The sequence below is a fragment of the Poromitra crassiceps genome, assembly GCF_964638095.1.
Source record: "Poromitra crassiceps genome assembly, chromosome: 11".
NCBI lineage: Eukaryota > Metazoa > Chordata > Actinopteri > Beryciformes > Melamphaidae > Poromitra > Poromitra crassiceps.
In genome coordinates this window covers 24,066,803-24,138,891 of record NC_139643.1, presented here as the reverse complement: position 1 = coordinate 24,138,891, position 72,089 = coordinate 24,066,803, and the positions used below count along the sequence as shown (strand labels likewise).

Below are 72,089 nucleotides of genomic sequence, written 5' to 3'. Positions count from 1 at the left end.
GATGACAGAATCGCAATCAAAATCAATCAATCTTTTCAGTAACCAAATAGGTTGCATTTTCTCCCATTGGAATTGCAGCTCATCATTTCAGCTGGAAGCATACATTTGAGCAATGGCTGTGAACAACATCCACTTACATGCGGAAACAAAAATGCTCGAATGCTGCAGAATTATCATACGCAGAGAAAAGTGTTATGGGAGAAAATTTAAGTTCCATTGACCTCGTGTCATAAGACACACAGCTATTGTTATGAGTTATTAATCATAAATGCACATAGACAAAGGCAATACAGACTCATACTCAAGATAACCTATGAGGGACATTAGCAGCTCTTTCTATCTCACACCGTGCTCTGTCATGGGGGCCTTGCAGGGCTCAGAGTTGCCTTCAAAACCCGCGTCGAGACAGATGCAGATGCAGGTTCACATAGTGACATATTTCATTCCATTCTTAAATTCCATTCCACATAAACAGACAGCTTATGTCATTCTGGCCGTGAGCGGAGGACAGTGACAAGCTCACTCAGAGATGTGGCCTTGGTGGACTTGTCTTAGCTACAGCACCCCCCCACGCCCCTCTCGATTCCTGCATCGCTCTGTGAGCTGGTCAAAACATAGCTTGTGAAGAGATGTAAGATATGTGAGAACACTATTTCAGATATGTGAGAATAGAAGACAGTATAAAACCTTTGACTGTGTGTCTTTCTGTACTGAGCTTCCTGATCTGGAAACAAGCAAGCTTTTCCAGGGAGCCAGTCTCTATGCAAATGGAAATCTTCTGCTTGCAAAGATTTATGTAATGGCTGAATACATTTATGTGAGAGAACTTTCCTGACTCCTGGCTTTATTATTATTTTGATGTCACAACTGGTTTTCTAATGCGGGAGAAGAATGACGTTGATACAAATTCCATTCTACAACAAAAGTGGTTTGCTTCCCTGATTAGGTTCCCTGTGAGCTCAAATGTGACAGCAGTTGACAGAAGTTTTTATTTTTGCCTCGCCATGTCACACTGAGGATTTTTTTTTTTTTTTTTTATTCACCACTTACTGCCAAGACAAACCTCTTTGTTTGGTGCGATCGTATTATCAGCTTTTCAAAAACAGATTTCTTCTACTCTTGTGGGAAACTAGTCCGTGAATGCACTATAGAGACAGTCGGCATGTGTGGGAACGCCCACAAAATGTTATACGGCTGGCGCGCGAGTGGGGTAAAACCGTCCATATATCTCAATGGGCTGACTCTCCAAAGGAAGGTGCTGTAGCTCTAAACTACAGGTTTGGGGATTCTAGAGCAGAACACAAGACGTCTATTCAGATGTGCATTTACTGCCTCTGGTTGAATCCCTGATCGTGTTTGCCTGGGCTGGGCTAGCAGCTAAATTCTAACTTTGCTGAATGGATCGAACGGGGGATTTACCCCGACCTGACCACGCCCCCAGCTAGGCTGAGCCAGCTAACCAGCGTCTATGACGAGACATCGCCTCAACCTATAATGAGCTGGAAAATGGCACGTCATGTCATTGTGTATAACTGATATCATCATACTGATTGTCACTGAGGTACGATCAGCCTGGGGGAATGTTCTTGGTAAAGGTGAGACGGATGAGTCACAGCTACCATTTCTTGCAAGTCGTGGTTCTGTAGCTCCGCCTCCACGTCGTCCTGATTGGCCCCGTCTCCAGGAAGCTGGAGTTCGTTCTCCAGGTTAAAGGGAAACCAGCCTGCTTGGTGCCTGCACACACGCGCACACAAAAATCACACAACCTCCTCGGCATCCTGCGTATTATGACCTTCAATGGAACACTGCACAGTTCATAGATAAAGATATGGTACAGGTCAGGATGGAGAAATACGCGTCCGGGGACAAACTTCTTCCAACATCCTGCATGTTTTTTTTTACTGGGGGTCCATATTGATGTTATATGGAGGAAACCCCAGGGGGGCACGCGAAGAACATGCAAACTCCACACAGAAAGGCCCTTTTCACGAGATAGCCCACCTGGGCACTAGGCACCGAAGGCATGGGGAGACACACCCGCAGCGCCAACAGCGTCCCAGGTGAGAATTGAACCCAGGACCTTCTTGCCGTGAGGTGCGAGTGCGAGGCAAGAACGTGACCACTGCGCCACTGTGATTTCATGCTTGAGTAAAACAGGACAAAGTCTATTGAAGTCACTGACATTCCATCAGAAAGCATTGAGAACTATGGGGGCTTGATTTAGCAAATGAATGATTTCAGTGACAAAATTCTTCAAGAATAAATCACTCTGGGTTTCAATGACAGAAGAGATTAGAGTGCGAAATGATGATACTGGTTTTTGAAAACCCATGCCAATGATGATATTTTAATTTTCGAAAGGTCTCAATAGCAGATTTACGGTATCTTTCAGAATGGTTTTCTTATCAGGGTGGAAAAACCTCTGAAATAGCATTCTGAATCATGGCATTGACCTCGACTCCGATCTGCTCTGCAACAGACCAGCTGCCTTGAGACCAACATGAGATACTAAACGTCTCCATGGAAACCCACACAAATGAAATGATTTTAGGCTTAGCATAGGGTGACCAGATTAGGCTCTGGTTTGACCAAGTACAACTATTTTTATAAACATGAAATAAATGGCGGCTGAAATCCCTTGTTGTGGACAGCATCAGGGCATCTCTAAAACACCCGCCCAAGATGCATCACTCTGCTGACACCTTTCAGGGCCAAAACGTCAGTGGAATGTTTTGCAGAACAGAACGGAACACACGTACTGGAAAAAACTGGGATCTTTCTTTTAGGGCCAGAGTCAGACCTCTTGTCCTGAACTATACGGCTTTGATTTTGGCTGCATTTTGTAGCGCTGCAGATCTTGGCTAGCCTGGTAAACCAGCCCGTCACGTGAACTCACATTTTATTTGGTTCTCCGTGACGGTCTGGCCCCGGCGCCATGGGGGGGGTTTAGCAGGGGCGGGAGCATGGGCGGGCGTAGTTGCCTTGACAGACAACTCCTTCAGCCAATCAGCGTCGGATCCAATCAAACCCAAAGTTCTACAGACAGGATATCTGATATTTAACAAAAGGCCAAAATAAGCAACCCATATATTGGTTTGCACATTTAGGCCTTATGAGCAAACCAATACATTGGTCTAACCCTAAACGAGGTACAAAGTTCACTCACAGGTAAAGCACCAGCATGGCGCCCATCACCATGACGAAGCGGCTGAAGGAGGAGTAGAAGTAGACGATGCTGAGCAAGATGGCAGCGCGCGATATGGTGTACACCCAGTCCAGCCAGTCCCGGTTCTGCTCCTCCTCGTTCAGGACCTCCCCTCCCTGGGCGTTCATCTGGACCTCCGGGTTGCCACGGCGATCGGCCTGGGGACGCTGGCTCCGAGGGTCCGATGGGTGCGGCCGCGGAGAGGGCTGGTCCGGCCTGAGAGGCTGAGCGGAGGCAGCCAACATCTGACTGAGGGAAGCACAAGGGCGATGTTAACAAAGTGGAGACAAAAGCTTTGTAAACATTTACTAGAAACGGTCGAGACAGAAACACATGTTGACTTACTAGTGCATGTAGTACTGGCGGGCATATATCTGCTGCCACCACATTAGTGTCATGGGGTTGTAATATGCAGGCATGTTTGTGGGAGGAGCCGGCTGTGGGGAGTACTGCGGGGGCCATGTTGAACTGCAAAAGAGAAGAAGATTAAAATCACAAGAACACTCATATTACTGTAGACGTGCCACACACTTGACCTTTGATGATATATACAGTAATCTGAGATGAATTGGTTATGATGAGTTATCATTGACTACAGAATAAGCAGACATAGCCAAGATAATTTCCTCATTGGAAAATGTAATAATAGCTTCACAAAAATTATTTCACAGCCAATAGCAGCTCTGTATTAGCATGGCCAAAATGTTGTATCTTTAATTATGTTCTTATTGCTGTATTGTCTTCTTTATGTTTTGTCCTATTTTTTTCCATATCCCATAGTGTTAATAAGGAGACCTGTGCATAAAGGAGTCTGGAGGCTTACCTGTGCATAAAGGCTGGGTGCATCGGGTAGTAAGGGAAGGAGCCCGCTCGCTGTCGGAGTCCATCACTGCTCTCTCCAGTCAAAGGGGATTGGCTGTCCTGACCAGGGGGGGCGGGGCTATATGAATTTTGAAGTGTCTGCAACCGGGGAAAAGAACAGTCTGAATATGATAATAATAAGAATAAGAATAAACTTTATTTACAATAGCGCCTTTCAAAACCATTGTTACAAAGTGCTTTACAATAAATAAAAGCATAGAATAAAAACACATAGAAAATAGAAAGTAAACGCAGATCAAATGTACTGAACATCAATTTATAGAAAATGGTTACAACAACAGGAACGATGGAGTTTGTATCATTACAAAATCAGTGGTATATCTGAAAACTATAAACTGTTTTGCAGGCATTCATTTAGTTTGAGTTTATTCGAGTTAAGGTGTGGACCAGTGATGTCATTCATGCACAAATGACATCTCATCTTAACCCCCTGTGTGCTAAATCTCAGCACAGTTAGATACAACATATTGGCCATGTGCTCAGAATATGTATACAATATCTATGCAATGCTTTTATGGGGCGTCTGGTTACTGTAGATGTAAAATCACTCGACTACCACCTAGTGCTCAGTTTCCCCCCTGGGGGATTAATAAAGTATTTCGTATCGTATCGTAGACCCGGGTTCTGCCGTACTTACGGCACACAATTAGTCATGTCTGCAGGTGGGATATGAGTCCTGGTCGCTGCACCTCACTTTCAATTTACATGCAGATCAAACTTATATATACATCAGCTGTATGCTAATCTGTTTTGGACATATTAACCAAAAGTGCATGGATCATTTTGCTGCAACAGTGTCCCCCCCTCCCCCCCCCTCACAGATGTCAACCTGTCCTGAGGACGCTTCAGTAAACTCAGACTATGGTTTTCATGCTCCTGCTGCTCGCTGCTCACCTCTCCTGGCTTTCTGCCTGTCTGAGCAAACTGTGTTTTTATATCTGTGTGCGTCAGAGAAGCTGGGTGACTGTGAAGCTGATCCCTCTGCAGCAGCATCTGCCTGTCGTGTGGAGCCACCAAGTTCTTGCGACTAAGCTTCTTCTGAATGCAATGGCATACAACATTCGGTTTAAAATGTCAATTCCTTCTGAGGATGCTTGAGTAAGCTCAGACTATGGTTTTCATGCTCCTGCTGCTCACCAGCATTCTGCATGGCTGAGCAAACTGTGTTTTTATATCTTTGTGCGTCAGAAGAGCCGTGTGACTGTGAAGCTGGTCCCTCTGCAGCAGCATCTTTGGGATTATAAGATCAGAGATGTGGGTAGGAGCCTTTCGCGTGTAGCGCCTCAAAAGCTAAAAGCAAGATCTTAAAATCAACTCTAAAACTAATAGGAAGCCAATGAAGGGAAGCTAAAAATGGAGGTTATGGTCCTATCTTTTATTCCTAGTTAAAAGCCTTGCAGCTGCATTTTGAACTAATTGCAGGGGAGAGAGGGACTTTTTGCTTAGACGGGAGTAGAGAGAATTAAAGCATGGATGACCTTCTCAAGGTCAGCAGAGGACAAAAAAGGACCTAGTTTCAGATATATTCCTCAGCTGAAAGAAACAGGAGCGTACCGCACTTTGTACTTGGAAAAGGTGAGCGCATCTTTTTGCTCCACAAGGAGCCGTAGATCAGGGTGGATGAGCTGGATGATGGAAGGTCTGGTGTGATGATGAAATCAATGGCAATGTATGGAGAGGTGTGAGCAGAGCAGGTGAACCCACCGTGGGAGCAGCTGGGGAGCTCTCCTGGGACTTGTTACTGTGGCTGCTGTGTGGCTTCGGGGAGCCAGGAGGAGTGCGTGAGGCGCACACCAGGTGAAGCATGTGGTACTCGTCCTGCTGTGGAAGCCACCAGGACTCGTTAGCAAAAGACAGTCGGACAATGACATCATTTACCTTTCCTAAGTCCCGCCCTTTTTGCTGTGTGCTCCAATAACAGTTGAGCAAAGCTAGGCTTGTAGCAGCCTATGGAGCCAGCCTAGAGTGCGTGCGTGATGACACAATCTCATTCACTCTAGAAGACTTTCCAGGCTGCACCTTTTACTAAATTCACACATTTTAAATCTGGGACAGGGCGCTTTAGTTTTTCCTACCTGTCCTGTACAACATTGATGTTCTATGAAAACGTTCTTGTGCGCGTGTTGTAACAAAGCACGTCATCACTTGCGCCAAAGATCGATAGAAACTTGATTCTTACAGGTTCCCCCTATTCACCTTATGCAGCCCCGCCCACTTGACCCATTGTATCACGACTTCCTGTTTGCCAAGCTTTTGTCTGGGCAGAAAACGATGTAACGGACAGAAAAAGAGAGGAGAACAAGGCCTGCGACGACGGAGAAGACCTACCTTTCTGAGCACATCTTTCAAGGTGAAGTGATCCAAAAGGAGCTTCCCAGAATACACCAGCCTCTGGTCTTTGGAGCTCTAAAAACACAATATTATAATGATGGTAAACGGGTCAAAAGGAGAGGGCTTGCACAGTATATGGGCAACAATACATTTCACTTAATTTGTTTGGTCCTTCTTAAAAAAACAAAATCACATAATCAATATTCAATTCAAACAGAATCATATTTCTAAGCATGAAAATATGGATCTTTAGAGATCACAGCATCAGACGGGGTCTTAACAGTGGATTAGACAGATCGCACAACAAGGTCAAAGCGTGTCCTCTTTCAGCCTTCATTTAGAACAGGATCATGCAGAAATACACCTAATCACCCATTTTAAAACCTGGCAAAATTGCAACTGAAATCCTCGCATACTAGATTCAAGAGGCCTCCTGGTTAAATATGCCAAACCAAATACATGTACTGTATAAACAGGAAGAAGAGCACAGGCTGTGCTGTCTGCACTTCCTGAGATTTGGCCATAACTTCACAAGGACGTGATCTGGCCCCTGTGTGCGTGTTCAATGACTACATTCGAGCAGAGCGGAAACACGGCCACGTCAGATAAGCAGCACAATGGCAATTTCAATGCCGTCGTTTCAGCCTGATGTCAAATCTATGCTGCCAAGAGGCTCCTTCAGTCACTATAATTTTGTCAGCCACCTTCCTTCAGTTTGAGAAATGCTATCAAGGTAAACCGAGTCCATGTCATGAACAATGCGAACACATTTCTGTGCTATTGTGAATCACACCGGAGGAAATTGTGACGAATTCACAGCGAGGAAAAATGTGACGCAGCAAACAAAAAAACAGGGAGCAGCAGCGCTAACTTTTGATCACCCGTCTACTTACGGTGGTGACAGGATTAGCCAGTCCACACAAAAATAGCAAGTGAAGGTCATTATAAATATGGCTATAATAGGTCGTCTGGGGTAGCCTTAAAGTCGAGGTGAACCCGTTCGTCACGTGCATCCGAGTCCGTTTCAGACTGAAAACAAATTGAGAGGCGGACCATATACGGTGTCGATGATTTGATTTGACAATTCTGTCGACTGGCTTTGGTATCGGCCAATCCTGGCGTGTTCCACCCCCAAATCGGGTGGGATTCAGCGTGTTGTCGTGCTACGCGAGTGGGATCCGCGGAGTACCATGCAGCCACCGGCTTCGTGCGGAACGAGCGGACAATCCGAAGCATGGGTGCTGCCCGCCTGCCTGGAATCTCCGAGAGACGACCCCCGACAGCCAGGGAGGCTCAGAGGTGCGCGCCATTATCGTTATAAATGTAAATAATATTCCTGGAATGCGTGTTTTAACGAGCCAGTTACATTTCTTTGCATTCTTAGAAATTACCGTTTGATTTAGTTTGCATAATTGCTCAAGTTAGTACCGGTAGTTAGTTTATGGGCTAGAAACTCTGCCAGATGACAGGCACTAGGTGCCATTTTCCCCTTCATTTGGAAGAGAAAATTATCCTGAAATGAAGATTTGGTTGACAGCTGCATGTCGTGAAATAATTGGTTGAAATGGGGTAGAAATTTGATAGTACTTGGTAGGGGTGGGAGAAAAAATCGATTCACCTAAGTATCGCGATTTTTAATGTCACGATTTTTTGGATCGATCTTTTATTCCAGAATCGATAATCGCAAATTAAAAAAAAAAAAAAATTTTTTTTTTTTTTTTTTTTTGGTGCTTGCAGTCAGGCCACTCACTGAACAGCAGGCTAGGCGCCGCCTACTGGTTTACTAGTGGTTTTATTACTTTATTAGTTAGTCTGAAGTAATAATTACACTTCAGGGTTAAAGTGGGTGCATCTCATTGTAAAATTGGACTTCAAACGGCCCAAATCTGGCTTCAAACGGCCCAAATTTCACGCGCGTTGGCCCATATCGGCCTGGCCTGCTTGGTATCTAATGCCCGGCCTGAATTATGATCCCAGTCCGCCCCTGTTTTTAACTATATCGCCCAGCCCTACTCATGATATATAATATACAGTCTCTAGTGTATGATTCAACTTTTCCCATGTTCTAATCTAGTGTAAAAAAGCAAACAAACTGAAAAAAGAAAAGAAAAAAATAAACAAAAATCGCAATAAATCGTAATATCGAATCGCAATAATCGTAGAATCGCAATAATCGTGAATCGCAATATATATCGAATCGGCACCAAAGTATCGTGATAGTATCGAATCGGGAGATAAGTGAATCGGCACAGCCCTAGTACTTGGTGACGTCAGCAAACTGTACATTACTGTTATCAATGAAATCTTGAAAAATGAACTTTTGATGTGAAAAAGTGTGAAAAAGTAAATAAATTTGAGTTTTATGATTTTTTTTGCATACAGTATTAAATAGGTGCACTGCATACCCAGATATTTGAACTAAAAGAAAAGAAAAGTAATTTTGGGGTTCAGCTCGACTTTAAGGTCTTAATCTTGTGACATTTTCATATGAACAAATGTCGTTTTTTCTTCTCTCCATCACCAGCTGATATAACACAATATTGATTCAACCTGTATCCAGTTCATGACAGCTTTCACATTTACTTTTCTGTACAAAATACGTAAAAAGATATCACAGACAGTACTACTGTCGGCACTGGTTGATTAGGTGATGTTGCAAAAAATAAAAAAAATCACAGATTATCATGTTAACACATTGACTGCCAGCCGTTTTTTTCTTGCTGTAGGTAGCTTCTGCCAAGCCGTTTTTTGAGGATTGTGGCTCATTTTACAAGCGCCGAGGATTATTTTCTGCTTGGAGTTTGTGAACATACAATATCTCAAAAGTACTAATAGAATGTGTACTTTCTCTGTCTAAAAGAGTTAGTTTGTAGAGTTAGTAGTTATGTAAGCATTATCAGTTGAATACAGCATGGTTTTAGCATGAGAAAAAATATTCAGAGATAAACGGCTTTTTGTGAAATTCGATAGAGCTGTCACTTTAACCATTCATTTTTGGCTCTCTCTCTCTCTCTCTCTCCCTCCCCCTCTCGCTCTCTCTCTCTCTCTCTCTCTCTCCCTTCCCCTCGCTCTCCCTCCCTCTCTCTCTCTCTCTCTCTCTCTCTCCCTCCCTCTCGCTCTCCCTCCCTCTCTCTCTCTCTCCCTCCCTCTCGGGAGGGAGACGCACTAGGTTTAATCCTAGTGAGAGGGGGAGAGGGAGAGAGAGAGAGAGAGAGAGAGAGAGGGAGGGAGGGAGAGAGAGAGAGCGAGAGAGAGAGAGAGAGAGAGAGGGAGAGAGCGAGAGGCAACTCCTCCCTCTTCTTGGCTGCCGCGGCCGTCACAGTCTCAGTGCTTTTGCTGCTCTCCTGTGCCTGTCTGCAGGCTGCTGTTTGAGGAAGTCGGCATGGACTCGCTCGCTTCTTGGGAGTTTTGGTTGAGAGAAGCTTTTGCGATTCTGGTCATATTTATGCTGCGTGTTTCAAAGTGTGTTCCACCTGTAATGTATTATGTAAATTTGCAATCCCGCATCGCCAGCAATCAGTGCGAAAACGAGAGCGTTTTCCCCCAACCATTTTCATGAGAATGTAATACTGTAAAATCGCCTCGCCATTTCCTTGAATGGCTTTGCTCCCTTTTTCTTTGATTTCGCTCGTCTGGGGGAGCACTGTCAACACTTAGTGGGTCGGTAAAATAGATTATACACATTCAATACCTCCAATAATTGTACAGGAGACGTAAAAGGGATTGATCAACGCCCCACCGTCAAAAAAAAAAAAACGTTTTTTTTGACGTATCCATACGTCGCTGGCAGTCAAGCGCTGGATTTTTTTTGACGTATGCATACGTCGCTGGCAGTTAACGTGTTAACGTAAAATAAAAAAAAGGACCACATTTGGTGACTGAAAGAGCAATGCTTCACATCCCTGGCCCAGCTCAGATGAAGCAGTTTCTTGGGATGCTAGTTCTAAACTGGACTGTAAAATATTAAGACAGTGTGATATACTTAAGCAATATAGCATGAGAGCAAGTGTGTTGTGGCGAATATATCCCGCTGATCGAGTGGGATAACAGCTTATCAGCGGGATATATGCCACAACACCACGCAGCTCGAGTGCTATATTGCTTTTATAAAACGGTTTCCAAGTATAATAATATAATAATAATAATACTATAAGTCCGACTGGCATGGTATTCTGATAGAGTCAGTTGAAACACTACTGTAAGGCGGGACCGCAAGAACGTGCGGGTGATTTGATTGGATCGTTCTGGAGACTGAAGTTGACATTGGCCAATCCTGGCGCTTGCTGAGAAGCTGAGAGCTTTCTGGAAACCCTGACAGGCAGCTCGAGTGCAGCGCTGCATTCTCAGCGCTTGCTGAGAAGCTGAGTGCTTTCTGCAAAGCCCGACACCAACTAACGTTACGGGGTTAAATGCGGGGTTAAATGCGGGGTTAACAGCCTTTTTTTTGCAAAGAAGACATTAGCCCGCATCTATTCTTGTACAAAACATAATTTTCTGCAAAGTATTAGTAAAGTTATAAGCGAAGATCGATTCACAAGGATCTGACAGCTGTCGCCGCCATTTGTTTTTTTTGAGGTAACCAAAGGCTTTTAGTAAGAGAGTTGCCATGGCAACCAATAACCCATGGCCATGGGTTATTGGACTCGGTTACTGGATTTATACAATGGCTGTGAACCAATCAGATTGCTTGATTTGAGAGAGCCGTTTTATAATGATATTTATCAACAGTCCACAGTCTCTAAACTAATTTTACACCACTCACTACCTGAATTTGAATGTACAAACCCACAGATACCAACACACAGGTGCTACTAACCAAGGGCAATGGGAACTGCACAGGAGAGGGAAACGATGTGGGAAGAGAGGCACATGAGAGATCCCAGGGGAAATTAACACATGGGCTAATTCACGTTCGTCCGTCCCAGGAGGACTGACCCAAAATACTCACTGGCTTACTGGGGTACACATCTGACAGGTGGGCTTTGAGTTTCTCCACTGTCCAGTTCTGGTAACAATTGATGGTCTGGTCATCGTACTTCTGGTTGGGCGCCTTTATGACAAGGATAACAGGATTGTCCACAACACCTTGATCCATGGCTCAAAACCATCTGTCTTCTGTTGGAAAGGAAAAAACTCCACCAATCTTCAATGCAGCTTCTTCTTGCACTCTGAGCAAAGTTTGAATATTATGTAAAAAATGTAAACTGCAGCTGCAATGTGGATTCTGCTAATTCGTGCAGACAGTGCACAGATGGAACCGGAAGAGGAAAACAAATATTAGTCTAAAATGGTAAAGCATGAGGTTTGCATGACTACAATTATGGACTAAGGTTTGTGCAGAAAGTGTGCGAGCACAGAATTGGCACTGAAGGCACGTTCATATTAGACAGTCTGAGATTTACTTGTTTGCGATGTGCTCTGAATATTTTAAGCAGATAAACACAGGGGCCTAGTCGTACAAGTAATCGGTGTGTTGTAAGCATCGACATAGTAAGTAGCCAAACATTAGCCCGAGATAAAGAAAGTACGGCAGGTTTTGGTAAGATTAAACATAATAGCTGCTGTAGGGTAGCTACTAGCCAGACTACGCTAACATAGCAAAAGTTGTTAGCAAACTTAACTAGCCAAGATAAAACGACCTCAAAAGCAGCCGACTGAAAGCTGATAGATGTAACGTTAGGTTAGTTCGCCTACCTTTGTATTTGTTAGCTTCAGGAGCCGAAATCCATTCAATTTGTATTGAACAAGACAGATAGTTTGCCTTTGAGCTGTTTGTTGATCGCCCAGTTAGCAGAAGAAAATGGGACAACCTAGTGCGGAAATGACGTCACCCGTTGTGTAGCACAGCTGATCAAAAAAAATGAGAAACCGTACCAAAGAACGTACATGGAAAGAAGTGAAATGTAATGTATCACTCCATTGCAACATCAGCGCGCAACAGCAGAGCTACGCATCCGCCATTTTGGCCCCTAAAGTGACTAGATAAACCTGTCTGTGTCTCTGTGGTAAAAACAGCATATAGTAAAGAGGGATTTGACTTGAGACTTAAAACATGAAACATTGGATTTTAGCCTATAGAAAATAGCAAATTTTATTCTTTTAGTTCATTTGATTTGATTGTTACAGCAAAAATAATTCAATAATCATGTTACAAACAAGGAATTTGTCTTTGTGCAGTATGCAGCATAGTGATCACAGAAGACAAAACAATATGACTGAATTGCAGATGTAACCTACAACAGGGACTGTATGTCTGTCTTCATGTATATACAGTAATAAGCCTATTGAATTACATTTGCATGGTCGATTTTGTGATGCAATTGTGGTAGCAGCATTGCATGCTTATGCGAATTCAATCGTAATTGCAATCTACCACCAAGTAGGCCTATGCAAACTATCTTAATGCACAGATTGTTAGAATTACAGATTTTTGAGAAGTCCCAAAAGGTATTATTATAGAAGAAAAAATAATCATACAATGTTAAAGCAAGTAGAAGCACATCTACTGAGAGTCAGTTTCACACCTTGAGGAGACACAAAGGAGCTTGTTGCATACACTGGGGGGCAGTATGCATTCACTTTTCTACTAAAACCAAGTGGAGGAGAGGCAAATAAACCTCTGAAGAGCTTCACTCGGTATTGTTTTCACCCAAACCTCTTAATGTGATTGGATAACATTATAACAATGACACAACAACCATATTGTCGTCATGTATAAAATGTTCCAGAAAGGCACATGTGTGTAACCAGTGCCCGAAGCACTTGTCAGTAGCCTACAGAACTATGAAATGTTATTAACTCACTTGGGAGATTTCTCGTTTGTATATATATATATATATATATATATATATACATATATATATAGTTGTTCTTGTAAAAAATTGAAAATATGATGGCTTGACTATTGCGGACTGTATTCTGCCTTGAAATAAAAATATTCATAAGAGGTACGAAAAATGTAACTCCTTTCACATGCACGACACGTGCATGCACATGCAGTGACGTTGTATCAGAAAACTACAGAATGGATGCAACTCTCTGGATGCAGGCTCTTCTTTTACATAGAAGGTACTGTAACACGGAATCCACATGTCTCTCATGTAACAGCTGTTAACATTGTGCACTTTGATATAGGCCTACTATGCAACCTCTGAAGCCTTAGAGCTTATACAGACTCAGTTGAAGGTCTAATGGGGCATTGATTAATTGAAATTAAATTGCCTTCAACAATTCATCTTGTGTCAATCGTCTATATATCAAAGTGAAAACATTTAGTTTTGAGCTGCACGACCTTCTTACGCACATGTGTTTAGCCAGTCTAAAAGACTATGGTCCCCATGGAAACAGGTTTCCTACTGCAGGAACTCCATAAACAGATTTTATGAACACACACACTCAGAACACACACACACACACACACACACACACACACACACACACACACACACACACACACACACACACACACACACACACACTGTAGATACACTTAGATACAAACAGACAGAGAGGGAGGAAGAGAACAAACTAGTGCTATGCAACATTGTGTCATGCTACATATCTGTAACAGCTTCACATACAGGAAAGTTCTAACTAGGTGTGTCAAACTCATTTTAGTTCATGGGCCCCATGCAACCCAATTTGGTATCAAGTGGGCCAGACAAAGAAAATCAATAATAATTTATAAATTACTAAACCTCAAAATGTTCTGGTTTCTTTTAGTGTAAAGACTTCCAGGTACACTTTAAGTATGTTTTCACTTAAGGCTATCTCAGCTACCATCAAACAAATGATCAAAGCTACTTAATATTTAACTTGCTCCTGAAACCTGGTATACCCCCTTAGCGTTCACACGTCCATCACATTGGATTGAAGGACTTCTCAGTGCAATTTTTACACTTTGCAAAGTCATCCTGTGGGTCGGATTGGACCCTTTGCCGGGCCCCGGGCCGTTTGACAGCACTTTTCTAAACTATATTGGTGGTGGTTTCACCTGTCTGTGGGTTGTCACATTCAGGAAAGTTCTCTACAATATTGGTGGTGGTTTCACCTGTCTGTGGGTTGTCACATTCAGGAAAGTTCTCTACAATATTGGTGGTGGTTTCACCTGTCTGTGGGTTGTCACATTCAGGAAAGTTCTCTACAATATTGGTTGTGGTTTCACCTGTCTGTGGGTTGTCAAGCGGCCCTATGACTCATCCAGGCGCAGTGTGTTCCCCCTCTCTACTCACTCCTCCATTAGCTGTGCTCCATGGTCACGTGGGGAAACAAAACAGGATGGAAGCTTCCATCAGACAAGAAGCATGACTCAACCCTTGCTCTCTAGCAGGCATAGAAGAGTAGAGTAGTAAAACTATAACTCTTCTATGCCGCCTGGGGGTGGCGGGCGGTAGCGCGACCTGTAGCCTAATAATGACTGTAGAAAAAGGTCCATAATGGCCCACCATCAGGCCTGTTGGGGCAACTGACGCCCACGAACCAAGGCGCCAATGACGTAATGATGATGACACCGCCGTGACATCATCGACGATGATGTCAGAGTTCACCTGTGAGGTCATCAGCGATGTCAGACGGTCTAGGCTGACTGTGATGGCAGACGTGACTTTATGAGGTCACCGATGATGTCATACCTCCCCGGACGTTGTGACATCACCAACGATGTCATACATCGAATGTGGGGGGGTATAAAAGGTGTTGTTCTGCTATGATATGTATTTTCTGCAATCTGTAAGCTCTGTATGCTGCTTCTGCCTTGCTCCTATCTGCCTGATATTTCATTAAAGCTTGAAAGACATCTCTGTGGTTCTAAACATAGAAAAGGCAGAGCACACCAAACAAATGTAGCGCCACAGTGAAGCGGTCAAAAACCCTTTGCCCTTCCGGGGTCAAAACACCTGGTGAACCACAGTGAAGCCAGTACCTATATAGATCACCTGAGCCCAGGTAATATGGCATAGCGACACCTCAAGGACATATAAAGCATTACACAAGATAATGACAGGAAATAATAGCAGACCAAATTTGGCTCCTACAACTGTACTGTACTGTATTGTGCTGTACTGTACTGTATTGGACTGTACTGTATTCACTTGGCTAAAGAAATAATTCCCACTAGTGGTGAAAATGCATGTGATGATAGCAGAAGAGTGGTGGCACTGGGGGCGATAAACGACCTATTGAGTCTGCGTTATAGTAATGTCTCTTATCATCGTGTGGTGAGTCATTCGGTTGCATCTCAGACAAGAGGCCCCCATGCGATGGCGATGACCTGACGCTGCCAAATGGAGTCAGGTTAGCTACTACTAGGCGACCTTGACAAACCGATAGAAGCATGATGCAGCATCACAATGAGGCATGCAATCACGTATTATTGCAAACAGCATATCAACTCACCCACAAAATATACAGCACACAATCACAAGTGCCCAGTGCACAGACAGCATAATCAAATTGTTCTTACAATTAGCAGTTCTTCTTTCTTGACTTTTTCTTTGCAAACTCCAGCTAGCTGAGCCTGTGCACTGCTGCAACAAACTGTATGCACGTGGTGGGGCTGATATATGCAAAGTCCGAATTTTCACACAGCGAAGGTGGGACTGTCTCCTTGGCCGACTGGTTAGCGTTCTCGACTTATAATAAAATAGGCAGAGCGAGGCTATGACCCGGGTTCGATTCCCCCCTGGACAGCGAAAGCCATACAGGGGGAGGTAGTGTAACTGCTACTGTCAACCCAGGTTGTGCACATCAGAGCACGCTAGCCCTTGGCCATTGGGATGGTCTCTTTTGAAATAAATAACACAGCAGAGCTGAAAGCAGGTTTCAAAATAAGGCTCACTCGTGAGCCAGGCCCGGTTTTACAGGGGTGCAAAAGCACGCATTGCACCCTTATTTTAATTGTCTGCATGCTCAGTTGAAAAGAGTGGTAAAACAATTTTTTTTTTATAAATGCTGCAGCTGCACACTTACTGTTTAAACTTTAATTCTAATTGTTGTTTTTCTTTGTTCTTTGATGTGAATTTATGGCTTTTTGGCATCCCTAGTCATCTTGTTCTGGAACCGGCCCTGTCGTGAGCTATGGTAGCCTAGTCTCACAGAACTGCAAACGCCCACACCACATGGCTACTACACTTAACCTGACGCTGCCAGATGGATGTAGGTTGCTTCACATTTGTTTCACAACCTTTGCAAATTTGTGAACTCAATACCGCCCCATCTGGCGGAGTCAGGTTATCACGCCTGTGCCATCTGTGGGGTTTGTAAACAGTGCCTTGTATTCACGTTATTTCTGGCAAGCTCAGAATGGTCCCACACAAAACCATTAATAGCATAATACTCAGCAGCCATTCGGCACTATTCAAGCAAGGACATCTCGGTAGCAGCGTTGAAATAAAAAGTGGACCCCCGAATGGTAGAATTCTAGTTGCACAAAAGAAAAGGAACTCCCGGAAGCCATTACCAAGCATTAAAGATAAGTCGGACAGCAGGGGCTTAGTTTCAAGACATGTATTTACAGGGCACCCGTATTCTAAAATGGAGCATGCTCTGGCTTGAAATAGCACATTTGCAAATCAGTATTTCTAAAAAGAAATAATTATAATACAAAATGACTTTTAGAAAGAAAGCAACTGTTAGAAAATAGCTTCTAAGCAGGATAAGACATCACTCATGTCACAGCATTAGAATTTTGCACTGGGGCCCGACTTTGGGGCCAGTTCTATTGAAGTGGGGGCGGGCCAGGGGGGGACACCTCGCCATTCCGAAGTGTCGGCATTCCGATCATTGACTTCTATGCTTTCGGAGAGGCGGCCCTTTTTTATCTCCAAAAAATGTTTCGCCGAGAGGTTAGGTTCTGGGGGAGGTTAGGCTTAGGCGTGGGGGGTGGGAGAGGTTAGGTTTAGGGTTAGGGTCTGGGGGAGGGTTCTTTCGCAATGGCGAGGTTAGGTTTAGAATTTTGTCGGAATGCCGGTATTTCGGAGTGCCGACATTTCGGAATGCCGAGGTGTCCCCTGGGCGGGGGGTAAGTCCCACTATAACGCATCATACCTGCGTTGTTTACCTTTGTTTGAAAAATGCGCACATCCAAGCCGGATAAGGCAGGTGCAGAGCTAGAGGTAGACAAACTAAAAAGCTTCTGGACAGAGCCATGATCTGTTTGAATATAATATAAATAATATAATATAATATAATATAATATAATATAATATAATATAATATAATATAATATAATATAATAATATATAATAATTATATATATATATATATATATATATATATATATATATATATAAGCAATATAGCATGAGAGCCAGTGTGTTGTGCCAAATATATCCCCCTGATCAGCTGCCGAGTGGGATAACTGCTGAGCAGGGGGATATATTCCACAACACATGCAGCTCGAGTGCTATATTGCTTTTATAAAACGGTTTCCAAGTATGATAATATAATAATAATAATAATACTATAAGTCCGACTCCGACTGGCATGTCATTCTGATAGAGTCAGTTGAAACACTACTGTAAGGCGGGACCGCAAGAACATGCGGGTGATTTGATTGGATCGTTCTGGAGACTGAAGTTGACATTGGCCAATCCTGGCGCTTGCTGAGTAGCTGAGAGCTTTCTGGAAACCCCGACAGGCAGCTCGAGCGCAGCGTTGCATTCTCAGCGCTTGCTGAGAAGCTGAATGCTTTCTGCAAAGCCCGACACCAACTAACGTTACGGGGTTAAATGCGCGGTTAAATGCGCGGTTAACAGCCTTTCTTTTGCAAAGAAGACATTAGCCCGCATCTATTCTTGTACAAAACATCATTTTCTGCGAAGTATTAGTAAAGTTATAAGCGAAGATCGATTCACAAGGATCTGACAGCTGTCTCCGCCATTTTTTTTTCTACGTTGTCATTTGAGGTAAGCCTTATTATTACTCTCTTAGTAAGAGAGTTGCCATGGCAACCATGGCCATGGGTTATTGAACTCGGTTACTGGAATTATACAATGGCTGTGAACCAATCAGATTGCTTGATTTGAGAGAGCCGTTTTATAAATATATATATATATGGTTTATAGTAGGCCTTACCATGTCCGCCCCATTCACTTCAATAGAACTGTCCTTAATGTCTGGCCCCAATGCACAATTCGATGTCGGTTCCGTTGGTGTGCCTCTTCCTTCTTTATAAGTTCCTTGCTTGAAGGAAAGGATACCGTAACACTTTATAATAACTGCACGCTATGAAGCATGATTTAAGTATGATTAAATACTTAATTCGTTGTTTATAAAGCATTGTTCATACATTAATACACATTAGTAAGTCATTTGTGCACTGTCTGTTTCCCTTTTCTGTCGAGACAATTACTTTGGGACTTTTGTGAGTCTGCTGGAATGGTACTTCAGATATGACTTACAATCTCAGGCCTTTTTAGGCCTAAATGCTTTTTAAGGCATAGAACATCAGGTGTCATGCTATCCTCCATCTACTGGTTTGGTCTACTGAATAAGACTACAGCAGAGTGTCTTTGCTGTCCTCCCACTCAAGACAAAAATGAAACCTAAGAAAAAGAAATAACTGTGTTGGCATTGTGTGGCACGACGACAGTAGTAGTAAACCTCCCTCTGCCTAGTGATAGTTATTTCCACAAGCCAAGAGACAGAGCATGGCAGGAATAACAGACTCAGATGTGTCAGCACTGTCAATGGGGTTTGACTGCTCATTCAAAACGGCCTGCCTAATCACTTTGTTTGTCAATCAAAAGACATTTAATAGGTGCAAGGCTAATGGAAAACATGAACTGAAGTCCAAGTGCTGTGCAGTGCTGAAGGTGTGTTGTATTATCAAGGTTTCCATAGCTACAGCTTCATCAGAATACAGGACACGTATTGACTACCTCCACTTGAGAGAGCAGAGAGGAGACAAGGTTGAAATGAAGCCCTCTGCACACTCACAAATGGTACCATCAAGTTCAATTAGCAAGTATCCATCTAATAACTTCAGGCTAGTTGTCTGGATATTTACTCAATCTATGTTCATAATGGCCTCTTCGTACCATAGAAGATGATGGTACGAGTTCTCCTTGAATGCCTGGGACATATTTGAAAAGAAACTGCATAAGAAATAATATACCTGATGTTTCTGTAGCTCAATACATCCTGAATGAACACCTGTTGTTCCTGTAGCTCAATACCTCCTGAATGAATGAACACCTCAGGGTTCAAGGGCATCAGCTAAGCAAATGTGACAACCAATGACAATCATTCAAAGGAGGAGTCACTTTGCTATACAGATTGAACTCAAATTGAACTCCTGTCGTGAAACTTTTTTCAGTAGTAGCCTACTGTGTCCTTGACGTCGCGGTGCCGTTTTTGAGATGGTTTGAGATGTCAATAATGACATTCAACCACTAGGGGCGCACATAGTCCATAATGTGTATTATGTCTATAAGGTGTGCATGTGCATTTCACAGATTTAAATTGAATTAAAATGTAAAAATCCACATGCATAAAACGTGCAGTGTAGGTTAGGGTTAGGGGTGCAGTGTGCACCTTGTGAGTGGCGAGGTAAAGACGCACAGTCTCACAGCCACTTTGGACCGTTTCATATGCACTGCAGGTATACATCCCTACTTGCCTCTGCAGAAGACGACGACTACGTTTTTGAACCGTTCCTCCATGTTAGATTAGATATTATCAGTGGAGCGACAGGGTCCTGACCTACCGTTTCCACAGAGACGGTAAAGTCCACTTTTCATTGTCGTGGTGCTGGTGGTGGGGGGGGGGGGGGATGCTGTGATGATTATGCAGCACTTCACCGTAACCCCCTTTAAAGCCTCTCCCTTCATGCGAGTGGGGGTCAGGGGTCGCTGCCCTCCTGCTCCAGCCGCCCCCCACAGGTGTGGCTTGGGGGGCAGGGGCCACCTGGCAGCAGCCACGAGAGCTCGTCAGTAACGGAGCCATTTTATTCAGCTCCATCCTCTTCTCTCCACCTCAAGGGCAGCCAACTTCCTGTTGCTGGGTTACACTAATTGCAGCATTAGTATTCTGCACAGAGCCGCTGCCGGAAGCCGAGCTCCACCAGACAGCGATGGTCAGTGTCGGCTATTGTAATTACAACACAGCAGAGACTCCCTCGTTTGCATTTCTCACACACCCTTGTCGGTTCCGTTTAAAATGCGTTATTCCTTTTGCTTTTCTTCTTCTGACCTTTCGGATTAAGGAGTGCACGGGGCCCATTTCCTATTACTCTCTTTGTCGTTTTGTTCCTTTTGATGCAGGGCCTCCTGTTGATCTTCATACAAACTGATCTCTGCATCGTGTCATCAACCAAGGAAACGCCCAATTATATTAAATGTGCTCTTTAAAGAGGTGCATGGTACTATTATGCTGCAGGACAGCTGAAAGTGTGTTGTTTGCATTTTGAAATGCGATACCTTTTCAGGATAATCAGTAGACGTACTGATTCTGCAGCAGTTATTACTTTTGCTACAATGAATTGTCTAGCGAGTATCGACTGTCTCATACAGTCAAATGCAATACCACAATAAAGGTGTCTGCAGTTGTCTGTGCTTTTCCGCATCTGCGCGTTGGCATTGGACGAATCATGCATTTGTGTTATTTTGTGTAGCCTGCAGCCTTCACAGCAGTTCGAGGTTTTTATTTTCTTGCTGTCAGCCCACTTTCACTTTTATTTCTTCTGAATCAGCAACACCATCAGGCAGGTTCAGGGCTCCTCCATGTGTCTGGCTCCGTCACCATGACAACGTGCTTCATCGAGGAGGAGTTCCTGCACATGTTTGGAGAACAAATGGAGAGCACTTGAAAAATAAATGCAGACTGAAGAGGAAATTAGCAGTCGCGATGTATGGAAATGATTAGGCCGAGTGTGCCGTTGACCTCTGTCAGGGATCTGTCATCATCTCTAACAGACTGTGTATGTACAGGTGCTCCTACAGAGTGCATGCATTGTGTATATGAGGACATGCCTGTGTCTGTGCGTGGGTAACGAGGCGTGGGCGGCCATATTGAAGAGAGAGATGCTCAGTGACGCAGACGATCTTTTTGAACTCTGCGTTACCTTTGACTCTGTGCCACTCGGTATTTATCAGATACACACCAGCCTTGGTTTTCTCTGAAAATCTAGTGTCCACGTTATGCTTGATCTCATCTGTACATTTTTCCTTAACCCCCTGTGTGCTAAATCTCAGCACAGTTAGATGCAACATATTGGCCATGTGCTCAGAATATGTATACAATATCTATGCAATGCTTTTATCTGGTTACTGTAGTCTGGTTACTGTAGATGTAAAAGCACTCGCCTACCACCATGTAGACCCGGGTTCAGCCGTACTTCCGGCACACAATTAGTCATGTCTGCAGGTGGGATATGAGTCCTGGTCGCTGCACCTCACTTTCAATTTACATGCAGATCAAACGCATCAGCTGTATGCTAATCTGTTTTGGACATATTAATCAAAAGTGCATGGATCATTTTGCTGCAACAGTGTGAACCCCCCCCCCCCCCCCCCCCTCACAGATGTCAACCTGTCCTGACGACGCTTCAGTAAACTCAGACTATGGTTTTCATGCTCCTGCTGCTCGCTGCTCACCTCTCCTGGCTTTCTGCCTGTCTGAGCAAACTGTGTTTTTATATCTGTGTGCATCAGAGAAGCTGTGTGACTGTGAAGCTGATCCCTCTGCAGCAGCATCTGCCTGTCGTGTGGAGCCACCAAGTTCTTGCGACTAAGCTTCTTCTGAATGCAATGGCATACAACATTGGGTTTAAAATGTCAATTCCTTCTGAGGATGCTTGAGTAAGCTCAGACTATGGTTTTCATGCTCCTGCTGCTCACCACCAGCATTCTGCATGGCTGAGCAAACTGTGTTTTTATATCTTTGTGCGTCAGAAGAGCCGTGTGACTGTGAAGCTGGTCCCTCTGCAGCAGCATCTTTGCCTGTGCCAAGTTCTTGTGAGTGACTACAGTTAGGCTTCGACATTTTGATGCAAGAAGTGGCATTCTAAATGGGCGTTCAACACCTGTGACATCACTTGTTGCTGGACGTTCTGCTGGGCCAGTTCGTTCATGCACAAATGCCATCACTGGTCCACACCTTCACTCAAATCAACTCTCAAATAACTGTCAAACTAAATGAATGCCTGCAAAACCGTTTACAGTTTTCGGATATGTGCGAGATTATGTGCAAAATAAATCAGCATTGTTTTTCGGTGGATTGTCCCTTTATATGAATCCATTCTGATTGTGAGCGATCACTTCAAACCTGTGCAGAAGCATTTATTCGATGGTAGGCGACTAGGCACGGTCATTGGGGTCGAAGTGCCCTCAATGACGTAAAGCATTATGCCGCGGCTGTCAAAGCAGATCTTAGCCCAAAGGAAGACTTATGGAAGACTGTCTGACATAATCAAACAAATTTTCAAATGATTTCTTGTGGAAGAACAGGGGGGCAGGCAGGGTAAAGTGGAATACTCAAGCCTCCTTCTCAGGGCACATCCATCGTGCAGAAGTCTCCTTTGAATCCCTGCCAGCTCCATGGCTCCTACACCGTGGCTGATGCAAGAACTTGCTTTTGAGGCTCAATAATCTTACATAATATTACATTTGTAATGAATGGTTAGATCTCCAGATACTCATTGTGGCCCAAGACCCTATAAGACCTTTCATTTGGATGGGAATTTCAGTTAAATGCATGGAATAAGATCTGTGGTTAACAAAGTTTATGAAACAGTGAAGTTTGTGTTGTTGTTTTCTAAACGCGATTTTCAGAAAACACCTACTTATTTCATGCATTTAACCGAAATTCCCATACAAAAATTCCAATGTCTTTTCCCCATATGAACCAGCAGCACAGGGACTTCCGGGGTAAGCCTACAAAAATACGTCATCCCTGCGGTACTCTATGGTGGCGATAAAAGTGATCCAGAGGCCTGTGTAATGTGACCCCCTCCATCCAGAGGCCTGTGTAATGTGACCCCCTCCATCCAGAGGCCTGTGTAATGTGACCCCCTCCATCCAGAGGCCTGTGTAATGTGACCCCCTCCATCCAGAGGCCTGTGTAATGTGACCCCCTCCATCCAGAGGCCTGTGTAATGTGACCCCCTCCATCCAGAGGCCTGTGTAATGTGACCCCCTCCATCCAGAGGCCTGTGTAATGTGACCCCCTCCATCCAGAGGCCTGTGTAATGTGACCCCCTCCATCCAGAGGCCTGTGTAATGTGACCCCCTCCATCCAGAGGCCTGTGTAATGTGTCCCCCTCCATCCAGAGGTCTGTGTAATGTGACCCCCCCCATCCAGAGGCCTGTGTAATGTGACCCCCTCCATCCAGAGGCCTGTGTAATGTGACCCCCTCCATCCAGAGGCCTGTGTAATGTGACCCCCTCCATCCAGAGGCCTGTGTAATGTGTCCCCCTCCATCCAGAGGTCTGTGTAATGTGACCCCCCCATCCAGAGGTCTGTGTAATGTGACCCCCTCCATCCAGAGGCCTGTGTAATGTGACCCCCTCCATCCAGAGGCCTGTGTAATGTGACCCCCTCCATCCAGAGGCCTGTGTAATGTGACCCCCTCCATCCAGAGGCCTGTGTAATGTGTCCCCCTCCATCCAGAGGCCTGTGTAATGTGACCCCCCCCCCTCCATCCAGAGGCCTGTGTAATGTGACCCCCCCCCACATCCAGAGGCCTGTGTAATGTGACCCCCCCCTCCATCCAGAGGCCTGTGTAATATGACCCCCCTCCATCCAGAGGTCTGTGTAATGTGACCCCCCCTCCATCCAGAGGCCTGTGTAATGTGACCCCTCCATCCAGAGGCCTGTGTAATGTGACCCCCTCCATCCAGAGGCCTGTGTAATGTGACCCCCCCCCATCCAGAGGCCTGTGTAATGTGACCCCCTCCATCCAGAGGTCTGTGTAATGTCACCCCCTCCATCCAGAGGCCTGTGTAATGTGTCTCCTCCATCCAGAGGCCTGTGTAATGTGACCCCTCCATCCAGAGGCCTGTGTAATGTGACCCCCTCCATCCAGAGGCCTGTGTAATGTGACCCCCCCCCCATCCAGAGGCCTGTGTAATGTGACCCCCTCCATCCAGAGGTCTGTGTAATGTGACCCCCCCCCCATCCAGAGGCCTGTGTAATGTGACCCCCCCTCCATCCAGAGGCCTGTGTAATGTGTCCCCCTCCATCCAGAGGTCTGTGTAATGTGACCCCCTCCATCCAGAGGCCTGTGTAATGTGACCCCCCCCCATCCAGAGGCCTGTGTAATGTGACCCCCCCTCCATCCAGAGGCCTGTGTAATGTGACCCCCCCTCCATCCAGAGGTCTGTGTAATGTGACCCCCTCCATCCAGAGGCCTGTGTAATGTGACCCCCTCCATCCAGAGGCCTGTGTAATGTGACCCCCCCCCCCATCCAGAGGCCTGTGTAATGTGACCCCCCCTCCATCCAGAGGCCTTTGTAATGTGACCCCCTCCATCCAGAGGCCTGTGTAATGTGACCCCCCCCCCCCATCCAGAGGCCTGTGTAATGTGACCCCCTCCATCCAGAGGCCTGTGTAATGTGGTGACCCCCTCCATCCAGAGGTCTGTGTAATGTGACCCCTCCATCCAGAGGCCTGTGTAATGTGACCCCCCTCCATCCAGAGGTCTGTGTAATGTGACCCCCCTCCATCCAGAGGCCTGTGTAATGTGACCCCCTCCATCCAGAGGCCTGTGTAATGTGACCCCCCCCTCCATCCAGAGGCCTGTGTAATGTGACGCCCTCCATCCAGAGGCCTGTGTAATGTGACCCCCCCCCCCTCCATCCAGAGGTCTGTGTAATGTGACCCCCCCCCTCCATCCAGAGGCCTGTGTAATGTGACCCCCTCCATCCAGAGGTCTGTGTAATGTGACCCCCCTCCATCCAGAGGCCTGTGTAATGTGACCCCCCCCCCTCCATCCAGAGGTCTGTGTAATGTGACCCCCTCCATCCAGAGGTCTGTGTAATGTGACCCCCCCATCCAGAGGCCTGTGTAATGTGACCCCCTCCATCCAGAGGCCTGTGTAATGTGACCCCCCTCCATCCAGAGGCCTGTGTAATGTGACCCCCTCCATCCAGAGGTCTGTGTAATATGACCCCCCTCCATCCAGAGGCCTGTGTAATGTGACCCCCCCCTCCATCCAGAGGTCTGTGTAATGTGACCCCCCCCCTCCATCCAGAGGCCTGTGTAATGTGACCCCCCCCCCTCCATCCAGAGGCCTGTGTAATGTGACCCCCTCCACCCAGAGGCCTGTGTAATGTGACCCCCTCCATCCAGAGGTCTGTGTAATGTGACCCCCCATCCAGAGGCCTGTGTAATGTGACCCCCCCACACATCCAGAGGCCTGTGTAATGTGACCCCCTCCATCCAGAGGCCTGTGTAAAGTGACCCCCTCCATCCAGAGGCCTGTGTAATGTGACCCCCCTCCATCCAGAGGTCTGTGTAATGTGACCCCCTCCTCCAGAGGCCTGTGTAATGTGACCCCCCTCCATCCAGAGGTCTGTGTAATGTGACCCCCCTCCATCCAGAGGCCTGTGTAATGTGACCCCCCTCCATCCAGAGGCCTGTGTAATGTGACCCCCCATCCAGAGGCCTGTGTAATGTGACCCCCCCCCTCCATCCAGAGGCCTGTGTAATGTGACCCCCCCCCTCCATCCAGAGGCCTGTGTAATGTGACCCCCCATCCAGAGGCCTGTGTAATGTGACCCCCCCCCTCCATCCAGAGGCCTGTGTAATGTGACCCCCCCCCCTCCATCCAGAGGCCTGTGTAATGTGACCCCCCCCCACATCCAGAGGCCTGTGTAATGTGACCCCCCCCTCCATCCAGAGGCCTGTGTAATATGACCCCCCTCCATCCAGAGGTCTGTGTAATGTGACCCCCCCTCCATCCAGAGGCCTGTGTAATGTGACCCCCTCCATCCAGAGGTCTGTGTAATGTGACCCCCCATCCAGAGGCCTGTGTAATGTGACCCCCCTCCATCCAGAGGCCTGTGTAATGTGACCCCCCCATCCAGAGGCCTGTGTAATGTGACCCCCTCCATCCAGAGGTCTGTGTAATGTGACCCCCTCCATCCAGAGGCCTGTGTAATGTGACCCCCCCATCCAGAGGCCTGTGTAATGTGACCCCCTCCATCCAGAGGTCTGTGTAATGTGACCCCCTCCATCCAGAGGCCTGTGTAATGTGACCCCCTCCATCCAGAGGCCTGTGTAATGTGACCCCCCCTCCATCCAGAGGCCTGTGTAATGTGACCCCCCTCCATCCAGAGGCCTGTGTAATGTGACCCCCCCCCCCCCCACACACACACACACATAATTTGGATAGAGACAACACAGACAGTGCAAACAACACCTGCCTCGCAGCTGTTTTTCCAGATCCTGAGTCAATGCAGTTTAATCAGAGGAACAGGACGTTTTCAGCAATGGTCAGAGATGTAGGGTGCTCGATGCAATAGCAAATCCTGGTCCTGTAAGGTCAAGTTGGTTTGTGCAGATTTGAAAAAACAAACAAACACATAAACCACAGAGGGAGGCTAATAGGAGTCAATAGCTTTATCGTGTGCAAAATAAATCATTTGTTCCTCAGCACTTTTCCCCTGCAGTCTTAAACGTTAAGGTTAGCCACACTTCCTGCAGGGATCAATGAGGCCAGTTTGCTGTTGCCATCATTGTCATTCCTTGTTCACCAGTGGACATAAGAGATGCTTCATGAAAGAGAAAATATGCTCTCTCTCTCTCTCTCTCTCTCTCTCTCTCTCTCTCTCTCTCTTCTCCCTGTCTTTCTCTCTCTCTCTCTCTCTCTCTCTCTCTTCTCCCTGTCTTTCTCTCTCTCTCTTTTCACCATCAGTATTCACTGACGTCTGTCTCTGTTCAGGCTGTTGAAGTGCTGCCATTCGCATTGTCATGGTGCTCAAAAACTGCAATCAGCCCACTATGCATTCTCTCTATACTCTGTGTGTGTGTGTGTGTGTGTGTGTGTGTGTGTGTGTGTGTGTGTGTGTGCGTGCGCGCGTGCGCGTGTGCGTGCGTACGTGTGTGTGTGTGTGTGTGTCTGTGTAATGTGCATGCGTGTGTGTGTGTGTTTGTGCAATGTGCATGTGTGTGTGTGTGTGTGTGTGTGTGTGTGTGTGTGTGTGTGTGTTTGTGCAATGTGCATGCATGGTCTGACGTCAATGACATTTAAGGGTGGCAGAAGCTGCAGAAAATGCACACCTACGGCTCTCAGTGAAGTAGCATTTTACCACAGCAGTTAGAATCGAGTCTTGAGTTCTTGGACCTGAAAAGTAAATTGTTTTCTGTTATGGTAAATTAATACTCAAAAGGCTTTGATACCCGATTGCCAGGTGAATTAAATCTGTTTCCACTGCAAGCCTCTTAACTCAGCAACTTAACTTACCTTAACTTACCTTAACAGCATGCTAAACAAAACTGCATGGTAAGAAAGTAGTAGTACAAACACGCTTACGTGTGCAATGCATCCAATTGCATGCAAACATTTACAGGACCTGCACAACGTTGTGAAGTGCATTATGAAGTCAACTGTGTCCCACTTTGTCCCTGTTGCAGGTAGGAAACAACTAGCCTGGTAAAGCAGCACGTCACGTAAACTCACATTTCATTTGGTTCTGCGAGACTGTCTGGCCCCAAGGCCTGGGAGGGTGTGTTAAGCAGATGCTGCAAAGCGGAAGAGCCAATCAGCGACTGCGCTGTGATTGACAGCACAAGTTGGCCAATCAGGAACGCCACTAGCACTGCACTAACAAAACAATAATGGCCGCCTCCTTGCCTGATCGTCTCGAGGAGTCATGTCAGCGTTTGTCTAGTTTAAACAGCCATAAAGTGCAGTTATTGCAGAAATAGACTCAATAACAACAATTAAAGAAGTACAGGAGTATCGCCGCAACCGCAGAGTTTCTCGGCGGAAGACGTGTTTTTGCCATTCTCCCAAGTGGATTTGGGTTTGACTGGATCCGACGCTGCTGTCATCTCACTTAATAGGTGTGATTCAGACTTGACTTGAGTGCCATACATTAGTGTTTCAAACGGCTTTGTGCAGGCGTGGGGTCACTTACTGCAAGACGCACAATGAAGGTGATGACGTCCGTCTGTCCATCCGTTCGTTCATCTCATTGGGTTGGATTTTCTATGAGACTTTGGGGAATGGTGATTGCTCTCTTCTGGGATTTTCAAAATTACACTCAATCTTGGCCTAATGGGGGTACGATGTCACGCACAAAATACCGGATGACGCAGATCAAATTTTAACAAAACTTATGGGAACGTGTCATGTCTCATGGCTCCATTCTGGCATTCTTAAGAATGGCAATGATTCACCTAAGGGCCTGTGTCCATCATGTCTTTTTTCAGTTGTTTCCAATGAGGAGCGAGCGTATGCGGGCGCACACGGACGTCTAGAGAAAGTGCGCTGCGTCCAGCGTCTATTTTCACAGCGCTCTGGCGTTTTTGTGCGCCCGACTCCCAGCTGAAAATATTTTAACTTTTCAGAAAGACGCAGGTGTCGGGTGCTCCTTTTCTGGCAACTAATCATGGAGAAACTATCGCAACAGAGACAGAAAGGCTCAATTGTGGGAGCAGATTGGCTAGACACTTAATATTTCTGGTGAGTGTTGAGCTAAATCACTGTATGTGTGTTGTTTCATCAAGCTACTACCGCACTGAACTAATGTTAGTTTCAGACTGCTTCCTTGTATAATTGTGCGCTGAGATCAGCGCTTCCCAGCGTACTTCACATGTGCAAAAATCACATGTGGACACATGTGAAACTCATGTGGACACATGTGAACCTCATCATGTGTTTTTTCTGTAAGGGTTCTTTGAGGTAATAAGCAGATACAATATACCAGTACTCTCCATGGCAGCCAGCAGGTGGGTATCAGTAGCCAATTTTGGGTGAGTCAGTCACTCAGTCAGTCTGGAACACTTATTGAGGACATTTACATGTACTGAGTAGGGATGGGAATTTCCTGCATTTTCCTTAACCGTTAGTTGCAGACCTTAACGATCAATTAACCGGTTAATCATTAACGTTGTAAAAAAAAAAAAGCATTAATGTTGTTGCCCCCCCCCCCTTCCCGAAAAAATAATACTATAATAATAATAATGATTGGATTTATATAGCGCCTTTCCAAGGCTCAAAGCGCTTCACAGAATCATTATTCGTTCACACCATTCGTACCGGTGGTTCAAAAAGCACGTCTCGTCTTTTTCACTTACTTCAACTCCCACTTTTCGTTGATGTGGTGGCATGAGTGAACTCTCTGTGAAATCTCGATGGTTAAAGCTGTCCAACAATCAGTTGTTATAGCCACCTTGTCGGCTGAACGTAGCTGCTCCTTAAGCCTGTCTTTATGTTTCGTGTACCGCTTCTCAATACGGGTAGTTAATTGTGCCTCTCGACGGGACGCTATAGCCTGGTTCAATCAAGCCAAGTAGCTCGCAAAATCCCTTGCCCTCCACCATGCTTAATGGCAGCAATGTCCTTTTCCACCATAAAGCAAATCTTCTGTGTTATTTTCTCTGCCCGGACATCACTACGCTGTTCTTTAACCTTTCGGCCACCACTGCCCAATTTATCTTCCTGAATTTCTGTTTGTATTTAAAGGAAAGGGAAATCCCATAAACATGGAGGAAGGGAGGGGAAAGGTTCAACTTCGTCAAAATAGGTTTGGAATAATTCGATCTGCAAAAAGCACGTGGCACTTTTCCTGGCAAAGCACATTCATGCACAAAATATATTCAGATGTAAATGCACGTGCATCGTGCATCCTGCATAGTATGTTTATCTAATTTTGTCACACGTTTGTGTTTCAAGAGATGCTTTGACTGTGCTGAATTTCACCTCTGAAAGATACAGTATGTCATCTTCTATCATATCCGGTCTGTGTGAACTCTTCCACCAGGGCTCCATGTCATCTAGCTGGGAAGCGAGAAGCTTTGCGCCGCAGGGGAAGCTGTATGGAAGCTCATTGATTCCTTCCTGCTATGACTGAACACCAGCGAGGCTGAGATGTTTCATCGACAGCAGCATGTGAGCACCTTGATGATGAACTATGGTAAAGATCTCAAGACACTGATGGCACAGTACTTCTCGGAGGCTGAGCGGAATCCTCCGGAAGTGCGGGACGTGGGGGCTCGCCCTGTGTGAAGCCCTGCCTCTGCAGGCGGAAGTGACCATAAGGAGCTCAGAGGAGCTCAGAGGAGCTCAGAGCAGTTTGCTGCAGAGTAATAATGCAGCATCAGTGTGGCTCCGTGTCTGTGAGGCTGGAGGGATATTCAGTGCACTTTGTTCGGGGTCATTACGCTCAGCCACAACACTGAAGAGGGGGCCACTAGGGGGCACCGCAAGCCCCAGGCAATACAATGCCAGTTTGAATAGATTATGGCCATGAGCAATTTCACCCAGTAGGCTCACAGACTTACAATTGAACATCAACAATTGAGACCTTATTTTCCCTCGTCTCTGCTTGGCATGAAGGTCTGTGCTAATGGCGCTCCCTCACATAACCATCATTATTTTTCCACTCTTTTTGCTGTCAACAATAGCATAGTCTCAGGTAATTTACTCTGTGCACACAAGACAATTAAGTTGAGTAAGGTGTAACTGTTTAAAATGAGGTGTAATTTGACTTAATGGCCAACAGAGCACAATGGCGACAATCAGGGTGGGAATTACATGGAGGCCATGGTGGCCAAAATGGGCAAATGGCCTTGCCTCTAAAATGAGATTGAAATTCCCACCCTGGTGACAATGGTGGTCTTAGACGTATAGGCCATATTTGCACATTTACTGCAGAAAGCTGCAGTATGTGGATGTACAACGGTTAGCGGCACAAATCCTGGTCAAATTTAACATTTAACATCAGTACATCTGGTTTGCATTTTCAATAATTGTTGCTGATGGGTCGCTCACAGTGAGGTCCAACCTCTCTGATCTCTGCTGAAAGAGAATCAAGGAAGGTTATGAGGGAAAATCGCTGAATTGGGACTGGATGTCTCATTTATAGCTACAAATTAATGCACGGACGGAGACTCAGCACTACAAAATGCTTTTCTGTCTTACTGTTAATATAGTAAAAAAATAATTATAGCCAGACATTAATGGACTATATCTGTCAGGCCATCGACTGCTGTCTGATTATAGTTTTACATCTTCTTGGCCAATGGATAGCTCTCCACAATTGGAAATACCAAGTCACCTGAATGCCAGCATGTCATTCAGGGTTGATATATTCACATCAACCCTGTCATTCAGGGTTGATATATTCACATCAACCCTGAATGACAATCCCTCAACACTCGTTCATGAGAAAATTACAATGGTTGAAATCTGAGAATCTGAGGAGACCGGCTCCTGAATTAATTGATTTTTAAGCAAAAGTGTAGTTGAATCCCAAATTAAATTATCCTAATAGACCTCAGGCTCAATAATGTTATCCCAATAATGCAATTGTCAGTATGGCTTGTGCTTGCTGCGGGGATGTGACAGTATGGCTTGTGCTTGCTGCGAGGATGTCTCCTAGCCAATTTGTCCTACTCATCTACTCCCACTCAGCTTCACTTCATTTGAATTCTTAATGGCACAAATCCATTGCCAGTATTGCAGCCTGAAGTATTGTGTATTACAACAGCTCACCAGCTATACAGAGACGACGTGTTGATTCAGTTTACATCAGGGGTTTCCCAACCTTTTTTGGCTTGTGACCCTACTTTGATGTCACAAAAATCTAGGGACACCATCGATAATATCGTCAGTGACATCGTCAATGATGTTACATACTAATGCAGAATTCTGACTTTAATCTGAGAATTCTGACTTTATTCTCAGAATCCTGATTTAAAGTTATAATCTCAAAGATTTTCATGTAAAAAAAAGAGAGAAAAATAGTCACTCTTAATGTTGATTGAGGCTATGGTCCTTCGATGGAAGCCTTTGCAGTATATAATGACATTAATGTCACATAATGCAACAGTTTGGATCTCACCTGCAATTACCACTCATCGCCATAGGTGTCACCCAAGAGAACAAAACTGAAATCTTAGAGATTTAAACTCAGAACTAATTTTTTATTTTATTTAAATGAAAGAGAATCGCAAGTGACCCTAATCATCTTCGGTAGTATTAAATTGTATGTGGTGTATTTCTTTTTCTTTTTTCATTTTCATTTCAGGCAACCCTATTTGAATTCCAGGCGACCCCACTTAGGGTCGCGACCCTAAGGTTGAAAACCACTGGTTTTAATCATTCTCATTGATTCAATCAACACGTGCCTTCTGAACCAGGAGCTTCACGTCAGCACCTTTATTGGATTCTTGGTCTGGCTTCAGCAGACTGAAATCTGGAACTGCCAGTCGTCGCCTCCTTCCTCCTCTGTCCTCTCTTCCTGTCCAAAGCTCAATTTTACACATTAGTAACATACACTGAAAAAGAAATGCAAATTGAATCACCAATGCATACTTTTCCAAGCGTGAAACCCCAAGGCTCCTTGCAATGGTTTCATGTTTATTTGCCATTTGCCATGAAAATGCATTGAAATTCTTGATCATGAAATCTGGAGGCAGTTTACACTAACAGATTAGAAATCTGTACCCAGTATACACTAACAGATTTTGCTGCCAACTGGCACAACAACTGCAGACTAGAGTCAACAAAGACAGACTGAGCCCAACTGGAAATCCTGTGTAAAAATCGGGGGGAAAGTCTTGTAGTGTAAACTAGGCATAAGCTGTGTTTTGAGAATCTAGCTCTAGTATTTGTCAGGGGAGCCGCAAATACATTTAAATATTCTGCCAGAGGGTCTTAGATTATCATGTTAATGTGAATCTCCGCGTCTCATTGCATGCAACAATTAAAACTTTAATTATTATAGCTAGATCATCTGATGATGATGAATATGCAGGAGTGGGTGTCGGGTAAGGCCTGTGTGTTATTATCTCTCCTTGGATCGGGGGCTTGTAAGGTTGCGGCCATGTGCTGTTGGGTCACATTGAAACAATCACCCACCTGAGGGCTGTATAGTATCTGGCTAGCCTACACACAGTCTCATACATGTCCACAGTCCACACACACACCACTTCCTATTTGCGCACGCTTTGAATTGCGCTTTGCAGGTTAATTAGTTATGAATTAGACTATTAAATGAGCAAGAGAATAATGTCACATTATTGTTTGACTCTCTGAAATATAAGTGACTCAGACTGGTGACTCAGACACGCACGCACGCACGCACGCGCGCACGCACGCACACACACACACACACACACACACACACACACACACACACACACCAGAGATGGGGACTTGGACTTGGGACTTGGACTTGAGTCGCACTTAAGTCTCACTCACAGTGACTTGAGACTTGACTTTAGACTCGTCCTCAAAGACTTGAGACTTGACATGGATTTGAGTTTTAGGACTTGTGAACAATCTTTCTTTTTTATTTAATTTTTTTTGGTGCATTAACATTACGGAAATCTATACTGATGTCATCCAATCAATGCTGATACTCTATGCTATAGATAAAGTAGTGAGGATAATACAGTACATGCTTTGAATTCCTTGGTTTTAGCTATGCAGTGTTCTAAGCCAGAGGTTCTCAAATGTTTTTCAGCCAATTGCCAATTTGTCAACAGTACAGAAGAAAACCACTATGCAACACAATCAATGACAGCCAAGATATTTTGATAGACTAGCACCATGTAGGAAGTAGTTTGAGAAGGAATAAGTAACACGTAGCATTTTTTTATTTTTTTTTACCTGAAAACTTTTCGCGGACCCCCTGGCAAAGTGCCACGGACCGCCATTTGAGAACCACTGTTCTAAGCAGACCGGATGGTATGCAGCAGATGATAGAACACCCATCCATAAGAGACTTGAGACTTGACTTGGACTTGAGCTCCAAGACTTGAAACTTGACTTAGATTTGCAAAAAATGACTTGTGAGCATCTCTGACACACACACACACACACACACACACACACACACACACACACACACACACACACACACACACACACACACACACACACACACACACACACACACACACACACACACACACACACACACACACACACACACACACACACACACACACACTCAGGAGTCAACACTGACTCATTTTGCAAGCGTACTTGCATGAATACGCATACACGCACCCACCCAAACAAACAAGCAATTATGTCAGTTGAAGATGTCACAAACAACATCAAAAACATAATGAGACAATATATCAACTGATTGTCGTTTGTATCGGAACACAACACATAATTATGTCATCATCAACATAATCCTCTGGAGCATTTGCGTCTGTGGGCTTATTGGAACACAGCCTGATGACTTACAGTGTAAGTCATCAGGACAACAGCACAACATAACATCTCTGAATGTTATGTGTTCAAGGGTGTAATGACTGAACGCCTCAAGATTAAGAATGTTTCATTTTTGCAAGATTAGTTTTTGTGAAGTAAACAATGTCTAATCTATGCTAGGCTAAAACACGATTTCCCTGGCAAGCTAAAATGTAAATCCTTACAGTATTCATCGTAAACTTTGATCAGGTGTTGTGTCTTCTGTACAAAAGCATTCCAAATACACTTAACCTCTGAAGACATGGATTTTGCCTCTCTTCTAAAGAAACTATTTGGTCATGAATGAAGATTGACACAAATAGATTATTCTTGGGTTGATGAATTCCTGGAAGTTCCTGGAAGGGGAGTGGCTGAAGATGGTGGTTGAAGTGATGAAGTGGTGACAAATTACATTTGATTGAAAGGGCAGTTACACCAAAATGTGCTTTTATGTTATTTGGCAAATGGAGGCCTAAAGCATTTAGATATTTGTCCAATGTCAACGACAAAGAAAATGCAAGCAAATCAACTTATGGGGAGGGGGGGTGGGAGTGACAATGTTTATATAGGTATGGGAAATGCATTTTCAAACGAGCCAATCCATGACTGATTCGCTCAAGTAATGTCTTGTCCTACCCGATTGGTTGGTCTTATCTTGGACCAATCACAGTAGCAAACAGGATTGACATAATCTGGAAATGCCTCTGAGCAATAACAAGCATGGCAGCATTCACAGTCACTTCCAAGCTTTTAAAAATGCTAATTATTCCCCTTTTTAATTAATCAATGCCATTAAGTTTGACTGACAAATTCGTTGCTTGCTATTGATTCTTTTGCTGCCACTGCCATTATGGTAGTCTGGTCATTGTCGCACTCTGTAACGTCATAATAATTTTGGTTTGTCCCGCCTACATCAATTATCCAATCAGATATGTTGCACAGTTCTGTCTGGAAAAAAACAACTGCTGGTGAATAGGCTTACGTCCAGACCCCTATGAATTGCCATGCAAATTCAAAAAGTGCTAAAGACTGTTCATGGCCGCCGGACGGCAGGCAAGGTCAACAGTGGGTGGGGGACCTTTATTTTGTTTCTCTTCTTTCTGCTGCCTTTAGTTTAGTGGGTGTAGTTCTTGCAGAATGATGCATTATTTATTTTACTTTTCTACTGTGTTATTCCACCCAGACGAATGTCCATATAAAAACAAAAACTCAGACACCGGAACTGTCAGTGGAATTTCTTTATTGAAGCCACTGCCAATTACAGGGTTGATTTGAATCTATAGCTGCAGTGGCTGGCATCCAATTTGTTATATTAGCTGTAAGATAATTGAGCTCAGGTATTCCCAATACACACACTCGCACGCACGCACGCACGCACGCGTGCACGCACACACACACACACACACACACACACACACACACACACACACACACACACACACACACACACACACACACACACACGCACACACACACACAGTATAAAGTTTCAACCAGTGAATCTGAAGTTTGAAGTTTGTTTGATTAAATAAGAACCAATCTGGGAACCCAGAGCAGACAATATTTCGCGGTTTCCGGTATTGATCAGATATGTCCGCCCCAAGACTTACGCTTCCATCAATTGTTTCGACGACATCTCATATATTATTATTATTAGCCGAAATGTCGTCTGGACCAAAAACACCTACAATTGATCAGCTCCAACTCCATCAATCGGACTGCAATGCCTGCAGTGTGTGTGTGTGTGTGTGTGTGTGTGTGTGTGACTAAAAACAACTTATTAAAGGAAGTGAAGTGTTGTGGTTAGAGTGAGCCGTTCTCAGCTCTGCAGTCTTCCTATCAGAGCACATCTTGACCAGTTCACACTCCTCCTAACATGATAAAATAACATTTTGAATTCATAGGTCTTAAGTATGTGATGTGAATATTAACACAATTACACTCATCTATTACTGAGTGAATATTAATTAGGATATGAAGAAGATACTCAAACGGATGTGATCATGCTGTCATAGTTGTTTCAGCACGCAATTCTTGTTCAGTGCAAAGTGTGGTTTAGGTGTGAAAGCTGCAGAGGTGTTTAGGTCCTTTTGGCAGCAAACAGGTTTCCTCTTGAAGGAAGCAGCAATTGTTGATTGTGGTTTAAACACACAGCGCTCTCTCACTCACTCACACACACACACACACACACACACACACACACACACACACACACACACACACACACACACACACACACACACACACACACACACACACACACAGGTTTTGCCCCGCATTATCTGCGCCCCTTCCTCTGCTTTCTGCCGCTCTCTCTCTCTCTCTCTCTCTCTCTCTCTCTGTCTTCTTTCTGTCTCTGTCTCTCTCTCTCTGTCTCTGTCTTTCTGTAAGGCTGTGCGTGTGTGTGGACCCAAAGGTAGAGACACGGAGACAAAAAGCAGTTTCAAAGTCTTTACTTGACTTGACCAAAAGTAAAACAACAAAGGTTTGCCAGAAATGGTTGCAGACTTACACTGACTTAAACGGGGCTGCGGAGCCAACTAAACTAAAACCGGGAAAATTGTCCAATGAACAGATCAGGCAGTCCGACAGGAGAGGTCACAAGGAGTTGAAATATCCAACAGGCACAGGAGGAACTCAGAGCAGGTCAGGACCACAGCCACACACGATAATAATCAGCAACTGGGTCTGAAATGACACGTGTTTAAATAGGCAGTTGACCAGGTGCAGACCATCACACAATCAGTGGGGTTATTGAATTATTGTCTCTGTCCTTCCATTGGCTCTGGCGCTGCCCGTCTCCCGCCATCGTTCCTGAGGCGGGAAGGTAGGTCAGCACCTCGGACAGCGACGGGACACACTCCACGTGCCCGAGTCACCCGTCCTCCGGCCATTTCAGCACCACGGCCTGCTCCGCTCCTGTGCCCTCTTCCAGTGCCGCTAGGCCCTGCCTCTGCGTGCATGTCACTTTCTCTTTATGTCTCTCTGTCTCTCTCTCTCTTTCTGTATCTCTGTCTGGGGGGCACGGTGGCTCAGTGGTAGAGCTGTCGCCTCGCAGTCAGAAGGTCCTGAGTTCGATTCTCGCCTGGGACACTGTGGGCGCTGTGGTTGTGTTCCCCCCCATATCCTCAGTGCCCACTGCCCAGGTGGGGTATCTCGTCATAAGGGCCTTTCTGTCTGTGTGGAGTTTGCATGTTCTCCCCGTGCCCCCCCAGGGGGGCTCCTCTGTATATAACCCCCCCCCCCCCCCCCCCCATTAAAAACATGCAGAAGATCAGATCGTCATCGTCATCCGACCAGTGACGACAACATCCGAAGTCGGTCCCCGGGCGCTGTACGAGAAAGCGACCACTGCTCCTGGCCTGCCCCCCGGAGGAAAGGACAAAGCCAGAATGGGTTAAATGCAGAGGACAAATTTCACCGGCCACCGTCAGCATGTGTGTGTTGTGGCCCTCTGTCACGGGTGTGTGCGTGACTGAATGAGATGGGATTCTACTGGGGAGTGGTGCTGGCCCAAACAGCATACACAGACAAGGTGGAAAGTTGGAACAAATGAGTTTTATTACTAAAATACAATAGAAAAATGTGCCTAGTTAAAAAAAGAGTCCAGCGTCCGTGTGACGTCCAGTGTCTGCTGCAGTCCAGAGCATTTGCGGTGTTTCCCTCTCGTCCGGTTCCCCGTCCTCTCCTGACGCCTCCAGCTGACAAGAGGGTGTAGAACAGAGCAGGCTTTTAATGCTTTGGTTCCCCAGGGGAATAAGAGTTCTTCACTAGTAGGCTAACTCACTAGTAGGCTACTGTCACTTTGGATGAGCCAAGTTAAATAATTGAAATGCAACCAAATCCACTGCAACCAAGTTCAACCCAGTTCGATGCAACACGTCTATTGCAAGTAAATCACACCAACTAAATAGTTTCACAACACGCCTTAAGGGCTCGTCCTCCTTCAGTGCAGTAGCCTACTATAGTAGTTCCACTGAGGGTTTGTTCTACTGCGTCTGGGGTTTAGGCCTGCAGGCAGACCCGCGTCGTCTGTCTCACGGAGCTGGGCACACAAAGATAAAATAATAAAAATGGAGCGGGACTTAACTGAAGGAGGGGGGAAGCGCACCTCCACCCCTCCGCTTTCACACAGCGCGTCTCCCGCTGTCGCTCTTGTCCCCTCTCTCCCTCGCAGGCGCAGCTCGTACGAGCTGGGATCTCAGCGTTCCCCTGGCTGGTCCCACACGTCCAAGCGGTCTCGTTCCTCCGCCTCTCGGGTCTCAGGTTCTGCTCGGCTCGTCTGGGTCTCCGGTCGGCTCGACTCGTCCGTGCCCCTCGTGTTCTCCGGCGTCTCTTCTAAGCACAGCTTACACACCCTGCTTCTGCCGCACTCTGACTTCGTGTTCGTCTGGAGGAGGAATGGCAGCTGAAACAGAAAGAGACTGGGGAGCTCTCACCCCACCTGCGGCTCACAGCTCATGGTGGAGCGGCTTCCGGGGCCTTCCCCCCTCTCCCTCTCACCCGTGCATCAGCCACGGTGCGACCTTAGGTACGCGAGGGAGAGGAGGTACCTTGGCCGTCCCAGCCAAAGCCGCCCCCACCAAATCTTACCTAAACCGCAGGCAGGGCTGAATACTGCTCCCCAGCTCCGCCATTCCTCCTCTCGACTGGTGCACGTCAGTCCTCCATGCTGTCCGTATCACGGCTGGCTTCCAGGCTCTTCTCCCGCACACCGGCTCTGCATCTCCTAATCAACAGCCCGGAGCAATTGAGGGAACCACCCACAGAGCCCGTGCGCTAATCACAGCCACTGTGCCCAGTTAATTAAGAGTCCCGCGAAAAGAGAAAACTCCCCCTCCAGACAGTGCCACCCCCAGGTTAATTGTAACACCCACATGTCTGCCACACACCAATGCATCACCCTGTGACACCCGCCCCAACTCAAAGCGTTCTAGTCCCTAGAACTAATCTCTGTATCGGAGGGGTCTACCCCGGTGTTCCCTTTGGGGACGTCTAACCTCGGTGGCTGGAGACACTAAAAATCCTGGTTAGCAGAGCTGGAGGGGCAGTTACGACTAACATGTCCAGCTTCAGTACAGTTATTACAAATTGGGCGTCCTTGAGGGTCCCACCTATATTTGGAAGGGCCACCCACAGGTCTAGCTCTGGACCCGTTGCTGCTAAACTCATTAAAATGTGCTCTTGGGCGTGGGGCCGGTGGAGAGTAGGTGTCCTGCCTACCATTGTCTTTCAGTTCAGATAAAATTGTTTTGGTCATGTCAGTCATTTGTTCCTTTACCTCCCTGAGGATTTCATTCTTGAGTTCCTGCCTCCAGTCTGTTACCTTAGGTTGAGCATAGGGCGTCGACTTATCCACTGCCAAGCAGATAGAAGGCGCCCATTGTTCATCTCGTTCCTCCTCCAATGCTAGTGCCTCCAACTTGGCCTCGTCGAAGGACAGGCGAGGGGTTTTCCTCAGTTGGCGCCGTAGTTCTTGGCGGATGGGGCCCTCTCTCACCCCCATGATGAACTGGTCCCGCAGCAGGACATCACCCTCTCCCAGGCCCGTGGCGTCCTTCCGCTTCAGCCTGAAAAACAATTCTCGCAGGCGGAGAGAAAATGACCTAAGCGACTGCTGTGGTTCCTGTCTACAGTTAAAGAATTGAGTCCGGAGGGTGGAGACATGAGTGTTGTCACCATACAATGCAAACAGTGCATCAAATATTTGCTTGGGGGTGTTCCTGTTCTCCCTCTCCAAAGTCAAAATCTCCCTCTTGGCCTCCCCCTCCAATGAGCTTAGCACAAAGTCAGCTTTTTGGGAGTCACTGAGTGGTTGGAAGCTTAACATAGTCTCTATTTGACGTTTCCATTCCCCCAATTTAACTTCGGAACCACAGCCACTAAATTTTTGCATCCATGGGCCCCCCATAAAAAATGGCATCATTACTGATGGCCCTGCGGCCTGTTCCTCTCCCCCTGGCATGCTGCCAGGCCAGTTACTCAACCCAGTAGAAAATCCTTGCCGACAACGCCAAAATTGTCACGGGTGTGTGCGTGACTGAATGAGATGGGATTCTACTGGGGAGTGGTGCTGGCCCAAACAGCATACACAGACAAGGTGGAAAGTTGGAACAAATGAGTTTTATTACTAAAATACAATAGAAAAATGTGCCTAGTTAAAAAAAGAGTCCAGCGTCCGTGTGACGTCCAGTGTCTGCTGCAGTCCAGAGCATTTGCGGTGTTTCCCTCTCGTCCGGTTCCCCGTCCTCTCCTGACGCCTCCAGCTGACAAGAGGGTGTAGAACAGAGCAGGCTTTTAATGCTTTGGTTCCCCAGGGGAATAAGAGTTCTTCACTAGTAGGCTAACTCACTAGTAGGCTACTGTCACTTTGGATGAGCCAAGTTAAATAATTGAAATGCAACCAAATCCACTGCAACCAAGTTCAACCCAGTTCGATGCAACACGTCTATTGCAAGTAAATCACACCAACTAAATAGTTTCACAACACGCCTTAAGGGCTCGTCCTCCTTCAGTGCAGTAGCCTACTATAGTAGTTCCACTGAGGGTTTGTTCTACTGCGTCTGGGGTTTAGGCCTGCAGGCAGACCCGCGTCGTCTGTCTCACGGAGCTGGGCACACAAAGATAAAATAATAAAAATGGAGCGGGACTTAACTGAAGGAGGGGGGAAGCGCACCTCCACCCCTCCGCTTTCACACAGCGCGTCTCCCGCTGTCGCTCTTGTCCCCTCTCTCCCTCGCAGGCGCAGCTCGTACGAGCTGGGATCTCAGCGTTCCCCTGGCTGGTCCCACACGTCCAAGCGGTCTCGTTCCTCCGCCTCTCGGGTCTCAGGTTCTGCTCGGCTCGTCTGGGTCTCCGGTCGGCTCGACTCGTCCGTGCCCCTCGTGTTCTCCGGCGTCTCTTCTAAGCACAGCTTACACACCCTGCTTCTGCCGCACTCTGACTTCGTGTTCGTCTGGAGGAGGAATGGCAGCTGAAACAGAAAGAGACTGGGGAGCTCTCACCCCACCTGCGGCTCACAGCTCATGGTGGAGCGGCTTCCGGGGCCTTCCCCCCTCTCCCTCTCACCCGTGCATCAGCCACGGTGCGACCTTAGGTACGCGAGGGAGAGGAGGTACCTTGGCCGTCCCAGCCAAAGCCGCCCCCACCAAATCTTACCTAAACCGCAGGCAGGGCTGAATACTGCTCCCCAGCTCCGCCATTCCTCCTCTCGACTGGTGCACGTCAGTCCTCCATCCTGTCCGTATCACGGCTGGCTTCCAGGCTCTTCTCCCGCACACCGGCTCTGCATCTCCTAATCAACAGCCCGGAGCAATTGAGGGAACCACCCACAGAGCCCGTGCGCTAATCACAGCCACTGTGCCCAGTTAATTAAGAGTCCCGCGAAAAGAGAAAACTCCCCCTCCAGACAGTGCCACCCCCAGGTTAATTGTAACACCCACATGTCTGCCACACACCAATGCATCACCCTGTGACACCTCCATGCATGTGTTGATTGTAATCGTGTGACAATAAAGACGGGCTTGTCCGTCTGAAATCGCGTTTAATCGTCTCTCTCTCCACATCTTTAGTTGGCCTGACATGCGTTGGAGGAGCTGTGGAATATGTCCTCAGCGTTTGACCCATCCTGGCTCGTCCTCCATGGTTCAGGCCAGGAGCGGTGGGCAGCTGCAGTGAAGCGCCCAGGGACCAACTTCTTCCAACCGCCGCTGGTCAGACAACAATCTTCTGCATGTTTTTTAGTTGAGGGTTATACTGTATATGGAGGAACCCCAGGTAACACGGGGAGAACATGCAAACTCCACACAGAAAGGCCCTTTCGACGAGATAGCCCACCTGGGCAGTAGGCACTGAAGATATGGGAGGAACACACCCTCAGCACCCACAGCGGGAATCGAACCCAGGACCTTCTAGCTGTGAGGCGACAGCGCTACCACTGCGCCACCGTGCCCCCCACGGTGGCACATTTGCACATTTGCCAGCATCTGCCTGAAGGGCCTGACCTTATTTGACATGTGAATTCTCCACACCTCCCTTGAATTTTGTCATATCCATTTTGACACTTCTTTTTTTTGCAGTCTGTAGATGTACATACGTCACTGAGCCTGAGGGGGAGGAGTTTAAAGATGTGATTGGGCCAGACTGGGCCTATCTACTTGTTTTATTTAAAAATAAAAGTTTGTTATAGATATAATTTTTAGATTATTTATTTTAGAAAGGCTATAAGCAATACAGGCTATGCATCATATGTTTGGGAACAAAGGGAAGATTATTCTGAAGATGTAATTTAGTATGATGTGTTTGTTCCTTTGCTGTGACCACAATGTTCGTTTCCTGTCCTGTGACAAGACACACGCTCAACTAAAAAAAGCATTTCCACATACATGAGCAGCTTTGATGCTGTGCCACTGCTGTGCCTCTGAGACAAGATAACAACTAGCCTATAACCTCATCTGAGACAAGATAACAACTAGCCTATAACCTCATCTGAGACAAGATAACAACTAGCCTATAACCTCATCTCAGACAAGATAACAACTAGCCTATAACCTCATCTTCAGAATAAGGACTTATCAAGGACAAAGCTGTAAACATACAAACAGGACTTAACTGAATGTCACTGAGATATCTTTATCGTTAAATACAACATATTTACCAAAACAAGATGAAGGAGTTGGTTTTGTTGCTCCTTTTGTTTCACGATGCATCTCCAGGTAAGATCACATTTCAAATCTTTCCTTTAATTATAATTATAAATAATTATAAGTATAATTATATAATTATAAATTATATAGAAATATATTCACATCTGCTTTTAAGTGTATGAGCGTGAATACATTTGAACCTTCCTAGTATTGATAAGTTTAATAGAGAATTGATGTGAATATATATTTTCTATAGCCTGTTGATGCTTTCAGATGATCACTCTTGACTCACATCACTCATATTATAGTATTATTTCATCTGACAATGTGTGTCCACTCACCAGCAGCATGTTAGAGTTTTTCCTCTACTAGTGAGTTTATAAATCACACAAAATGAGTTCAGTTCTCGTGGAGGCTGCTCACTGTAAAGCAGTTTAAATCTATAGAATGGTTTGAAAGAGTGCATTAATTAATTGAATTAAGTGTCATTTGGCGACATCATTGAACAGAGATTGAAATTCTTTATTGTGTTGTTAGTGTACAAATATATTCAAAATGTAACTCAAAAGCTGAGTTCCTGCCCTGTTTGTCCCACAGTGACTCACTCCCTGAAGTATCTCCAGACTGGATCCTCTGGAGTCCCAAACATCCCAGAGTACGTGAAAGTTGGGTTTGTGGATGGAGTTCAGGTGTTTCACTGTGACAGCAACACCAAGAGAGCAGAACCCAAACAGGACTGGATGATCAACGCAACAGCAGATGATCCACAGTACTGGAAGAGACAAACTGAGAAGTGTCTGAGTGACCGGCAGATCTCCAAAAACAACATTGAGAACATAAAGTGGCTCTTTAATCAAACTGGAGGTTTGTTTATGTTTCACTTTATTCTGCTGAAATGTTTTTCATTCTGCTTTGTTGTAAAGTAGCAGAGAGATGTAGCCTCCATCACTGACACGCACACACGCACGCACACGGACACGCACACACACACGCACACACACACACACACACACACACACACACACACACACACACACACACACACACACACACACACACAGTGTTGCATTTATATTAAATACAGTAGCTTCTGCTAACTAATACCATGCTCGCCTGGTATCATACGTACTGATAGTGTTTCTGTCCATCCCATAATAACCAACAGAGAATCCATTCTCTCTCTCTACCCGTCTCCCTCTCTCTCTCTCTGTGTGTGTGTGTGTGTGTCTCTCTCTCTCTCTCTCTCTCTCTCTCTCTCCCTCTCTCTCTCTCTCTCTCTCTCTCAGGTGTCCACACCTACCAGAGGATGGATGGCTGTGAATGGGATGATGAGACAGGAGAAGTTCATGCTTTTCTTCAGCATGGCTATGATGGAGAAGACTTGATGGTGTTGAACATGACAACATGGACATGGATCGCTGCTAAACCACAGGCTGTCAGAACCGCAGAGAGCTTGAATAAGAACACAGCTCAGTTAGCAGAGAACAAGAAGTATTTTTCACAGACCTGCATTGATTGGCTGAAGGAGTTAGTGTCCTATGGGAAGAGCTCTCTGCAGAGAACAGGTAGAGTCACATGACCTGATGTAGTTTCATCAACACAACAATGTTCATCTGTCTCTTCTGTTTCTAATGTAGAGAAACATGACAGTGGATATGAACCAGCACACACACACACACACACACACGCACACGCACACGCACACGCACACACACACGCACACACACACACACACACACACACACACACACACACACACACACACACACAAACACACTCAGGAGTCAACACTGACACACACATAGTACAACTGTGATGTTTTTCTGTTTGCACACATCTTTTTGTCTCGCTCTCTGTCTCCCTGTTTCTGTCTTCGTCATTCTCTCTCTCTCTCTCTCTTCCCTCCTCCTCTTTATCTGTCTCCCCTGGCCTCCCTCTCTCTCTCTCTCTCTCCTCTCAATTCAATTCAATTCACAAGCTCTCTCCCCATGTTGTTGACGATGTGGTCTTGATTGTGTGCCTGGTGGTGGGTTGAGGTGTAGAGAGATGTTGAACATAAATCAGCGTGATAAGAACTACCTAAAATGACAGAAACCATCTTTGGAGAAAATATATTTGATTATTTAGTTTGGCTCATGCCCCGTCCACTAACATGAAGGGGGCAGAATTCATGACCGGTACTGCAGCCAGCCACCCGAGGGCAATCAAGATGGCTTCACTTTTTGGGAGCTGACATGACGACCATTATACAGTCAATGGTGAAAACTAACTATGAGAATAAACAGAGATACAAAGAGTTAAAGTAACTCACCTGCAGGTTTATGGTGTCTGAGTTTCCCCTGGTGTTTGAACCTGAACAGACAGTACAAAGATTTGTATGTGTGTGTGTGTGTGTGTGTGTGTGTGTGTGTGTGTGTGTGTGTGTGTGTGTGTGTGTGTCTCTCTCTCTCTCTCTCTCTCTCTCTCTCTCTCTCTCTCTCTCTCTCTCTCTCTCTCCAGAGCTTCCCTCTGTGTCTCTCCTCCAGAAGTCTCCCTCCTCTCCAGTCACCTGCCACGCTACAGGTTTCTATCCAGACAGAGCCATGTTGTTCTGGAGGAGAGATGGAGAGAAGCTTCAGGACCTCATGGACCAGGGAGAGATCCTCCCCAACCATGATGGGACCGTCCAGACGAGCGTTCAGCTGAACGTTTCATCAGTCAAACCTGAAGACTGGGGGAAGTACGAGTGTGTGTTTCAGCTCTCTGGTGTCAAGGAGGACATCATCACCAAACTGGACCCAGCAGTGATCAAGACCAACAACCCAGGTAAGACTGGGATCACAGCTGATGGAGGAGGAGAGACACATTTAGTTTACTTCTTACACCTGACTTGCAGTGCATGAAGGAATTAATGTATTTGACAATTTCATCAAATCACAGCTCTGCACAGAAAAAGAGAGTGAAGCAGTGAGCGCTGTTCTTGTTCTACCTTCTGTAATGTTTTGTGTCTAAACATGAATGTCTCTCCAGTGGAGCAGGCAGTAAAGACACCTTCTTTGGAGTTACAAAGGTCCAGGGTTCGAATCCCCAGGTGGACAAGTCCTACTTGCCATAGGTTGCAGTATCACATGACTTCTCCCTTTAGTTAGTTTCTCCTCACTAAACCTATACCAGGTGTTTATTTGGCTCAGTAGGTAAAGGCTCAACCTTTCATGTGGAAGTTTGTGAGATCTAATCCAGACGTGTCCGTTCCAAACTCATCAGTTATTAAGGACAAATAATAGGAAGTTTGTCAGTTGTGAACAACTCCATCAATGTGATTATAATGAAAAGATGAACTTGACAGAAGTCACGGGCCGACACTAAAGCTAAGACTGCATGTCTGAACCTCACAACATGTCAGTTTGTGTGTGTCGTTTTACCTTCTGGAATGTTTTGTCTGTTTGACTTTTCAAATCGTGCTTGGACCCCTCAATTGCCGCTTGTGGCTATATTTGATTATTACATGGTGAATATGCTAACTGGGTCTAAGTGTTTCAAGCATCAATTACTTTTTTTTTTTTACTTCGAATTTTTCTTCTTCTTTCAAAACAGAAAAGGGAACAAAACTAACTCAAACAAAACCAGTGTCACAGTACATAAAACCTCAAGAAAAAAGCTTTGCCAGTCCATGTAAAGCTCTTATTCAAATACAAATCAGTGGGTGTAGATACAGGGGTCTTAGCACAGTGTTTGGTGTAGATCAGTGGGTGTAGATACAGGGGTCTTAGCACAGTGTTGGGTGTAGATCAGTGGGTGTAGATACAGGGGTCTTAGCACAGTGTTGGGTGTAGATCAGTGGGTGTAGATACAGGGGTCTTAGCACAGTGTTTGGTGTAGATCAGTGGGTGTAGACACAGGGGTCTTAGCACAGTGTTGGGTGTAGATCAGTGGGTGTAGATACAGGGGTCTTAGCACAGTGTTGGGTGTAGATCAGTGGGTGTAGATACAGGGGTCTTAGCACAGTGTTGGGTGTAGATCAGTGGGTGTAGATACAGGGGTCTTAGCACAGTGTTGGGTGTAGATCAGTGGGTGTAGATACAGGGGTCTTAGCACAGTGTTGGGTTCATGTGAGATCTTCTTGAAAGAAAAGACAAGACAGAAACAAAAGTAAAAGTAGCGTAGCCACATCAGAAGTGAAGGTCAATGAGCATATTTTACTATACATCAGGGGGGAGGCAAACCATCCACATTCTTTATTCTGATAAATATAGTCACCACTTTGTCCATCTTGTGATGTATAAGTCATTTTGCAGTCTCAATAGAAAAGTCAGTCTCTCCATTTCATGAATTTCTTTAATGATTTCAAGCCAATTATCTCCTGTGGGGGGGTCAGTCAGCAACCATTTACACGATAGTGTGACCTGCCAGCCCAGAATTTGATTCATGCTTTCCCAGACACTATCCCAAAACGGCTGTAACTTTGGGCAACCTTACAAGATTCTTCCAACCAAATTCACGTCAATACAAAGAGCAGGAAGTAGAAAAGACTGTTTAAGCATCAATTAATTTAAGTTAAAACCTGCCTAGTTAAAGGTAGAAAAAACGTTAAAAACATATAACAGAATGTGTTTCACTGTTAACATGTTCAACACATCCTAAACTATCTTGTGTTACTGTAAACTCCTCTAAAGGTATGACATTTTTACGTGTAGGCTAATGCATGTATAAAACATTTTACATTGTGGAAAAATATGATATCGTTTTTACAAAATATGTGAAATTGTCTTACTTGTCTCAATTGGAGAGGAGGAATCAGCTCTGGTTGTTGTTGCAGGCAGGTCAGCTGGAGGAAGACGAACTGGTTAACGTACAAGATAAGCTATAGATGAATCAGCTGTCATTCAGAAAACATCTGACTTATGATTTACAGTTTGTCTCCAAACTATTTGATATCCACATAAAATAGGATGATTTTCTCATTTATATTATTCCCTTCATCTTTTTGGCCCTGCACCCCCTGCTTCTCTCTCTTTCTCCCTCCCTCTCTCCCTTCTTCCCCACTCGCCCTCTATCTCTCTCGCCCAGGTGACTTCCTGGTCGTGGCTGTGTGTGTGACTGTTGTTGTGGTTGTTTTGGTGGTGCTGGCTGTCAGTCTGCTGCTCTACAGATGGAAGAGAAAGAGAGAAAGTGATGGTGAGTTGCTTTCAACCGTGTAAACTAACACACACACACACACACACACACACACACACACACACACACACACACACACACACACACACACACACACAGACACACACACACACACACACACACACACACACACAAATAAAAATCTTTGTACTGTCTGTTCCACAGGTTCGAACACCAGGGGAAACTCAGGCTCCATAAACCTGCAGGTGAATTGTTTTAACTCTTTGTATCTCTGTTTATTCTCATAGTTAGTTTCCAGTTCCACCATTGACGGTATAATATATGGACGTCATGTCAGCTCCCAAAAAGTGAAGCCAAAACACCTCGATTGCCCTCTGGTGATTTCTGTCATTTTAGGTAGTTCTTATCACACTGACATATGTTCAAGTGCTCATCATTCTGATGAGTTTGTTTATAATTAGTTAAAGTTAAGCACAAGGCAAACCAATCAAACATTCTCCAACAAACACGGACAAACACCAACAGGCAGTTGTCTGAGGATGTTGGCAGTTGTTGGAGAATGTTTGATGGCATAGAGCAGTTCTTCCCAACCACCGGGCCGCGGACCGGTACCGGGCCGCAACGCATTTGGTACCGGGCTGCGAGCCCGGTCCAATTTTTTTTTTTTTTTTAACACGTTCACTGCCAATGACGTGTTTTTACGTCAAACAAAATCCAACGGTTGACTGCCAATGACGTGTTTTTACGTCAAAAAAATGAAAAAAAAAAATTTGACCGTGGGATGTGCATCTAACCCTTTTACATCTCTTATATAAATATTGGAGCCACCGAACGTGTACAACCCATTCCACCGACCCACTAAGTGGCGACAGTGCTCTCCTGACTAGAGGAAGGCAAGCAAAAAGCAGTGTGAGGAAGCCATTCTCATGAAAATGGATTGGCGAAAACGCGCTGATTGCTGGCGGTGCGGGATTGCAAATTTGCATAATAGATTACGGGTGGAACACACTTTGAAACATGCAGCATAAATATGACCAGAATCGCAAAAGCTTCATCAAAGCTCTCAACCGAAACTCCAAGAAACGAGCGAGCCCATCCATCCAGACTTGCACAGCGGCCGCCAGCAGACAGGCACAGCAGCAGCAAAGCAGTGAGCCTGGTGACGCGAGGTTACAGCAGCAACAGAAACGAGCTTGTGACACGCCCGCTGCAGCCAAGAAGAACACACACGGAGGGAGGAGTTTGAAGGAGAGGGGTGTTTCCTGCTGTTATGGAGGAAATGACTGTTCAAAACTATTGTTTAGATGTCTGACGTCTTACTGATGCCAAAAATGAATGGTTAAAGTGACTGTTCTATCGAATTTCACAAAAAGCCGTTTATCTCAGAATAAATTTTAAGACGCTGAAACCATGCTGTATTCAACTGCTAATGCTTACATAACTACTAACTCTACAAACTAACTCTTTTAGACAGAGAAAGCACACATTCTATTAGTTCTTTTGAGATATTGTGTGTTCACAAAATCCTAACAGAAACGAATCCTCGGCTCTTGAAAGCAGTGGCGTGTCTAGGGAGTGGCCTGGGGTGGCATGGGCCACCCCTAGAATCTGATTGGCCACCCCAGGTGCCACCCCATATGATTGGCTCTCTGCACAGTCAGTAAACCAAGCTTCCGTGTATAGGCGCAATCCAGTCTTAAACCTGAGAGGCAGTAATGAGCCATAGTAGTGTCTAGCCTGCCGAAAGCCCCAGAGAAGAAGATCTTGATTTGAGGATTTGGCGCAGCTGAGCAGCAAACAACTTAACGCTAAACCAATGTCATGTGTGTGTGTGTGTGTGTGACGAAGTGAAGCGTCCTCTGTCTGATTCCTGGCGGCTACATGGACCAGGTGTGTTGATTCAGGAAGGTCTTTTTCTGGTACAAGGCATAAGTTATCAGAAGGTTAGTTTAGCCAATCTCTACTCTGCCTTCCCGGCGCGTCCCATGGAATGGTGAAGTAAAATAGAGTGAGACAATTTGTTACAGTATATCTGACATTTATTTCTGAGAATTAATTGACAACAGACATTGAATATAAAAAGGTCAACTCCTCTCCTGGTATCAATCGGCCATCAGAGATTGACCCTTTTCCATAGCCACAGACCCTCTTAATAAGCAATTACAAAAGTGGGTGGTCCTCTGTCTTCTGACGATGATTTCCCGTCAGTCAACTTCTCCTTTCCTATTTTTCCAGTTGGGGAGAGCTGATGTTCTCCGGAACTGGAAGCTTTCACTTCCAGATGTGACACTGCCTCTTCAATCAGGAACTGGAGACTTACACTTTCAGATGTGACATTGCTTCTCCACAAACATGCATGCTCCCACATTTCATGCAAAACTTTCATATCTTATAAGAGTTGATGGAAAACCCCAGGCTTTTGCTATAAGTTTCTGGTAAACCTCAACATGGCAAATGCCACCCAATTCCGGCCTTCTCGATAAAAACATGGACCGTACAGTATAAGCCAGCAAGCAGATTAGCCTTTTGTTAACATTTACTATAACCCTTACTTCTATCAGAGACACACATAATGTTAACATTTTACTTAATTTGTCAGTACAAAGGAAACATGTCAACATGTTTACCTTAACACGAGAATCATGTGATTTTGGTGACCTTAATTTTAGAGAATTGATCAGATCCATTTCAGAGAATCTGGGGATTTTCGATGGAACACTGCAAGGAAAGAGGAAGTTTGACGACACAGACAGGAGGGTTTCAGATATACATTTGACTCAACTTTACTATAGAAACGGATGTTTTCATCTGGAGATTGGAATAAATAGGGAACAGAAATCATAGTTTCATTTTTAGACAGCATACCCACCAGAGCCCCGTACACACACACACACGCACGGACACACACAGACACACGCACGCACACACAGGGCCGGGCAACATTATCCTACATATCAATACTGGGTATCATAACATTAGGATATGGCACAAGCGCTGTCCCTCCATGGTATATTTCCACATCAGTGTTCTATATGCTATTTATTTATTGTGGCATGCGTGAGTAGACTCTTTGATACACATGACATAGCTACTGTGCCAGTGGTTTAAAGAAAGACAACATACATTACCTGCCAACAAACACAGAGATTTTCACTTTGAAATTAAGCACCCTCGCTAAAAAAATATCATGACATGTTACGGTAGACTTGAAACTTCACCCTGTTTTTATAACTAAGCCTGCTACTAACAGGGTAAATGGACAATACACCTGTGTGCTAGGCTACGTGATAATGTGGTGCAGCAGGTGTGTTTTCATCTCAGCTTGCTAGTTGCTAACATGAGCAAACCTGTCGTCAGTCATTGTTTGGTTGTCAATGCTAATGCTAGCTAGGTAAATCTGTCTTGTGTAACTTTGTAGGCCTGATGTGAGCATGTCAAATGTATCCATGCATGCACAAGGAAATCTATTGTGCAAGAGATATATAAAAGTGACATACAGTATGTATTCATGTGACTATTACAGTATGAAAAGAAATCAGAACATTGAGGATTTCTTCTCCATCAAAACAAAGAAATTAAAAACTGCACAGCAGGACAGAGCAGCCAGCAGCACTGCTACCAGTCAGTTACAGTCAGAGCTGCAGGAGAGAGCAGCAACAAGCTCTCCTCCTTGTCAGTCAGATGAGTCAAGCCAGCAGCTTGACAGCAGGAGCCCCCAGCTGTATGTGTGTGTATGTATATACTGTCAAATCCTAATAGTTCCAGATTTATCTTTAGTAACCTAAACAGTTATCTTGATATTGCCTTGATGTCAATGGAATTGTGGTTAATTGCCAGACATTGCAACTAAAGTTGAAACTTGTCAATTATGTGTGTAGAACTGGGAAGCTTTATATTACATTTGTATGGTGCTACTCTGTGTGATTGATGGGTCTATTTCTCTTAAATTATGCTTTAAACACAGGAACGTAAGACACTGTAATGTTACTAATTAAAGTAGATATATGTAGTCTAGTTGGGACGAACATGGTAAATTAACGCTATTCTGACGTGTGCCGTGTGCGCGCACAGTGCGAGCGAGTGCGTGTTTTTTTTGCTAAAAGTCCAAAAAACGTCAAATTTTCTTCTGCACCGCCCTTGCGGGTGGCGCCATGGCCACCCCTTCGTAAGTCTGTGCCCCACTTGTGCCACCCTGGTAAAAAAAGTCTGGACACGCCACTGCTTGAAAGATGAGCCAGAATCCTCAAAAAAAAACCTTGGCAGAAGCTAACTACAGTATTGAAAAACGGCTGGCAGTGAATGTGTTAACAAACATTTTTTTACAAACTACAAACATAAATAAACGTCAACTTGAAACTATGTTTCAACTACCACACAGCCTATAATATTATAGTCTATGTTTATTATTATTAGGGGTCCAAGCACGAAGTGCGTGGATCCCTATTGTATCTGTTCCGTTTATTATTATTATTATTATTCTGCCCTAAAACAGCATGCACGTCAAAAACCGTAAGGGCTACAGTAGCCAGACCTTGCACATAGGTTGGAAATGTGCCCCACTGCTCAGAGACAAAAAATTAGCCATATTGGCCAGATGGTGGCGCTATAACAGACCCTTTTGCGTATTGACCCATAACTCACACCCATTTAAGCCTGCTAGATTTTCCAAAAAAAAAAACGAACTCGTCCTAGGCCATTTGCCCGAATGAGCCCAAACTTTTTCTGTGTCATCTCTGGACTTCCCTGATCTAAAGTTGTATAAAGAATTTGGATACGTGAAACCGTCTTGAAATGATAAATGTTTAAACTTTGACACTATGTCATCATAGATGACATCATAGATGACATCATAGATGACATCATCAGTGATGTCACAAGACTGTCACCTTCTCTATGACGACGTCAGTTATGACATCATAAATGACATCATAAATGACATCATAAATGACATCATAAATTACATCATAAATGACATCATAAATGCCCTTCTCCTGGTACTATATAAAGCCCCCATCACCACAGCTTAAATCACACTTGTTAGGGGTCCAAGCACGAAGTGCGTGGATCCCTATTGTATCTGTAATGTTTATTATTATTATTCTGCCCTAAAACAGCATGCACGTCAAAAACCGTAAGGGCTACAGTAGCCAGACCTTGCACATAGGTTGGAAATGTGCCCCACTGCTCAGAGACAAAAAATTAGCCATATTGGCCAGATGGTGGCGCTATAACAGACCCTTTTGCGTATTGACCCATAACTCACACCCATTTAAGCCTGCTAGATTTTCCAAAAAAAAAAACGAACTCGTCCTAGGCCATTTGCCCGAATGAGCCCAAACTTTTTCTGTGTCATCTCTGGACTTCCCTGATCTAAAGTTGTATAAAGAATTTGGATACGTGAAACCGTCTTGAAATGATAAATGTTTAAACTTTGACACTATGTCATCATAGATGACATCATAGATGACATCATAGATGACATCATCAGTGATGTCACAAGACTGTCACCTTCTCTATGACGACGTCAGTTATGACATCATAAATGACATCATAAATGACATCATAAATGACATCATAAATGACATCATAAATGACATCATAAATGCCCTTCTCCTGGTACTATATAAAGCCCCCATCACCACAGCTTAAATCACACTTGTGATGATGTGATGATGATGTCATCACCGATGACAGTCTTGTGACATCACTGATGATGTCATCTATGATGTCATCCTTCCTCTACATAACATCAGCTCTCCCAGTACCTCATCCACTCTACTAAATATCAACTCTGACTAAATGTGCAATTCAGTGTCTATATTATCTGACATATAACCCCCAAGTCACCAGAAGCTTGGACCCCGCATCGCCGCTTGCGGCTATATTTATTATTATTATTATTATTATTTTTTTTTTATTAAAATTGACAACCGGTCCGCAACTTTTTTCCCTATCTATCTACCGGTCCGCGGCACAAAAAAGGTTGGGAACCCCTGGCATAGAGGGCCAAAGTGAACGTCACTTCCCAAGGACGCGGGAAGCTGGGTGCGGTGGGTGCTGCAGCACCCCCTGGTGGCAAGAGATGTTTTGTTTTTGTTTTTTTACAGTGCACCTGAACGCAACATGCAAAATACCCGCTGAATAAGTGTCCAAATGTTCATGTAATTCTGGCCAATACTCCACTTCTGTTATAACATTTCAGTCTGGAAGATATAATCTTTATGAATAAAAGGCTAAATGAATAGCTTAGAAAATGAATAGCCCCGGGGGCCCATGGTACTATTAATCCGGCCCTGGATATATGGGAGGAATAGCAGGTAGGCTATCACTGTCCCTGATTCCTGAGGGTAAATTGAGTAATGCTGCAGAGAAGAGGAGAAGACACTGAATAATGACATCACAAGAGTATAATCCTAATGTTAATTTAAAATGAAATATTCCTCTAAATATGGCTAAAAGTCCGAAAAGGGTGGGAGAGAGAATGAGGATTCCAACACAGCAGTGGGAGCAAGTGGTGACATGGAGGTGAGTGAGAAAAGGTGACTGAATGAATAATGACACAACAGTCTAATCTTAATGTTAATATTCCTCTAATCTGGCGACAAATTGGCCCAAAAAATTGGTCGCCGCCAAATTTTCCGGCGCCCGCAATGTTGAATCGGTGGCTGCGGCCTTGCAGCACCCCCTACCTAAAAGTACTTCCAGCGCCACTGTCACTTCCTGCTTCAGCACTGTACCAGAGATTTTCATCCGCCATTTATTTTCCCATAGACATTTCCTAAAATGCTTATAAAAACAGTTTTACTTGTTCAAACCAAACGGTTCAGATATATTTAGAAACAGAGGAGACCATAACATTTAACTCGGACCAAAACGTTAAAAAAAGCAGATTTAAAGAAAATTTATAAAAAAAAAAAATGTTTTGGTTAGAGTGAAATGTTCTATAGAGACAGTCCGCATGTCTGGGAACGCCCACAAAATGTTAACCGGCTGGCGCGCGAGTGGGGTAAAACCGCCCATATATCTCATGGGCTGACCCACCAAAAGACGGTGCTGCGGCTCTAAACTATAGGTTTGGGGGTTCTAGAGCAGAACACAAGACGTCTGCTCAGATGTGCGTTTACTGCGGTGGTTAAATCCCTGATCGTGTCTGCCTGGGCTGGGCTATCAGCTAAATTCTAACTTTGCTGAATGGATAGAACATTTTTTCTTACCCCACCCTGACCACGCCCCCAGCCAGGCTGAGCTAAACCAGCGTCTATGAGGAGACATGGCCTCAACCTATGGTCTATGGTTCTATGGTCTCTCCCATTTTGGTTGGAGAATGTTTGATTGGTGTGCCTTTAGGAAGACTGCAGCTCTTTTCTGCACCTTGCCGCCACCTCTCTCTGCTTTTAATGAGGAAAGACACTATGACACAGCCTAAAACACCATAGATGTACATGCAAGATGGAGGACTGTTTCCACGGTTACCGCTGGTGTGCTCTCCTGCCTTGCAACCTTACTGAACTTAATATTTTATTATTTTTTACAGAATGTCACCTATGCCAACTGGCCTCCAGCCTCCAGATCCCAGCCAGACTCCACCTACAAGGGCCTCAATCCAGACATCATGGATCAGAACCAAATATACGCTAATCTCGAGCAAGGCCAGTTTTAATCTTTTCAGACCAAAATCGAATGATCAGTGTGAATGAATTGCATGGTGATTAAGAACAAACAAACAAACAAACAAACAAACAAACAAACAAACAAACATTTATCTCTATGGTACTATTCACACCAAATCAAAATTTGCTGTGCGGATTTTTATTTTTTCCCCTTTTTGCCGTGCGATTTATTCACACGTATTATTCTCTTTTGTTCTAAAAAGCCCTTTGGCTCTATCTTCCCAAAAGCGCTAATTTAGCGTTTGCGCTCGTTTAACGCCGTGTGCAATGCAAATTGGGGGCGGACACAAGCGCATGCCTGTGATAATTGTACTGGGCATTGGCTGCCACAAGCCAAAGCCGGCATTTCAGCGCTAAAATGTGGTGAGAGATGGCATTATGCTATCGTCAGCAGCGCGCAATTACTTTGCGCTAAGAGCTTTGAAAAGGACCTCTTACGTGCTAAATACCTCTCTGCGCTGGGTTGCGCACCATAATCTCCGTGCAGCGCAGCGCAGTGCAAGTAAAATCCCTTTTGGATATGTCATTACGCACAGCCTTGCCATGCCAGGACATTAGATTAAGCTGCTAAAATTTGGTATTAGCAGATAATTCAGTGAGGCAATCAACTATTACTCACTGAGAGACTTATCACATCGCGAAGAGGGAAATTAATTGAGAAAACTTATTGGACAATGGACATAGGCTTACCGTCATAACCCGGAGGGTCGTTGGCACCACAGACGATCTGTCAATAAGCTCTCTCTGTCCTCGCACGAGTGAGTACACTCTATTACGCATGGAGAGAATTACAGCATATTGCATGCCTCGCGCAAACAGCCATTGCGAGACGGGACTCTGATTGGTTTTGATTGACGTAATGCCCAGCATTGCCTGGCCACACCCGTGAATAATTCTGGTAGTTACAGTAAAACCGCCCAAATCCCGTTTGCGCAGGCATTTTGGGGCGCAGATGATTTTGGCACGGCTCTAATTTGCACTTGCGACACGTGGTGTGAACGTTTGCGCACCCCGCCGAGAATTGCATCCCCAACATATTTCGGGGCTGTTTTAACTTAGAAATCAGGGAGGTCACGTCTACCAGACAATTATATAACTTTTAAACAGTTACATTTCTGTATAAATCATTACAAGTATGCTTCCGTGAGGTGGGGATACTTTTTTTTGGTGCTGGGCGGGGGAGAAAAACTCAGCAGAACACCTGGCGGACGGCGCAAGGCGGACTGCTATCTTCCCATGCCTTAAGGCACGCGCAAACAGGTGCGCAAGCGCTATTAGGGGATAGCGCCTCTCGGAAGATAGGCCTGCTATATTAGGGTGGGCTGGTAGACTTGAGTCTGCTATATTAGGGTGGGCTGGTAGACTTGAGTCTGCTATATTAGGGTGGGCTGGTAGACTTGAGTCTGCTATATTGGAAGAATCATATTAATCAAGTTTGCAAAAGATCAATGAAGATGCTTGGCATACTGAAAAAGATTTGTCATCTGATCAATCCCTCTGAGTCTGCTCACTTGACTTTGTATTATAGTTTTCTATTTCCATATATGAATTACTGCAATATTGTCTGGTCTGCAACTTATCCAACTTACCTCAACAAATTACTGATAATCCAGAAAAGATTCTTAAGAACGATCTCTCTGTCTAGTAGACACGAACCATCTGCACCTCTTTTTATGAAATATTCAATATTACCCATTCACAAACTTAATGTTTTTCACTCATGCTTGTTTGTGCATACGTTTATCAACAGTAAACAAGATCTTCCAGTCACCTTTCATAATTTCTTTATTTTTTCATCTGATTTTCATTCATATTCAACCAGGCATAGTGGCAATCTTCATTTACCTTTCTGTCGAACATCTGGTCATCAATTTAATATCACATCTAGAGGTCCAAAACTTTGGAATGATTTGGACGTGTCTCTGAGGTCAACATTATCTTTCACATCCTTCAAAAAGTTATTGAAAAAACATCTTATCATGTCTTAACCTTCAATGTCATTATCTTCCATATTATGTAACCATGTTTTCTTTTATGTTGTTTATGTTTATAGTTTTTCTATGTTGTAAATGTCTTTGTTTATCTTGTGCTTTACGTATTCACTGCAGTAGATGATGGGAGTGGAACTCTGTACAAGCCCTTTGGGCTTTGTTCCCTCCTTGCACTGTTTTTCTTTTTAAATTGTGCTAAATAAATCAAATCAAATCAAATATTATGGTGGGCTGGTAGACTTGAGTCTGCTATATTAGGGTGGGCTGGTAGACTTGAGTCTGCTATATTAGGGTGGGCTGGTAGACTTGAGTCTGCTATATTAGGGTGGGCTGGTAGACTTGAGTCCGTTATATTAGGGTGGGCTGGTAGACTTGAGTCTGCTATATTAGGGTGGGCTGGTAGACTTGAGTCTGCTATATTAGGGTGGGCTGGTAGACTTGAGTCCGTTATATTAGGGTGGGCTGGTAGACTTGAGTCTGCTATATTAGGGTGGGCTGGTAGACTTGAGTCCGTTATATTAGGGTGGGCTGGTAGTCTTGAGTCTGCTATATTAGGGTGGGCTGGTAGACTTGAGTCTGCTATATTAGGGTGGGCTGGTAGACTTGAGTCCGCTATATTAGGGTGGGCTGGTAGACTTGAGTCCGTTATATTAGGGTGGGCTGGTAGTCTTGAGTCTGCTATATTAGGGTGGGCTGGTAGACTTGAGTCTGCTATATTAGGGTGGGCTGGTAGACTTGAGTCTGCTATATTAGGGTGGGCTGGTAGACTTGAGCCTGCTATATTAGGGTGGGCTGGTAGACTTGAGTCTGCTATATTAGGGTGGGCTGGTAGACTTGAGTCTGCTATATTAGGGTGGGCTGGTAGACTTGAGTCTGCTATATTAGGGTGGGCTGGTAGACTTGAGTCTGCTATATTAGTGTGGGCTGGTAGACTTGAGCCTGCTATATTAGGGTGGGCTGGTAGACTTGAGCCTGCTATATTAGGGTGGGCTGGTAGACTTGAGCCTGCTATATTAGGGTGGGCTGGTAGACTTGAGTCTGCTATATTAGGGTGGGCTGGTAGACTTGAGTCTGCTATATTAGGGTGGGCTGGTAGACTTGAGCCTGCTATATTAGGGTGGGCTGGTAGACTTGAGTCTGATATATTAGGGTGGGCTGGTAGACTTGAGCCTGCTATATTAGGGTGGGCTGGTAGACTTGAGCCTGCTATATTAGGGTGGGTTGGTAGACTTGAGTCTGCTATATTAGGGTGGGCTGGTAGACTTGAGTCTGCTATATTAGGGTGGGCTGGTAGACTTGAGCCTGCTATATTAGGGTGGGCTGGTAGACTTGAGTCTGCTATATTAGGGTGGGCTGGTAGACTTGAGTCTGCTATATTAGGGTGGGCTGGTAGACTTGAGCCTGCTATATTAGGGTGGGCTGGTAGACTTGAGCCTGCTATATTAGGGTGGGCTGGTAGACTTGAGCCTGCTATATTAGGGTGGGCTGGTAGACTTGAGTCTGCTATATTAGGGTGGGCTGGTAGACTTGAGTCTGCTATATTAGGGTGGGCTGGTAGACTTGAGCCTGCTATATTAGGGTGGGCTGGTAGACTTGAGTCTGCTATATTAGGGTGGGCTGGTAGACTTGAGCCTGCTATATTGGGGTGGGCTGGTAGACTTGAGCCTGCTATATTAGGGTGGGCTGGTAGACTTGAGCCTGCTATATTAGGGTGGGCTGGTAGACTTGAGCCTGCTATATTAGGGTGGGCTGGTAGACTTTTGAAGTTGTGCATGTAGTCTATTGGGCGCGGGATTGCGGGAATCCCGCATCTGTTTGCGCAAACCGATGTCTATGGCTCGTTTGAGATGAGCAAATTCTGCGCAGATTCGACCAGCGCCTTGCTTGCCCCGTTGCATGATGGTTAGAAAGTTGTCCGACTTGCTCCGTCCTGCCCGACTGCGTGAGTCATGTGACTCTCGCGAGAGCGAGGCGGGCGCAGATTTGGAGAGAGGCGCCGCAGTTGCTCCCCACCAACTGCGCCCGACTGTGGATGACAGAGGATGACGAGAAACGCATCGAGCTGAGCGCCCATTGGTTCAACACAGGTGCATCACAAACCCACAGTGAAGTGTAGAAACTTCAATTTTATATCTATTCCAAGCTGTCACTCCATATTTTACATAAATACCACCTGGAATGCCTACATTAAAATAAAAATAAGGAATCTGAAGATCTGTGTTATTTGAGCAGTGAGTGTGGGTGGCGCTAATGCATGTTTTAATTTGTTTACAAACCGCTGTTAAACAAAACGGTAGAAGAAGAAAAGCAGCAGGAAGTGTGCCGTCGGGGGTGTTCGACTTGTTGACGCCTCGCCTGACTGTGCTCGCCTGCTCTCGCCTGCTTTCCAGGCGAGGCGGCAGTCATCTCAAACGATAATGGCTGGGTTTCCCAAAAGCTTCTTTGCGCTAAGAAGCTAATTCAACCCTTCTTAAGGCCCCCTTAAGAAGCAAACGCGTTTCCCAATTGCTTCTTTACGAAGGCATGCGTTTCCCAAAAGCTTCTTAGCGCTAAGAAGCTTCTTTGACCCTTCTTAAGGCTCCCGTAAGAAGCCAACGAAGCCAACGCGTTTCCCGATTGCTTCTTAGCCTAAAATTATCTTCCAATTATCCTCCGTTAAGAAGGCTGCGTTTCCCAAAAGCTTCTTAGCGCTAAGATGATCTTTCGTTAAGAAGGTTTTGTAAGAAGGGTCTGGAGCCTTCTTAACACCTTCTTAATGACAAAACACTGGCAGATCCAGCCACGTCAGGCAAAAGGAGATACTTGTGTCCACTGTTCCTCTTGTGTTTTTCCCTTTTTCCTTTCTTTCATGCACCCTTTAGTGTTTAAAATTGGGGAACACTTGAAAATCTCCCCTGTATGTATGGTTACTTGTGTTTTAAATGTTTTACCGTAGGCTATATTTCTCTAATCAGAATGGATTCCTTTTATAATGTTGTGGATTTATATAGCACCTTTCACAGAACCCAAGGTCGCTTAAATTCTGTAGTGTTTCTCTGTTTTGTTGTATGCTGTGTATATAAAGCAATTTGAACTGCAGTCCATGTCTGAAATAAATAATGTTTAATAAAGTTTAACATGACCATGATTAGGTGTTAACAGTGTTTCTCAACCACTGAGTCGTGGCCCACTGCTGGGCTCAGAGTGCCATCAAGTGAGCCGCTCCAGTTAAGATGCTTCTTAAGAGCCTTCTATTTTTTTTATTTTTCTCGACTGTTAAGAAGGCGTTTGGGAAACACTTCTTTGGAGCCTTCTTAACTCCTTAAGAAGCTTCTTAACTCCTTAAGAAGCTTCTTAACTCTTAAGAAGCTTCTTTGTTGGGGAACTCAGCCAATGTTATGCTGCAGAACGCTGCATACGACTGGATAAAGGCTGAATTAAGCCGCTTGTCACAGACAGGATCCATGCGCAGCGTCAGTGCAGCATGGTATGCCTGCAGCGCACAGAAGAGGCAGTCTTGGGGCAGATATATCCGCTCAACACAGGAAACTCTGAAATATCAGCTGACTGGTCTGTCCCAGAGCCGTATAGTCTGTCCCAGAGTCTTATTAGGCGTCAGACTGATAGACGCTGGGTGCCCAGATTGAATAAAAACTCAAATGACAACAGGTTTCATTAGCACTAATGAAAAGCCCACAATGCAGACAGAACAGAAAGGGCTTAGAGAGGAAATGTGAGCATTAATGACTTCCACAATAAAGTGGTTTTAACATGCTGCTGGCTAATTTAATTTGGCCTTTTATTAATTGGCCATTAAATTTGATGCTCCCTCAAAGCTGCATTTGTAATCGTACAGACTAATGCTTTGACTGTTGAATAATTCCTATTAATCTGTATAATGCAGGTTCAGATGGATAAATTGTACAAAGCATAAAAAAACAGTAAATCATATTACAGTTATGGTCTTATTTCTCTTCAAAGCATTGAATATCCGTCTTAGTGTATACTTTCCAATATAAGATTTAGTTTCTTCTAATAGAGAACCTTATTGAAATTGATGCCTACCTGTAACCTGATGCTGCCAGATCCCCCCCCCCCCCTTTTACACACATAACCATGTGATTGGATGAACCATCTGTTTATCACCATTTATCACGGCTCACTTCTTGCTCAAATCACACCTAAATCCCGCCCATAGCTGCTTCTGGATGCTGATTGGATGTGTTTTGTGTTCTGGAAGTAGCTCTTATAACCTCATCACTGATGACATCACAATTGCTTGAGTGACATCACTGATGACATCACATTTGCTCATGTCACTGGTGACAAAGAAATTGACTCGAGCCAGAGAAACTCCGATTGAACGTGTGAAGTTAAACACTGTCCATCTGCATAATATATTACCGAGATTATAATGATACAAAGCATCAGCAAAACCTCCCTTTAAAGTATTCTTACTTTGTTACTTCCCACCTCTGATAAAGGAATATGTGTAATGTCTTTATGTATTGTAAATAGAGCTGAATTCAGTTCCTAGACACATGCACGCACCCATGCAAGCACACACACACGCGCGCGCACACACACACACACACACACACACACACACACACACAAGATGATTTATTCTGATTGCAGATACTTAGATGATTACTTGTGGGAATATGTGAAAGTGACAAACTCAGAAGACCATTTCAATAGTGGCAGCTGTTCTACTTATATGACAACGTAATCTGAAACTAATAAGAATACATTACTGAGATTGGTAAATCCCCTGGATGTCACGTTATACTGGTTACAGTTTTGATGAAGTAACTAGTAGTAGCATACCCAATATTGTTACAGAATATACAGTATTTTACACTGTATATCTAACCCTGACTATGAAGCTGTACATTTTCAACATGTTTCTGAATCGTATCACCAAGGCCAATTCCTTACTGTACTTGGTTATCAAGGTAATCCTGATAACTCATACTTGGACAAACATAAGTTGTTATTGCTTGAGTGTCACTTGAATCACTTGAATATATACCTATCTTATCATTTGTCACGCAATCAAGAGTGCATGCAATGTGCAATAGTAGATCTAGCAGAAGTCGGATTCAAATTTCTAATGAGGCTGAAGAAAGCTTAATAAGTGGAATGCTGTCCATACTGATGAATTATCCAGGGTGTAATTAAGACCCGATTCAACATCTAGAGGAATGGAGCAGCTCAGATGACGATCTGAGTCTTCACCCACCCACACACGTAATTATGGAATGTATCTAGCCATGCAAAGATCTCCCGCTTGCTCCGCTTGTGTGTAACCACTAAAATGTAGGAGATGTCCATCTTAACAAGTCATTTAGTCTATCATTATGATATGAGTCCTAAAATGGTCATTTTCTTAAAGTCCAGCTGAAACGCCTTTTGCACAGTATGTGACTCGGTGCTCGGCGCAGTACTAGCTGGTCTGACGAGATTTCATTATGAATGAAGACAACATGGTTGACTTTTGATGTGAAAAACCAAAGAAATTAGATTTTTGTCTTTTTTTGTTTGGCATACATTGATAAATAGGTGCACTCTATGACCGGGATCTAAAATAGTTAAAAAGTAATTTAGCTGAGTGAAAATCTCTGCCAGCAGTCACTTGTTTCCACTGTAAATAAACTTGTTTCAAGATTATTTTTTTTATCAAATATTTTAGTTTATTCAAAATTACAAGTGACATAGGCCTACATAATATACAATGATTGCATATCATAATAGCCAGTGACCCACCAGCAACAGTGATGATACAAAAGTGGAAATCAAACCAAAACACAAAAACACCAAACACCAAAACAAAAAAGAAAAAGAAACAAAAAGAAAACATCCTCACTCCCACCACCCACCCCAGGACCCCCCAGGACCAATGACTACGACATAAAACAAAACATGACCAGGTAAGATGGCTAGATACGCTCTTTCAATTTTTCAGCTGCCAACACCCATAAACTAATGTCGGATTCTTTAACTCCAAGGACACGAGCAGTGGGATAGCTCCCGCCGGTAAACTACTGTACACCAAGGAAAGTGAGAAGCCTGAAACTTGTTTCAAGAATTGTGTCGATTCAGGTGAAATTTTCCTTGACTAGCCGGGCTCGACCGCTGTGCGGGCTCGCGGCCTCGCCCGCCCTGCGCATCACATACCCAGCTGGTATGGGAAATGTTGTCTAGACCAAATGATAAAAAAAAAAGGAAGAAGTGGAAAAACCATTGCCGTTGGTGTGTATTACACCTAATTGAAGTGGGATGTGAATGATGATTTTTCAGGTGCCCTTCTGGCTCAGTGTGGGATGAAAAGCAATCATCTACATCCTGTCAGCTGTCAGAGGGCCGAGCCGACAGCGACTACAGCCACCGAGGGAGGCTCTGATTCACGGTCACCCCCCTGACCCAGCTGCCTCTCGAGGGGGGGAGCGCTCCTCCGTGGACGGCCTCCCAGGGAAACACAGTGAGGGAACACGTCACACACCTCCGTGCTGACGCAAGTTGGATCAAGTGTGTGTGTGTGTGTGTGTGTGTGTGTGTGTTTTGTGTGTAGGTGTCCGCCTGTGTGTTTGTGGCTGTTTGTTGACTCTAAATGATGGACTAAATGGTGTCAGGGAGTAAATGTATTTCCCACACCCACACACTCTACAGCCCCACAGACACACTTCTTCATCTTCCACCCCCCCGCCAAGTCTCAGAGCCTGTTTGTAATGGCTCTAGATATTCCTCTAGCTAGATGCTGCTTTGACACCTTCCACGGCAGTGCCACTGCCATCATCACTGCTGCAGCGCCTCCAGAGATGTTTGTGCTCACCCACGTTGGACTTAGCTGTATGTTTGTGTGTGTGTGTGTGTGTGTGTGTGTGTGTGTGTGCGTGTGTGTGTGTGTGCGTGTGTGTGTGTGTGTGTGTGTGTGTGTGTGTGTGTGTGTGTGTGTGTGTGTGTGTGTGTGTGCGTGCGTGCGTGTGAGTCAATTGTGCAGCTGTGCAGTACTCTGCCATTTACGTCATTGTGAGAGCAGATGTAATAGCAAACACGTTATGCTGTCAATAAGTCTTATTGTACTGTGGAACATGTTTACAATCAGTATTTTCCCAATTACTTGCAACACATTTCATTTCTTGTGGCGAATCCTACTTTTGTGCTCAAAAATGATTTTAATTCAAAAGGTGTTCTCTCTTTTGTGTATCGATCAAATCTTTGTTGGCTAAGAGTTCTGTATGGTTTTATCTGATCGCGTCACTCACACAAGGCTTATTTTCTCTAGTAGTAAATGTTGCCGTTTCACAGCAGGTAACTTAAAGAAAATGGAACTTGCATCCAGACATCCTGTAAGCATGTTGTCTGCACATAGCATGCTCATCTTTACCAACCTGCCTATAGGCTATGGTCTGTGATCACCTTATACCACCTGCTGCTTTTTGATTTTGATTTTGATTTGGATCAAGAATGACAGAATCCAAGGGATGACATGACATCATATTTCCATCATGGTCCCATATGCTGTTTCAATAATGAGAGACTAGTAGAAACTATAACAAGCTTTAATGATACGACAAATTAATTTTGGCGTATGACTCCATGATATGATGACGCTCTCCTGAGATGATGAGAGGGCGTCGTCAGTGAAGAATAGGATAGGAAATCCCCCATAGGGAATTCTTCAATCAGGAGTCATGACGATGGTGGTGGTCAGGGGAGGAGGTGGGGCGAAAACAACTGCTTCAGCGATGATAATCAGCAACTGAGAATGACACATGGCACATACACAGCAAACAGAGTAAACATATGTGTGGACCCTGATATACTACGCTGATTAGGTGATTGGGATCAGCTGGAGAGGAATACCTTGGGCTGATTGGTTATTGCCACATGTGTGGTAAACTGTGAATGGGTGAGGAGACAGCATCAGAGAAAGGGGGCGAGCCTAACAATGAATGGGTTATACAACCTCAAAGAAAGGGGGCGTGCACGAGACTGGGCATTGGCTGTTAAGTAGTCTTCATTATTGAAAATAGTCCAAGACATCATTTAGGAGATGGTTTATATTTCACTGTTTAGTTTTGATTCGTCACTATCTGTGGGTGGAGAGAGGAGACACCAGCATTACATTTAGGAAAATGGAGAAAGATTACAGCCTCTCTATTAGAGATGGGACAGTGTTCTCTGCTGCAGGTCCACATTGTGATTTAAGCTGAAAAGATGGATGTGTATTTTAATATAAGAACCTTGCCAAGTGCAGCTTCAGTGTGTCTTATAATTAACACTGGCAGACAGCTAGCCACTTGGATGGCTTGGCGCTGACTGTAATACGAAGTTTTAAATGCATGCATATCTAGTGACCTCCTGTGACTTGCAGTCGCTGGGACAGCCTGGCGAGGTTCATGGAGTTTTGACAGGAAATTAGTAAAGGAGGGAGGAATGTGTAACAGGATTATGCAAAAGATTAAAAGAAAAATGTATAAGGAAATGCGAGCGATGACATACCAAATTGCAAAATCTATGCAGATAAAATAGACAAAAGAACTAAGACCTACTGTAAACATCAGAACCAGAATGGCCACAAAGTCAAGACCATGCTAAGGATTTCTATGGCATTACGGATAGTGCCTTTGTGTGAATAGAGAGCTCCAGGGATGACGTATTTTTGTAGCCTGAATGCGGAAGTCCCGAACTTCCTGGTTCTTCACTGTTTCTGTCTATGGGATTTTTGAATGGGTTTTCGGCGCGATGCTTCAAATAAGGTCTGTGGGCAACGCAAGTTTAATCAAACGCGAACCAAGGTTCAGCGGGATAATCTTCACACATGAGGACCACTTTCATGAGTTTTGTAGCGTAAATGCTACGTAAAAGCTCGTGCTAAGCTAATCCAGAACTACACACAGTGTCGCATAGGCATCCACGCGAAGGCGCGAGAGAAAGAATTTTCGCGTTCACTCGTGATGACGTATAATATCCGCGTTGACATTGTAGTCTCATTTAGCCGTTTGCTAGCTAGCCACCCTTTTAACGGCACATAAAAGCTTCAAAACTCATAAAAGTGGTCTTCATGTGTGAAGATGATGTTACTAAACACTGGTTCGCGTTTGATTTGAAAAACCCATTCAAAACTCCCATAGGCGAAAACTGTGAAGAACCAGGGCTGTTAGCATCGATGATTTCCGGACTCGTTCCTGGACCTCTCTCCTCACTATTAAGACCAGTCTAAACCGCTTCTCAAACTGGGGTCCGGGGACCCCTAGGGGGTCATTGAGGGGGGTTCCAGGGGTCCCCCAGCAAGAAGGGAAATAATTGATTTTCACTAGAATTCCAACCACAAGTAACACAAGGACAGAATATGCTATTTTGGTCATGGGTTTCATACACTTGAAAACATCTGAAAGTGTGACGACCCTCCCACTCTCCTGGCTCTCTTGCAGGAGCCTGGTGTCGTGGTCGTGTTGTGGTGTTGTGGTGTTGGGCCTAACCCCCCTCAGCAATGCACCTTTTATTCTAGGCTATTTGTTTGTTTAATGTAGTTTGTGTTGTCTAGTTATTCCCCCTTAGTTTTAGTTAATAAATTATTGTTTTAACTTTTACTTTGGTGTATGAGTTGGAACATATGAAGGGAATCATACACCAAAGTAAAAGTTGAAACAATGATTTATTAACAAAAATATATATATATTTTAATATTACGCAAGGTGTTGAATGTTATGTGCAGAAAGAATAGATGTGTCTTAGTGGAGCAATTATGCGCCTCTATGCACAATTACCAGAGATCAAAACTGTGGAAGATGAGCAATATTGCATAGGAAGCACTTGTTGGAAAAGCATATAAACTAAATGACACAAACCCTTGAGGGGTGCATATAAAATGAAATGTTGTACCAAAGTGAAATATCCAGTGCTAACAGTGATACTATTAGGCTACAGTAGCCTATTTTTAAATGTGCATGAGGAACACAGTCAAGTTGCATGCTGGCCGGGTTATCCACATCCTTTGCATAACCAAAGGAAATGAGGTTGTGATGGAATGTGCGTGGGATGTTGCCTACGCAGAGTGACTGAGGGTGATCGTCAAGACGCAGAGAAGCATCGAACACATGTAGCGTAGTTGTCAGACACGTCATTATCAAATACAATATAATTTAATAGACCCTTTGTTTTATTGGTGCTGTTTTGCCACATCAGCTCTGTTTCATATTATTTAAATTGTGCGTGTTGTAAATTCCTCGATAGTTGTTATAATGTGCTATTGAGATGCCACTGAAATAACTTGTTATATAGGTTATGAGCCAAATTTATTTATTAGCAGGTAAATGGTAAATACCAGCGCCGTGGCCGGAGGCATTATTCTTTACGTGTTTCACATATTGCTTCATCAGATTCGCATTATAAATCTTTTTTCTGGTTAAAAGTAGCTTATTAATTATTGCTTATTAATGCTTGGAGTTGACTCAATATTATTATTTTTGTCTAAAATACATTTTTTAAATTCACAAACTACTTTGACAAAAGTTGGCGGACCCCCTGCAGTAGGCTACCTCTGCGGACCCCCATGGCGTCACGGACCCCCTGTTGAAGACCACTGTCGTAGAGAGTTGCCATTCGTGGGGTGGGCAGGGGGAGTGGCTAGGGGGTATGGGTGTTGGGAGGGGGCGTTGTAAGGGAAAGGGACGGGTCTAGGGAAAAGGGGCCGTAGCTAGGGATAGGAAGGTCGTAGAGAGTCCGGAGTCGAGGGGAGGGTCGGGGGACTGGCTAGGGGGCTGTGGGTGGTGGCACGGTGTGTGGTCAGTAAGGGGGTGGGGCTAGGGAAAATGGGCTAGAGATAGGACGGTCGTAGAGAGTCAGGGTTCAAGAGGTGGGTATAGGGCGAGTGGCTACTAGGGAGATGTGGGTGGTGGGAGGGAGCGTGGTAAGGGAAGGGGTGGGGCTAGGGGAAAGGGGCTGTTGCTAGGCATATACAAAAACCCCATTGACTTGTACACGTAAGAGCCCGGAAGTGCTATAGCATCCAGGTCTTCTGGTCTCATTCCTCAGGATCACCGTCAGGGGGTTGGAGGCTCTCTCCATTTAGATTCTTTGATCCACGTCAATTGCACGTCTTTGGACTGTGGGAGGAAACCCACGCGAACACAGCACGATCATAGAAGCCCCTGACAGAAAGACAGCCCCTGCAGGGGCTGGGAATCGAACCCGGGTTCCTTCTTGCTGAGAGGCGACAGCACTAATCACAGAGGCACCACGCTGGCCTTATTAACCGCCAAAATATGTTGCAATTATACTTCTTCTAAAAAGATGATTCGTATTGCCTGCAGACAAGCAGCAGCAGCATTTCAACCCCCACGTTCTTTTCACAGCTTCAGTCATGGCTCATTAAATAAAGACGTTCATGGTGTTGTCAGTCTCGTGACAGCAGACATCATGATCATCACAGAGGTGGTGGTAATGTACTGTAGGTGGTGGAGACTTGTATAAGTCTCCTTTTGCCGGCCGAGTGACTCATTCATTCCAACCTTGATGTTTCAATTGAAACAAGAACAACACGCCTCTAACTGTCAGGGTGGTGATTGAGGGGTCATCCCTATGTTCCCCGGGTCCTATGTTCCCCGGGTCCTATGTTCCCCGTTTTTAACACTCTCCGTAACATTTGGGGTGTCTATCCGCTATACCGACCACCCGCAATGCCGACCTTAGGTTTAGGCGTGAGAGGTGGGAGAGGTTAGGTTTTGGGTTAGGGTCTGGGGGAGGTTAGGAAGGGTTCTATGTTCCCCGGTCCCACAAAAACGGGGAACATAGGACCCGGGGAATATAGGACCCGGGGAACATAGGTACGCTCCCGTGATTGATTGATTTCCGTTTGTTCCAAAAGTAAAAAATGGGGTCACACTTTATTTGGAAATTCCAATGCTGATATTCCAACCGTATCAAAAATACGTGAAATGAACACTACCTCTTAACAACGCATTTCATGGTGGTCTCTTCCCGTGACTTTCAAACTAATGTATTTCAATTGGAAGTATCTTTCGTTATTAGGCAACGTGCATGGTTTACGGTTGAAATGTAGGCTACTTTGAAAACATTCAGAATCAAACATCACCCAACCAATCATTCTGTATTGTTCCGCATGTTTCTACACCATGCTTTCTGTCACCAACCGGACCAAACTAACACGCATCACAAACACAGCTTCCAAGATCATTGGTCTCCCCACACCCAACCTCACAGAGTTAAATAACCGGTCCATCACACGCTTCGCACACTCAATAGAACAGGACATCACACACCCACTCAACCAACACCTCATCCCACTGCCCTCAGGGCGCAGGTACAGGACAATCAAATTTAGAAGAGCTCGCCTCGGGAAAAGCCTGATCCCGGGCAGCCATAGCTGCTCTGAACAGCAGGCCCCGCTGATGTGTTGTCTGTCTTGCCGCACTGTTGTTGTCTCTGTTGATGTCATGGATGCTGCTGTTTTTGTTATGTCCTCCCTGTACACTGGTGTAAGAATTTTTTCCTTGTAATGTACAGGACAGTGAAAATTAATTTCCCTTCCGGGACAAATAAATTAAGTCTAAGTCTAAACCACGGGCGTCAACATCGAAGGCAAACCTACAGAACGGTACAAATCATGTACAGAGCCAAAAATCAATTACTTCCTAACAGTATCCAAAAGTTGTTTCAAATGAGAGAAAGTCATCATGACTTAAGAGGAACCTGTTTGTTCAAAAAACAACTAGTCAGGACAAACACAAAAAATCACTGTATCAGCGTTAAAGGAGTTAATCTGTGGAACAAATGTAGTGAGGAATTAATGTTATGTAGATCACTTAATCAATTCAAACGGAGGTTTAAAGACTTGATATTAAATAGATACAGAATGGATTCTATAACGTAACTATGTACGATTCAATTGTGAATGTTTGTAAATGTGAATGTGGGAGTGCGTGTGGGGGTGGGGGGTGGGGGGTGGGTGGGTGTCCGTGTGTGTGTGTGTGTGTGTGTGTGAGCGTATAAACACGCAAGTGTTTTAACGTGTACATGCTGTGCTACAAATGTACTAGGAACAACTCTAAAGTATGTGTGATATTATTATGGATATAATGTGAGTATGTACACATCTCTTATATATTAATACAGAAGTATAACATGTTATCACAGTATAATACTGTCATAAAAAGCCTATAGATATAAAACAAGGGGTAGGACTTGATAAGTATTAACTTCTTCCTACTCCTTTTCGGGCATGATAAACAAATGTAAATTGATTGTGAATTTGCTGTCTATTGTATGCTGTGAATTCCAATTGACTATGATTGTTTGGCACTTGTTGCCTATATATATTTTTTTTGTTTTGTTTTGTTTTTACCATGTTCGAAATAAAAAAATCTAATCTACCGTAATCTAATCTAATCTAATCTAAAAAACCTATTCACTTTATGTAGAAGAGACCGTCTGGCTTGAGAGACTAACAGGAAGTGGAAATACAACCGGAAGTTCCAATTGTATTTCCACTTTGACTCATAAACCTAGTCTGACTCATAATGTGAGTCAAAGTAGGTTTGACCAGGTGACTCAGACTAGTTTGAGCAGGTAAACCAGCCGGCATTTTGAACAGGAAGTCGTGATACAATAGAGACAGGTGGCATGTCTGGGAACGCCCACAAAATGTTATACGGCTGGTGCGCGAGTGGGGTAAAACCGCCCATATATCTCAATGGACTGACTCACCAAAGGAAGGTACTGCGGCTCTAAACTATATAGGTTTGGGGATTCTAGAGCAGAACACAAGACATCTGTTCAGATGTGCGTTTACTGCGGTGGTTAAATCCCCAATCATGTCTGCCTGGGCTGGGCTATCAGCTAAATTCTAACTTTGCTGAATGGATAGAA

The 72,089-nt window shown here is 44.8% G+C and overlaps 2 protein-coding genes across 5 annotated transcripts in view; one reads left to right on the top strand and one right to left on the bottom strand.

Annotated features, from left to right (window-relative positions):
- Window positions 1-12,228, bottom strand: part of LOC310785619 (homocysteine-responsive endoplasmic reticulum-resident ubiquitin-like domain member 2 protein) — a 14,060-nt gene extending 1,832 nt beyond the window's left edge. The window contains exons 1-8 of one of the 4 annotated variants that reach the window (XM_083646755.1): window positions 12,113-12,228; window positions 11,367-11,645; window positions 6,416-6,493; window positions 5,792-5,908; window positions 4,029-4,165; window positions 3,551-3,673; window positions 3,167-3,454; window positions 1,620-1,734 (exon numbers count right to left, since the gene is read on the bottom strand). In XM_083646755.1, the coding sequence (XP_083502881.1) occupies window positions 1,620-1,734; window positions 3,167-3,454; window positions 3,551-3,673; window positions 4,029-4,165; window positions 5,792-5,908; window positions 6,416-6,493; window positions 11,367-11,513 (1,005 nt within the window). In that variant the 5' untranslated portion in view covers window positions 11,514-11,645; window positions 12,113-12,228. The remainder of the gene's footprint in view (window positions 1-1,619; window positions 1,735-3,166; window positions 3,455-3,550; window positions 3,674-4,028; window positions 4,166-5,791; window positions 5,909-6,415; window positions 6,494-11,366; window positions 11,646-12,112) is intronic. The other 3 variants (XM_083646756.1, XM_083646754.1, XM_083646757.1) reach the window with 3 other exon arrangements.
- A 31,603-nt stretch (window positions 12,229-43,831) lies between these two features.
- LOC310784909 (major histocompatibility complex class I-related gene protein-like) lies at window positions 43,832-48,863 on the top strand (the record flags this gene model as incomplete). The annotated part of the gene is made up of 6 exons (XM_083645939.1): window positions 43,832-43,862; window positions 44,036-44,137; window positions 44,725-45,003; window positions 45,938-46,243; window positions 48,485-48,592; window positions 48,841-48,863. 6 exons carry the CDS (start codon window positions 43,832-43,834, stop codon window positions 48,861-48,863), a joined length of 849 nt encoding a protein of 282 aa, XP_083502065.1.
- Between the last annotated feature and the right edge of the window lie 23,226 nt (window positions 48,864-72,089).